This window comes from Dermacentor silvarum, chromosome 3, assembly GCF_013339745.2.
Source record: "Dermacentor silvarum isolate Dsil-2018 chromosome 3, BIME_Dsil_1.4, whole genome shotgun sequence".
Taxonomy (NCBI): domain Eukaryota; kingdom Metazoa; phylum Arthropoda; class Arachnida; order Ixodida; family Ixodidae; genus Dermacentor; species Dermacentor silvarum.
In genome coordinates, this window is record NC_051156.1 from 59,500,122 (window position 1) to 59,572,210 (window position 72,089).

Consider the following 72,089-nt stretch of genomic DNA (forward strand, 5'->3'; position numbering starts at 1 on the left):
ACTTGCGCGGAGAAGAAACTAAATCGAATGGCGCTGTAAAAGAGATCAACGACGGCCTAGATAGATACGGCCACGTGCCTTGCTGCTAGAGCTAGTCACTATATCTTTATACCAGATGTTTATTCTGTTTGCCACATCATAGTGCCGTCTTCAATAGTGCCATTTGATGCGAAAACATGAAATGGCCCAGTGAGCGACAAAGCTATCGTGTCTGTAGCAACGAAACGGCACCTAAATTCCCATTGGCTCCGACGCCACGTCACATGCGCTCCTCGACGGAGCAGAGTAGGGCGAAAGGGACCACCTGCTGCCGCGCCGGCGCGCCTTGTGCTGCGTGAGCGGAGAGGGAATCACCGCGACGCCACGTCAACCTCGCTCTCGGAAACCTGTTATCGGCGTATACCTTGCGCGCGCAGCTCTCGCCTCCGTTGCAACTTCGCCTGGGTAATCGCTATAAAGAAATGAATACATACAAATAAGTTAATACATTCGAAAGGAAAGCGTTGGCGTTAGTGAGTTTCGATCCTATGAACTCACGCAAAGAAGACGAATGCCTTACCCACTGGGGTAAAGCAGCGCCTCCTACATAGCAGGCTTGTGCACGTTGCTTTGTGATATGATGCTACTTTGACCGAAATTTGCATTACCAAGCGCGCGTGACGAAAGCGGTAACTTGAAAATCACCGCGGCTTACTCGGTAGCGTCCCCATTACATTCTTTGGCAGGCGGGGGAATTAGCATGACGTCACGGATCGAAGTGCACCGGCCTTGTGCTGACTAGCAGGCGTTCACCAAGCGTATCAACGCGCTCGCTTGCCTGTGAGGAGTTCATAACTCGTAGAACCGATCAGCGGCGTTCAACTGAAATTTAATGCTTTTGCATTCACAGCTCAAATGAAGTGCTTTACGTGTCCTCGCATATTACTTTTTTAGTCCGTATTCTTCAAGCTTATTTGGCTTTTTCATGTGTACCAATGTTATATGTTAAAATGATCAAGACATGCACTCCACATATTATGTAACACATCTGATAAAAGGATATTTAAGGAAGTAAACTGACCTTAGCAGACCTGACACCGCGTTACTAACAGTGAACTTACCCAGTTCATCCGCCACTGTTGCCTCAGCGCGACGACCGAAAAGGCTCGGTTTGGGCCTCCCCCCAACTATGTGTCCATGCCACGCCCCGTTCCCCAACACCCCTGCACCTGTTTCCAGTTCTCCTAGCAGCGACTGGGAAAACAGAAGTGAATAAAAAATTTGGAGGACGCTTAAGCTTCGCCTTTAACAGTGGAACACGATATCATTCAAAGATTCCTGAATGCTTGTCATGCTTTCCGGCAACTGCAGCTTTCTTTCTTCTCAAACTTCGCCCGACTTCGCCTCCGCATGTGGCTGCCAAGGAGGCGAGCGCCATCTGGATGGTATTTTTGCAAAGGAGAGAACCACGGCGCGCCGCTGTATGAATGCTATAAATGCTGGAAAAGGGGGCTTGTGTCTGACTTTCCGCGTAACAGCAATATCTTAAGAGCAATAGTCCGATACTATAAGTCCTGTAGGTTGTGGTTAAGTCGTACTCTACGATTTTTCTGACGTATTTTACTTCCTGCGTGTCCGCGTTGGTCCGGGTTGATTTTCTCTGCCAATGACGCCGGCGCTTACACCTACACCGACGCCGATTAGGCATTTTTTGTGACACGGGTCCCTTAACGCTTTCGCATTAAAAACTACAGACTGCTTGTGCACAATCCTGACGTCTCAACTTGACCTCCGCGCCTGTCCTTCCATGCGAAGGCATATAGGCTCGCAGCTGCGGGGCGATCGCAGCCTTAGAAATCTAATAAAAATACTTCCACTAGCAATATTAAATTTGGTTACAGTGCTAAAAAAGAAGGAAACACGAGATACATGGGACTGGTGCTCCGCTGGAGGTGTGGTCTCCGAGATCGCAAAGGTGCACCTTTGGGATCGCTGAGGCCACGCCCTGAGCGGAACTCCAGTCATGTGCATATCGTAAGTGTTGAGAAATTGATTCATAATTTTAGTAATCAGCTAGGCAAACATAAACCTTACTGATTTCACTTGTTTGATTTTTTTTCATATTAATCTATACAACTAAAATATTCTAAAAAGAATTGCTGGCTTTCTTGGTGTAAACGAAAAACTGCGAGAATTACCATGTTTTATGGAGCTTCGAATATCTGATTATGGCATAGATGCATAAACCGCAGTAAATAAGAAAATAGGCTGCTGAAAATGTTTTCGCTGACACCTCTCCCTTTTCATTTCAGAAGATTCGTTCGCCGACAGCACGAGCGTCTTCTTGGGAGATGATGTTCCGGTTTTCGAAGAAGGAACAGGTATGTAAACGTTGTTTTTTCAAATACGTTGTGTACTAATCTGAGCTTTATAAAACAGCGCGGTAAATTCATTTTCTCGATGATTGTCTCTACCTTGTTTAAGTTCACTGCAAAGCAAACACATCCTTGCTTTCCCAAGCCGTCCCGCTCTACGTCATTCTGGTCTCTTGCATCCTGTGTCAGAAAATGTCCTCCTTTCGTCCCTGCAGCTAATCTCCGGACACCACAGACGTTTCCCTTAACCTTTCTCATGTTGCACGAGCAGTGAGCCAATAAAACATGCTTCGCTATAATACAGCATCGTTTAACTCTCCCGCGCAATAGCTAACTTGTCCGTTTTAACTAATGACCAAGTGCAGTAACAGACATATGATGAAAGGATGTGTGAGCGATTTAATTTATCAAAAGAAGCCCGAACATGCGGCCCGGACTTGGAAAACAAGCACGAAACACGAGGAAATTTAACAATTACCATCTAGTTTCAATTTTACCAAGGAGAAATGAAACATCCATGTCGAAATATGAACTCCGAATTGTGTCAGGTTATTCCGGCTTCTTAAAATTGTTCAAATCTGATTATATTTGACGGGGAGGTGGATTCGATGGTTTAAGTACCAGGCAGATTCAAACCATAGCATAAAGTGTCTGGGCTGATAGGGCCCTGGGGTGCCCCCTCTCTATCATGGTCTTTGTCCTAGTCTAGGCATGTTCACATTGCAGAATGTAAATGTGCATCGTGACAGTGGATGCCTCGAAACAAGGCAGTTTGACCTCTTAACTGCGCAGTAGTAGTTCATGCATGGGACTGACTTCGTAGAGGCCAATTCAGTGAAGGCACGCTAAATTAGGCACAGTTATTAGCATATAAGGTAAAATCATGGTTGTTTCTATGGCTGTTATGATGAAATGAACGTCAAAGCTATAAAAAATGCGTTCTCACATAAATGGCAACACATTGCATATCGGCAACAGCAACCTGCCAATAACCTTCAAAGAAAAATTACGCACCATTAATTGCTTTTCTGCGTTAATCTATTGGGCCACAATTCTGAGGTTAAAAATGAACTTGTAGTAATCTGAGAACTGCGCCACGAGCGAAGGGTATAAAAATTATAGGCTAAATTGTTAAGAAATTTCAACATTACCAAAACAATTGTGTCTGTTACAAATTATAGCGGGCACCTCGCATTTCAGTTGAGCTAAACTGGAAGAAGTACAGTTGGAAAGTTAATGTTATGTTGGAGTAACCTAATCAGGGGCACGAAAAGCGAATAAAGTAGAGGGCGGCATAAAACATAGGCCAAGCTCAGACGTTACCAAGTCTGCAATCACAGGTCAACATTGATTTAAGCAAGCTAAGGTTGACAGAAGAAACTGGAAGAGGCCTTCGTCCTGCAGTGCACTCTCGCTGGTATACCTTATTTTAGTGTTGATAATCGGAGAGGGGACAAGGGGACATTTAGCTGCGGAAGATTGTACCCTAATAATGGTTGAATGAGACAAATTTGTAGCTGATAAAACTATAACTACGGTTTAGGTTAGCTTATCTTCGCAATAAAGGGTGTCATACAGTGCTATAGAACGAACACCGTACTCTACATGCTTCTTGTTAGCTGATGTTCCTTTGTTTCATTACTGCCATTGTGATGGTGCGCATAATCTGGTAATCTTTCAATTGTTTTTCACTAGCGTCTGTATTCATCGGACGTGGAGTTCATATCGGCATTACGTCTATGAAATGACCAGGAGAGTAATTAGCACACAATAATTACCCTTGCGGCAGAGTGAGAGTGTTCGCATAACACGGTAGTTATCAGGATCGTATAATATAGCAGTTATGTACAGTATTTTGGCTAACGTTAGCGGGGCACTATGTATATGATAGCTGTGTTTCACTGAACGGCCAACATCGTTATTTCGAAACTGTGTCCGGTCTTCATATATGAATGGTTTCCACAACGCCAGTTTGCTGGGTATCTGTGGAGCAGGGGAGGGAAACATTCGAAATTTTGAATACGAATTGCACGGCTATTGCTATTCGATATTCGATTGGTATTTGATTCGGCATGTTGAGGTTTCGTTTCTGTTCGATTTGAAGAGACAACAACACTTTTACTTGGGTCGACAGTCAGAACTGCAAATGCAAGCGGCAATTTCTCCCTGTGATTCTGCTGCAGGGGAGCCCCGGGTGCGGCGCAGATCGAGGCGCCATAGTTATTCAGCAATCGCATGGAGTAGCTGACTTGCGCTCAATAATTTCTAGGCATGGAATTTCGCCATGCAGGCATCTGGAGTTTGCTTTTTGATTGAGCAAAAGCAATTTATTCTTTGCACACTCTCACCATGTAGGCATTTGTTTAAGAGGGTTCCCGGTGCTGTAGAATTGCACTTTGCTCCTCCAACCGACCCGGCAACCTACAAGCAGCTTGAGAGATGCCGCTACCAAGTCGTATTATGGGAATCCACAGTGTGCTCCGGATACCATTACCATGCGGTCATTTGTTACAAGCTCCATAATTGACCGGACGTCCAGTTCTGAACGGCATTACAATACCGGGTGTTCAAAATTACACTTTACGGCATTTTTAAAAATCGCCTGTGGCAAGTAGCATAATTCTTATCTTTTAGCTGGGTTATTCGTAGACGCGGACATTAGTATCACGAGAAATAGAGACACATGTTCAACTAATGAACAAAAAAATATATTGTTTTACGTGCCAAAACCACGATCTGAATATGTGACACGCCGTAGTGGGAGAACCCGGAAATTTGGACCTCCTGGGGTTCTTTAACGTGCACCTAAATATAAGTACACGGATGTTCTCGCATTTCGCCCCCATCAAAATGTGGCCGCCGTGGACAACTAATTAACAAAAACTTATTAGTTAATTACTTTACTACACATATTGCAATTTACGAATTGTAGGCGGCGAGTTTTCAAGACGAATCCACTTGAAATGAATTTCCAAGATGACACCAATTTATTTCAAGATATTTCCCAAAATGTGGGACAAAATACATGGGCGTTCCAGTTACTCTTGTGCGTCAATGTATAAAACAGCATTTTGGTAAAAAACTAAGTGGAACAACAGTGCATTTTTACGGCGAGTTTGATGGCGCATATCTCCAAACTAGTGTCTTTCTGGAAATTCATTCCAAGTGGATACGCCTGACAATGTTACCGGCTACAATTCGTAAATTGCAATCTGTGTCGTAAAGTAATTACCTAAGAAGTTAACTAGTGAATTTTTGTAAACTATCGAATATGTGTTTCGATTTCTCGTGCTACTAATGTCCGCCTCATCGAATAACCCTGCTCGAAGATAAAAATTTTGCTACCTGTCACAGGCGATTTCTAAAATTCCGTAATACTTTAAAATGAACACCCTGTATGTCATGAAGTATATAATGCATCTGACAATTTCTTTATAAACGGTCTACTAAGTACCTCAACATTTCACTTCGTTTAAAAACAAAAAGAAAATTGCGGCATTTGATTCAACATTCGAATACTCTTATTCGGTTACATACAAAACTTTTGCTGTTGCAACTACCCTTGTGTGGAGTAAATGTGCAGTGTAATATTTAAATGGTTGAATGATTTTTAAGGACGGAGGTCTACCTTTAGATGCGAAATGTGCACAACATTTTGCATGTGCACCATGCTTGCGATAAGTTATTCATCCTCTGTCGCTTTTTAGCCGTCGAGTTAAGCTTGTTGTCATGTAAGAAGGTCCACGCCAAAAGAATTTGCGAGGCTTGCAAAGCCTGCTGGAAGAGCAACTTAGCACAAAGTGAAGTGAACGCATGCCATTCTTTAAAACTTCCATTTCATAGCTTGAGGTCCCGGGTTCAATCCCGGCCGTGGCGGCCGCATTTCGATGATGGCGAAATTAAACACAACGCTTGAGTAGTTAAGTTTAGTAGCACGTTAAAGAAGACCAGGTGGTCAGAAATAATCCACAGTCCCCAACTACGGCATACCTCATAATGAGATCATGGTTCTGGCGCGTAATACGTGAGAGTTTTGAATACCACTTTTACGCGGCTATTGATACCGCACTTCTTTGCACTGTTCACCGAGCATGCCAGCAGCCATAACTCTCGTCTGTTTTGACTGTCGGCAAAATGCATCGCCTGCTGATCTTGGGAGAGAGCTGCAACAAGTAATTTAGGAGAGGGGGCCATGGTGGAAGTGCGACTACGTTAAAACTGTGTAATTGAGGGTCCATAAAAGAAATTATATTGTTACGGAAGGATAGGAGGAAGGAAAAGAAGAAGATCGAGAGACACTGGCTGCTGCGTGTTGTTGCTGGTCAGCTATCTTGACCGCACTAACTCTACTTGTGTATATATTGTAATACATCCAGTCTATACTCCCAACATCCCCGTAACATATTGGTGGAGGTGCGGGACCCGACAGGACGGCTTGGTCGCTGGGCTTTGCGGCTCCAGGAATTTTCTTTTATTGTCATCTACAAGTGTGGACGTCTGTACAAGGACGCTGACTGCCTCTCTCGTCATCCCGTGGATCATCCTGATCCTGTTGCACATGATCCGGAGACCTGCGTGTTAGCTTTCACTGACATGTGCGACATGCGCGCTGAACAACATCGCGACGAGTCCTTGCAGGCCATCATCGCCGGAGTGCAATCTGGCAGCATCGACGGCCCGTGCCGCATGTTTGTGCTGTACGACGGCATCCTCTACCGACGCAATATCAACCCTGAGGGCCCTGAGTTTCTCCTTGTCCTTCCTCGTCATCTACGATCCGTCGATCTCGAACAACTTCACGATGCACCAACGGCGGGACACCTTGGAGTTTTGCGCCCATACGACCGCGTACGACGACGGTTCTTCTGGCCGGGACTCTATCGCTGTGTGCGTCGTTATGTCGCAACTTGCGAATTGTGTCAGTGCCAGAAAAAACCTCCCCTGCCTCCTGTCGGACGACTCCATCCAATTGAAGTTCCCTCTGAACCTTTCTATCGCGTAGGCCTTGACCTGCTTGGCCCTTTTCCGACGACGACTCGAGGGAATAAGTGGATCACCGTCGCTACCGATTACGCGACACGCTACGCGATATCCAAGGCGTTGCCGACTAGTTGCGCAACTGACGTCGCAGATTTTCTCCTCCATGACGTCATCCTCCACCACGGTGCACCTCGACAGTTACTTACCGACCGCGGCCGCTCGTTCTTGTCCCGAGTTGTTGACGACCTCCTCCGCTCTTGTGCCACAGAGCATAAGCTGTCCACCGCCTACCACCCACAAACGAACGGTCTTACGGAACGTCTCAACCGCACACTCACAGACATGATGTCGATGTACGTCTCCAATGATCACCGCGACTGGGACGCCACGCTGGCCTACGTGACATGCGTATAACTCGTCCAGACATGACACCGCAGGATATTCACCCTTTTATGTTTTGTATGGTCGCGACCCCACATTGCCATTTGACACCATCCTACCTTCTGTTCCACGTGTTACAACTGAGTACGCTCGTGAAGTCATCGATCGCGCTCACATGGCGCGTGAAGTCGCCCGATCTCGTCAATTGGCATCGCAGGATATACAAAAAGAGCGGTACGATCGCCGCCATCGCGACGTTAAGTTCGCCCCAGGTGCTTGGGTGCTCCTCTGGTCACCATGTCGTCGTGTCGGTCTCTCCCAGAAGCTTCTCTCTCGCTACACAGGGCCTTATGAAGTCCTACGTCAGGTTAACGACGTCAATTACGAGATCTCGCCGTTACAGTTTGATCCGTCCTCAAGTCCGACGCCAGTTGACATCGTGCACGTTTCGCGGTTGAAGCCATACTTCGCTCGCAGTTCTTCGCCTGACATGCGCCGAGACGGCGCTTCAGCACCCGGGGGTCCTGTTACGGAAGGATAGGAGGAAGGAAAAGAAGAAGATCGAGAGACACCGGCTGCTGCGTGTTGTTGCTGGTCAGCTATCTTGACCGCACCAACTCTACTTGTGTATATATTGTAAATACATCCAGTCTATACTCCCAACATCCCCGTAACATACTAATCACAGTAGTCGATTATGGCACTGAAAATATATCTGTATTCTCTCCGCCGATAGATGACAATGCCAAAAATTGCCGATATACGACACCGCGCTATCTTAAGAACTAAGAGTGGTAGGATAAAGGGAGATGACACTTCATCCACGCGTTAGTTAAGCACAGGATTTGTGCACCGCGCCATCCAATTCGGTGGTAATGCGCTGCCGCGCAATACCGGCCTCCTGGTGCGAGAAACATTTAGAGAGGGTGCAGCCTTTCCGCAAATATTGGGAAAAAGCGTCAAGTCATCGAAAACAGGAAATCCACGGCACTAAATAATATCTATTACGGTAACATAGTAAACAGTGCAGCGAAACTGGTGCTAAACGTGTAATGAGAGTTGCAGAAGCATCATACTCTACGAACAAATCGGACGTGCAGCTGTATCTAAGTGCAAGGAATGAACCCAAACATAAAACGTTTTGATGCAGACTAAATGTCAGCGCACTTGTTGTAAGTCAGATCAGATGCAGCTGCACATGCGTGGCGCGTAAAACGAAAAACGAGCAGTGGCCATTGAGCATGTTTTCTTAGCATGTCGCAGACGTAAATGAGGACGTAGTTTCTCTGCCCGTGGGCTCGGCTTCGAATTTAATAGTTAAAAGATGTAAGAGTCCGTGGTTGAAAAAGAGCATAGTTAGACGTAAAGTCAAGGAACGATTCCTTTTCAGGGCAATTCATGGTTAAAACTAACCAAAGCTTTCGCTAGGAGGTAGTTGGCGCACTAAGCGCTCGGCGTTGGCGTGTTGATGGGGTCGTTTCTACTCGTATATGACGTCGCTGTCCTCACGGCTGTCGTGATAATAAAGCGATAATTAAAAACGACTGTAACTGGAAATGTTCTAGTTTTTTTTTCATATACTCCCACTAACGTGCGAATATAAATCACAGATTCCATATTTACCGAATAATAGCACCGCACATCGACGTCACCTGCTTTGCATTAGAGCACCAAATGGCCACATCGTGGCGATGCTTACAGTGCAATCAGACAGGCTTTAAAAATTACCTACTGACGTATTACGTGCCAAACCATGGTCTGATTAGGAGGAAGGCCGTAGCGGGTGACTCCGAATTAATTGTCACCACCTGGGTGACATTTAACTAGGCGCCGGTATCGTGCGCACGTTTCAGCCTCTACCCCGGATATGGCTGCGCATGGCGGTCTCAGTATCTAAGCGCGCACAGCCAGCGCGTTGTATCGTGGATGTAATCTGCGGCGGGTGCCAAAGTTCGGCGAGCCGACAAGGTAGTGGCTTCATGTGCGCTGTCTTTCCGCGCGCCTAGTGTAGGTAGTGTAATCGCAAGTTTCGGAGGAGCAGCATGCAGCGTTGGTTCCCGCTTGCGTGCAGTTCTTAATCACGACAGCGTTGTGACTGCGAGAGTTCGCAGTTATCAACTGAGGTATTTTCATATTTTCTGTGTGCGTGTGGCACCGTGCGTGTTAATTTGATTACATACTGCGGCGGGTCCAACAACCTTTGACAGGTGAGCCCCATCGAGGCGTCAAGTAGGAAACGCGCGCAATAGGAACCAAAACGAACGAATGCGTGAAGTATATGCATGCATGCAGGTATTTCACTGCTGGTTGGAGTGAATGAGGCATCCAAATCCGAACTGGGACCTTACTTCTATCATTGAAAAGAAATAAATGTACATTCATTGCATTCTACCGCTGCTAAAGTATTAGGCAGGAACTTGGAGGTTAACAAACAAGCTCGAGAAGAAGTTAAGGACTGCGCAAAGAGTGATGGAACGAAAAATGTTAGGCGTAACGTTAAGAGACAGGAAGCGTGCGGTGTTGATCAGAAAGCGAACTAGGGAAGCCGATATTCTACTAGGGAAGCCAATATTCTGATTGAAAATAGCACAAAAATGGGGCTGGCCACGCCATGTAATACGTAAGGCCGATAACTGCATGGTGGACCATTAGAGTTACAGAGTGGGTGCCAAGGGAAAGGAAGCGCCGTCGATCATGGCAGAAAATTAGGTGAGGTGATGAAATTAGGGCATTTTCAGGCGCAAGTTGGAAGGAGCTAGCGCAAGACAGGCGTAATTGGAGATCGCTGAGAGATAGACCTTCCTCTTGCAGTTGACAAGTAAATAGGCTGATGATGATGATTTTATTGTCTTTGCGCTATATATGTTTGCTTGCGCATAACTGTTGGTAAATGTGTGAACCTGCTCTTCTCTTTACAGCTGCCGAAGGCTCGTAAGTTAAGCATCGCAGCAGTGGCCCGCTTTTTGAGGCCACGATGCTGCAGACACGCCCTTGTGAATGGAGTCGTGCCAGGCGGTTACGACAGCGTTTTGTTATACGTTGCCCCTACTTCTCTCGATTGTTAGAACTGGAGTCCATTGTTGTAACATGGCTGTGAAGGCCTCGCTACCCGCCGCGGTGGCTTAGTGGCTGTGACACGTGTTGCGCTGCTAAGCACGAGGTCGCGGGATCAAATCCCGGCCGAGCGGCCACATTTCGATGGGGGCGAAATGCAGGAACGCCCGTGTCACGTGCATTGAGGGCACGTCAAGGATCCCCTGGTGGTAAAAATTAATCCAGTCCCCCACTACGGCGGTCCTCATAATGCAATTGAGGTTTGGACACGTAAAAGCCAAGAATTCAATTCAGTTCAAGGCCTCGCTAGCGCAAAGCTTCTGCGCCCCGTCCTGTGCCACGGAAGCGAGGTACGACGCGCGTCCTGCCGTGTAAAGAAAAACCACACACCAATTACAGCACTGAAAAACTGAGGTATCCGATTCCGCAATTTTTAAACCAAGACCCTTTTGTAGCTACCTTAGTCGAGAAATGTACATTCATATTTGTTATCCCTACAAACATAGTTCTTTTGTCATGTTTTTCTTTAAATATTTGCTGTCTGCCTTTTTGTACACTTTGTCATTTTGAAGTCGCGAAATTCAATCTTATTTACCTGCGGTAACGTTGCCTTCTTTTTTGGGTTTCACTTGCATCGCTTTTTAACTTAAATGTAGTAATTGTTATTTACATATATTTATGTACAAACGCCATACTGTACAGACCTACTTCTTGTGTATTACGGCTAATATTCTTTTTTCTGCACTGTTATAACATTTACTAAATTGTAACACTGACCATTGTTTCACTCTGGCGCTGAATTTGGGTTTTCGCAGGACAGGCGCCGTGTCAGGCTTCTGTGCCTTTTCGCCGGTGCCCTAGGCACCTGTAAATTGTTCGCGTAGTTGCCTGAAATAAACTTCAAACTCCAGCTCCAAAACCCTTCTGGTAAACCTTACGTACAGGCCTCTAGAATTGAAGAACACCAAGACCAAAATGGTATAATGAAGCCATTGTATAATTTCCATCTCTGTTCGGCGTTACGCGTCGTATTCATTTTGTACCCAGGAACACCCTTCTGCACGAGTCTCAAAATGTAAACGCTCCATATATCGAGACGATTCATGGTTGTAGAGATCGCCGAGTTCTAAACTTGCGAGGGAGTTTCTTGAGGCCTAAGCTGATAGCCCTATGTACTCTCAGTCTCTCACGATACGCTGGGCAACTTCATGCTGAAGCACCTCATGCCTCGAGGTTCACATATCCGGAAATACTAACCTGATTTCTGCCGAATTCCCTGGTAGTATGCGGCTTTAAGCATGCGTGCAGAAACGTTGCAAACAGTAGTGCGGCTAGTCACACAAGCATGACATCCAATATACTTTCAACAAGCATTCATGAGATTTAATACTGGCGGCTGCATACTCAAGCATTCCCAGTGACCATTCTTACCACCCGTCGTGAGAAGTGTCCGATCGTCTGGCGTCTATGTGCTTACTACTTTGTGGCGAGACCCCATGTCGGTGAACATCGTTGGATTGGACGTATGACTCAAACGAGCGGATCCAAATTATTTACAATAAGCTTCTGCAAGATTCCAACAGGCCAGGCATTCGGTTTTCCGATTTATCCTATGATGAATCGGTGGTTTGGCGCAAATGTTTTATGCCTTAAGAGGCAATTTCAGCTCTGCAACCTCCTAAACACATTAGAAAAGAGAAAACATAGGGACGGAGAAACCTTTCTTATCGGTCAGCACTGCACAACTTCTCATGTGGTTTCTTGAATTTATTGAAGGTTAAAATCTACTAACTCTATGAAGTACATTTTAGTTTATGATGTCAACTTTTTAAGAAAACATCCTAAAACTGAAAAGAAAAACGTCAGGCCAGGCGTCATGTTTGCAACTCTGTTACAGGGCAATAAAAATTGGTATCCAAATTCTGCACACTTCACCTAATAATACATTTCATTCGATTTCATTTATTTATCAAAGGGCCCAAGAACAGCTCTACGCCTCATTATTGGTGCACTTGTAGTGCACAAAGAACAGAAAACAGAAAGAACACGAAACGTGAAAGAGCAGTCGTACAAGATGCAGCAAGAAACTGGATTAAATCAAATACAGAAGTCCTGGAAAATAAAAACACAAGAGCTGAAAATATAAAGATCATAAAGCAATGTATTTTGTTCTGGTACAAGACGTGTTACAAGCGTTAGAGGTGCAAGAGGAGTTCATGTAGAAAATGCTGGGATTACGGAAGTTTGGGCGAGGCACGCAGTACGTTACAGCTGACAGTAACAGCGGACAGAAGTGGTTGTGAATTAGTTTATACAAGAATAAGTAATCGCGATATTTTCGCTTTACTTCACGGTGTCAAATATTAAACATGCGAAGTACATCGCCCACAGGCATAAAATACACGGTGTCCCAGAAATAGATCTTGCAGAATAAGAATGAATGGGCGTTACGCGTCGTATTCATTTTGTACCCCAGGAACACCCTTCTGCACGAGTCTCAAAATGTAAACGCTCAGTATATCGAGACGATTCATGGTTGTAGAGATCGCCGAGTTCTAAACTCATATGCAATACAACATTAAGTATATGCGTAAGGAGAGGAACAAAAAAAAGAACACATTCATTTTTTGCTACATTTGTCAAAGTAATACAGCTTCATACAACAAAACTAAACTCTAAGTTCGAGCCAACAAAGAATACAAGAAACCAACACAGTTGACATTCGTAAACTTTTTTGTGTTTCTTGGTATGAGAGTTAACGCTCTTTGGGATGCATTCACTATGCTCAAAATATGTTTTTTGAAAGCTAGTCGGGAGTCAAGGAATATTCCTAAATCACGCGTACAACTCGCTCTTTCAAAGGAATGTTGTCAAGTACGTATGCGTATAAAAAGTGGACATTTTGCAACTAAAGGAAACAAGTGTCTTAGTTCACACCTTCTTGTAATAATTGACATCCCTGTGTTGATTCTATTTCACGGTGAAGTTTAATATCGTCAGCGTATAAAATTAGACGCAAATGACGCAAACATTCTTCAAGAATATTAGCAAAGATATTGAAAAATAATGGGCCTAAGATACACCCTTGTGGAAGTAGATTCATATGGAAAAGAGTGCTTAGCGAACGAAATTTTGCCTAGTGGACAGTCAGCGTGCACAGGTTAGAAATAACGCCGTAGCTTAAGAGTTTACGGATAAGATGATTATGAGAAACAGCATGATTTGCTTTTGACAGGTCGAAGTATACTGTCTCTAACTGTCTCCGGTTAGCAACAGCGGGATCCGCAACATCAAAAAAGAAACAACGTTTGTTTCCACAGACCTGCCATGTACAAAACCATGTTGGTGTATACTAATCTTATGTGTAAAAGAACGGCACATGTCTAAAGAAAGCTATTTCGAACACCTTTACAAACGGAGGTACGAGGGACACGGGGCGATAATTTTTGATGTCGCTCATGCTGCCACCTTTAGGAACTGGCACAAATATTGCATTCTTCGAACAAGAAGGAAAGGCACTCATGCAAAGCAACATTAAGTATATGCGTAAGGAGAGGAACAAAAAAAGCACAGGCTTTGATAACCAAACTTGATATTCGGTCGTAAGAAAGAGAATGCTGTGGTTTCTACTTACTTACGGCCACCACGACATCGTGTACTGAAATACATGAAATGTTGGAATGGTCACTGAAATTTTACTGTGAGTCACCAGAGCTAGTAGCACGCGCTTCAAGAAAACCGATAAAAAATGTTAAGCGAATGCATTGGCGATTTTGTCACATTTTCTAAGAATGTCACGAGAAGGATGATTTATGACATTAATCTAATGAATGACGGTTGGTTTTTGGAAGATGTTCTCGTTCACTGTGCCCGAAAGGAAGCGTAACTTTCATCCATCGCTTTGGGCTTTGGGGAGTCGACGTCGCTGCTATCAAGAACTTCTCCAGCGTAGCACAGATTTCCTGGCAAGTTGTTAAGTGGCTGAGGGGGCCAAGCGTGACACGAAAAGCGAGCGCTTTCCCGGCACAGAAACCATCGGGCTGGAAGTACTTGCCCCCAACTAGGGCTTGTCTTTCGTCTTGGGCCAGAACGGAACTTTTGTAGGCCTGGACGCCCATTTTCTTCATGAGATGGCCCCCTCACAGGTGTCGGTGCCGAATTGACGCTGAGTTGTTCTGCACCTACAGAAACGAAGCCAGTGGATAGGACAGGTTGACTTGCGACGTGTAACCAAAGGGAAGTCGGTGAAGGCACCAAATGTGGCCACTCATTTCCGTCACCTTGCTGCCATTGCGCAAATCCTGCACGCATTTGCGCAATGGCTCTGTGTCCGGGGCCGTTGCAAGCAAAGGATGTCGTTGTCCTCCTTCAGATCAGGAAGCAGACTTGTAAGTGAGGGATTTTGCCGCACACGGCCTGCACGACGACTCGAAGTTGGCAGCAGGTTCCATAACAGGTGGTGACGTCTCGGTCCAGTGACGCACTAACAGCCGGCATTTGGAGCCCTATACTGTCGCACCCGTTGCGTCAAGTACACCGGGAGTTCTTGTAAGTGCTCGATCCCGTGCACATATATTGCTCGTACGCTTCGTCAACGATGTTCAAGCACTTGCAGCGGAACCGACGACCACAACGCCCGCAGCTACAGAGAAAATGTTATCGTCCGATGAACGGCTGCGAGCACGAATCGTACTTGACCTTTGCACCCGACAGGGCATGTCAGCAGAAGAAATGGCCGTACATGAGTGAAGTTGGCGGAATCACAGAATCGGGGTGCGCGATAAGAACGTATCCGCGCTTATTCAGTGCGCAGCAATGAAGGAGCGCGGACACATGTAAAGCGGACAAAATGTGTGCGATAAGCACCGCTCTAAAATATACCAATGATTTGTCAGTACGACGTTTGCAAAACACTTAAAAACATTCTAACTATTCACGCACGCTGTGTATCAGATATCAAACTTGTCCGCTCAGGATGCTCTAACAGGTGGAGTTTACAGAACGCGATATCAGGCTCGGGTGCAGAGCTTAAAATTGGTAAAGATAGAGGGGTTTTTTTAGCTTGCCAAATTTTGCATATTATTAATTGCAGTCGTTAATATAGGCTCTGTATCCAACACTTGAGAGAACTTGGCTTTTTCTCCAAAATGTCATAATAAAGTTCACTAAATCTGTTTCGTGGTTGCCTAATAAAAGCATGTGGGCGTCTTGCACGTGCTTGTATAGGCCCAAAAAACCACCCATCTCTTCAGGATCTCGCCAAATGGCTGGAATGGCTATATGCCAAAGCAACATTTGTGAAACATTCATGAAATGTCGTCCTTTGAAAAAAATCAAATACTAAAAAGTTACTATGCAATAAGAACCGAAAAGAGCCCAAGAATGCCGCTGCGAGACTAAATGTTTGCTGTAAACGCAATAGAAAAACCATATATATATATATATATATATATATATATATATATATATATATATATATAATCATATCACAAGAAGTCAACAAACAATGACAACAAAGACAACATAGAGTAAAGTATTTCTACTTACTACTTGAATTAAAGCAATGATAAATTCATGGAAATGAAAACGGATGAAAAAACAACTATCCACAGATGGGGAACGAACCCACGTCTTCACATTACGCGTGCGATGCTCTCACCATTGAGCTACCACAGAGCCGTTTTCCCATCCACTTTCTGGGATATTTATGTTTTACAACTAGAACTAACTCTGGGAGTGTTAGCCAGCGCCACCACCCAAAAACCTAGGGGCGGATGTGGAACATCCTTTCTGCCGCAGGCGTCACGAGGACGTGATCTTTTTGGGTGATGGCAACTGGTCAATAAACCCACATATGCTACCTGAAGGCATCAATGTTGCCGGATTCGAGCCCTCATTATGTAATGAACGAGAAGAAAGGGAACCCAGGCGCCCGATTTGTATTAATCATATCCTAAGAAGCCAACAAACAATGACACCAAGAACAACATAGGGGAAATTACTTCTACTTACTAATTGAATTAAATAAATGAGAATTTAATGGAAATGAAAACGGATGAAAAAACAACTGTTCTCAGGTGGGGAACGAACCCGCGTCTTCGCATTACGCGTGCGATGCTCTCACCATTGAGCTACCGCGGAGCCGTTTTCCCATCCACTTTCTGGGGTATTTATGTTTTACAACTAGAATATATATATATATATATATAGTAGTAACTGGATTTTTCAATGGGCCAAGCGTATTTAGGAAAACGAGAAGCACAACTTCGCGGTTATCTTAGGTTTATTATTTTCCCAACAGTTTCGGTCGGTTTCCCTTGCAAGTTTCCCTTGAAAAAGGTCGGTCTACCGACCGAAACTGTGGGGAAAATAATAAACCTAAGATAACCGCGAAGTTGTGCTTCTGATTTTCTTATATATATATATATATATATATATATATATATATATATATACATAGGGTGTGTGTGATTGTCAAGAGAAAGTAGCGAAGAGGCGCAATGAATGCGAGGAGCGAACTTTCCTTCTTCGTATTATTGCATTTTTGCCAGCGTTTTGAACGCTGGCCTATGACATTGAAGCCTTTGCAGAGTTCATGTGAAAACTTCAGTCGAAAAAGCGTTTATTTTGAATAATGCTAGCTACCATGCTCCTGTTGCATCGCGAGACTGGCAGTGCAAGCTGTGCGTTGCCACGGCTTGGGTGCTGATGTTGCGCATTCGGTATTAGTGCGTTTTGTGCGGTGCTTCTTTGTTTCGAGCTCCTTCAAGCGTTTTTTGGTTACTGTTCATCATCCCACGAGGTATGTATGTCCAATTGCAAAAGACAAACTTGGAAACGGCTTCTACAGCGAAGCTGTTAGTCTCTAGTTTTTTTCGGTATTTTTCGTGGACTCCTTCTGTGGTCATCCAAAAACAGTGCCGCCACCTAGCAGCCACGGCCACTCATACCGACCTCAAACCGCAGAAGGAAAAGGGCTGAGTTGCCATGTACAACAACTTTTTTCTAGTATATTAGAACTAACATCTAAGCTACCATGTCTTCAGCTTGTGTGTAAGTCGTACTTTATGAATTATCTGACGCAATTTGCTTTGGGAGATTAAATTAGTTCAATAAAGTACTTGCGCTTGGCGGAAGGCCTAAGATAAGGAGGATGTATGCGGCACTTCCGCACGTGCGTGCTTGCCTGCATGACGTACGTCACTTGTGGTGGTGGTGCTCGACTAACGTAGGCAACAGCTTCGCTGTACATCCAGTTTCACAAGGTGGAATGGAGGCGCAGTGGTGTGCTCGTGAACGCGTAGTCCGAAGTCACATATTAGTACTGCCGTTATCGTGCGGCTTGAAATGAAACACGGCTGTTACAAACAGGTAATATAGGCATCCTTGAGACGATAAAATCGTACCAGGGCTCACTTATTCACGAGTTTGGAAGACGTGGTCCGCCTCGTTTTTCTCCCTTGTGTTTTATTCCTGAACCATAGCGTCCTTCAAACGTCGATCATGATGATTCTTACCCGATAGACATTGAGTTTTGATTTGTAAACACTTTGCTTTTACTTTAATGGCCAGCTCCAAGGAGCAAGTTTCCGGCGGTTTTTCGCCATCGGCCAACGTCGGCCGGCTTTCATACTTTGCTAGCCACTTCGGGAGTCGGCTGTGATCGGGCATGGCCAGACTGGCCACGCCAGATTGTATACTGAAATAGCACGTAGGAATGCGCCATGAACTAAACCACTCATCTAAACCTATGACGCTGACGACTCTACCTTTAGCTCGGGCCCAACTCCGATGCAGCCTACCCATGCAAATACATGTAAAATGCACAAATGCTTTTCTCAGATAACCCTTGGCCGATTTTAATAAATTTATTGCATTTTAGAGAGAAATTGAAATGCTAGTGACTGTTGAAGCGAAATTTTTATTTATGGCCTAAATTTTTTTACAACTTTCGAAAAATTGTAGGTTAAGAAAAATGGAAGTCCGAAGTTTACAAGTTTGTCCCTCGGCATCAAAAACAGATATCGCTGTTTTATAACCTCTATCCTTTAGTGCATGTCAAGCAGACCAATTTGTACATAAGTTTGCAGCATTCCTTAATATGCTTGCAAATGCAAACGCAAGTAGACATTCAGGTCAGGGCGTGATTTATTTCATTAATCAGGCGAAACGAAGACTGTCCGGACAACGGCAAAGCAGAGTGAGCGCGAGCACCAACAACACGCTTCGTCCTCGTTGTTTACTTGCGTCCGTGTTGGTCGCTACACAATTTGTACAACGGCTTTTCAAAAGTCATAATCCTAAATAAACAGGATACTGCAGAACGGTGAATACATTAATTGTCTGCGCTTTAGATGTAGTATTCGACGCTGTTTACAGAATGCTGATATAGTTTTTATTGCTGAGTTAGAGAGTTGTAAACATCGCAGTTTTGTTTTCTAACAGTTTGCAATAATTGCCAATATTTATTTTAAAAAACGGACGGCCTAAAAATATAAAATTGGTCTTCAACAGTCACTAGATCTCAGCTTTTATTGGGATAGCAATTATATGGATATTCCAGGCGCATTTATGCCGTCGGCATCATTGTCGCCGAGAGGTCCTGTATAAGGCCCAACGGCGATAACACTGTTGCCGCGCGCCCTACGCTGTATGTGCGAGGGAAAGCATGCGAGGGGAGCTGATGATCGTGGCTCAATCTCGTCGCGAGAAATGCGGCCAGTGCACAGCGGTAGATGGCTGATAAGCTTGTTGCAAAGATTTCCGTCCAGAAGTACTGCTTCATCATAATTAAAAGATTCACTACGACTTTAAATTATGGTTACTTATGCTATAACATATTTTCTGTGCATGTAGTTGAGTTTAAGCAGTAGTCATTAGCGCATAAATTCTGTAGGTAAATTGGACGAAGCAATGCGGAAGCTTACCGAATGTGTAGGCGCATTAATTTTAATTTATTAACAAATACATGGGCACTCCAAGCGGATTTCTGCCGTCGGCGTCGTCACCGCCGAGAGGTTCCGTATAAGGTCCAAGGGCGATAAAATCGTCGCCACGCGCCATGTGCTGTATGTGCGAGTGAAAGCACACGAGGGACGCGCACTTTCGCGGCGAGCAAACGCACGGCGCTGTAAACGCGACGTATTCCGTCGCGCGAAACGCCGTGGAGGCATGGGAGAGAGGAATGGGGGCGGCGTTGTGCTCCGCCACGCACTGGGTGTTTCGCAACCGGGTGCAAGGAGAACTCCTGACTCGATCTCGCGCGCGAAAGGAGGAAACGGAAGGCTGCTCGGGAGGCGTGGGGTGGGGCTTCTATACCATAGCATAAGGAACCAACTGTGCCAGCAGCTGCGTACTTTGAGCGGCCGCGGGTGGTCGCCTGCGCGGTATCATGAAAGCTATCTGTAGGAGGCTCATACCTTTATACCGCCGCTCAGTTTCCATTGAAGCGGTAGACCGCACGAAGGCCACTTCGCTCGCTGCTGCCAGCGCGCTTGCACCCGCCAGCGTTTTGACAGCGAGTGTCCGCGGTCATCGAGTGCGATGTGTTCATGTTGGCTTGTGCGCGCTGAAACCATGCTTGTTAATTCAGTTAGTAAGCGAATGTCTCCAAGTTTATACGGCCGATAAAACTACTATCTTTACTCCGTATAGATCTGTACTAATTTGCTATCGCAATTGATGGTTCGCGTTTCGGGGGAAACTGCGAATCTTAAATTTTAAAAGATTCTTATGGGAATGCTCTTGCTTGAATCATAGAGCCTTGGTGAACTTAAGCATGGGTGGCGTGCGGAATGGCCTCTGTTTAGTGCCAGCATTCTCTTCGACACGCCACTTTTCTAAACGCTCGTCGCAATAGTTTCAGATGGTGATTCTAGTATGAAAGAATAAAATTTGACAGCGGTGTGCGTGGCGTTACCATAGTGACGTTAGCACTGCGCATGTTACCGCAACGGCCTCTTGTCTGAGGTTTTGATAATTTCCGTTCTATTTCCGGAAGCGTTATTCCGACGTGTTCGAGACCACCAAAAGACGCGCATGCGTGCATGTGAGACTCTTGGCAGCAGGCGCATCGGTAGCAGGTCTTGAAAACAGCCAATTCACCGCGCTCTCTCGCGTAGTCCGTTAAACCTACTCGCCTTTACGTTATACATGCGCGCGTAAAATATTGCGGGGCAGATTGTAACGTTGCAAGCTGCGGCCTACGTGATGTTTTCCAAAGTTCCACGCCACTACGTGCAGGAGTTTTCACACACCTTGAACTTTTCTTGTATCCTATAACGTTTTTAACCGATTGTCTCTTTCTGGTAAAAAATCTACGCATTAATATCTTATGCACAATGTGCATTTCAGTGACACGAATAACCAGGGAATCATGGTGGTGGCCGTGATTATTCTGTTGCTCTTGGGCATGGTCGGATTTGTCTTCTTCCTCCTGTCAGCGGGCAAGTATGGTGAGTGCATCGACAACTATCCACGTGAGAGTGATTCTCCGTTTGCATGTTCACACAGGCTCTTTCCTTGCACATCTTATTATGTACTTCAAAAGCTATCCTGAAGATGAGAGTTGCATTCTCGAAACTGTATTGGCAGAATAAGTTAATATTAGATCAATTGTTAGAATTAACCAAGAGGTGATCTCATGTAAGTTTTCTAATCTCCCGATAAATTATCTGAAGCCATGTGACCAAGAAAGTTTGTATTTTTTCGATGAGAAACAAACTGGGCGCTTCAGCATACCACGTGCAAAATAAACGCCAGGTGTCGATGTCTTGTAACGTCTACCGATCTGCGCCATGCAAGCCTAACCATGTTTATTATTTCGACGTGGTGATACACCTAGCGAACTAACCGGCGCCTATTGGTAAGTTGCATTATCTCCCGTAAATAATGAAAAGTTAATTAGGGATTCCTGATAGTTAGTCAATTAACCAGTTAGATTTCTCATGCAGGTAATGTACAGCTTTTTTGAGCAATCCAGCTGAAAGACTGGAATTGTGCAATTTGTCGCGGGCGATAACAACGCACCTGGCACAGTTGCGGAACCCTATATTCATTGCGTCCATGAAGACTTGATGACAGCGCATACAGCTGATCCTCATTCTCGCTTTGTACCATGCAGAAGGCGACGAGAAAACCAAAGTCGCCGGTGATGGGGGCGACGTCACAGGAAGTGATAGCACAGATAGAGTCCTCGCGGTGCCGGTCGTATACGGAAGCGGCAGGAGCAAAGTTATGCCCGTCCCACGGGCACCGCGGGCCACACCCATCCCACCGGTAGCGAGTGCCACGCCCGTCCCACGGGCGCCGAGGGTCCCACCCGTCCCACGGGCGCCGAGGGTCACACCAGTCCCACGGGCGCCCAGGGTCACACCTGTCCCACGGGCGCCGCGCGTCACACCGGCACCACCTGTATCAGTACCACGACCCAGAACAGCTCCTGCAGTGCTCACACCTGCTCCGCCGACACCGTCGCCGCCCCACACGCAGACCCAGAAACCGACAGGTATGTGTCAAGGCTAGATATTTCCAGGTGACGGCAAGTTAGGCGACGTGTCGTACCGCAAATGGTAAATAACCTTGCGAATCGAATATCCTACATCAGTGGCTGACTGGCTAGAGTGTTCTGAAGCTGAGTCCTTGATGCCCCAACGTACCGGCTACAATCCTATTTAAGGCTGAACGCAGAAGTGCTGACTGAAGTACAGTAGAGCTTTTGTATGGAAATTGGAAGTGCCTAAACAGGGTAAGAAATTGTAAGGGTCGGGGCGGGCCTTACACCAGCCGTCACTTGTGCTTGGGGTCAACAGTACGAAGACTTTGTCCAGTGTCCGAAGTGCTCTGCTCCTGTGTCTGCAGCGGATGCCCAACATCTACTTTGGATATGTGATTGGACAAAGACAATTCGAGAAAGTGTTCTCAAAGGTGTGAAATTAAAGAGTGATAAATTAGAATACAGTGATAGATGGATTATAGACAACGCATTTCATAAGTCGCGGTTGCACTATCTCTATCACACGGCCTGCAGGCTTATATTTAACTCCATTATGATGTAATGACACGTGGCAAACCAAGCGAAAAAGAATCCCAGGTGGCCTCTCGCAGCTCATGTGTGTGATGCACGTTTCTGCATTAAATACAGTCGATAGATTGGTGGGTCACTCACGTCTTAAATAAGTCAGCTCTTGAAACGGCGCGCAGCCAGAATCGAACATTCGCCTTCGCATTTATGACGCAACTTCCGCTCAGTCGTGTACGTCATAGGACTATGCACGTGTTTGGAGGAGCGTACCAAATGATGGACCGCAGGTTTCTGAACATGTCACCTAAATACTGGACAACGGAGTGTGATTACTCTGCAGATAATGCGTGTTGTGACACTTGAGCCTAGGAACAGTAGAGTCACCCGCCGTGGTTGCTCAATGGCTATGGTGTTGGGCTGCTGAGCACGAGGTCGCGGGATCGAATCCCGGCCACGGCGGCCGCATTTCGATGGGGGCGAAATGCGAAAACATCCGTGTACTTAGATTTAGGTGCACGCTAAAGAACCCCAGGTGGTCCAAATTTCCGGAGTCCCCCATTACGGCGTGCCTCATAATCAGATCGTGGTTTTGGCACGTAAAACCCCATAGTTTAATAATAAGGAACGATTGAGTCGTGTTGTCACAGTGCGCGCTTCAATCAGCTAATAAAGAAATCCTACATTCGTAAGTTGAGTCGCCCTCAGTAGATCATATCTATCAGCGCTAGTGAAAAAGCTTGGGAACATTCGCATTTTTAGCATGCTTTGGGAACGATGGACCGCTGGTAACTTCTCTTTCGAAGGTATTTTTAAGTAAATTTTTATGTTCGTCCCGCCAGATTAAGCACATTCACTCTATTAAACCTCTGACCAGTTAGAGTAAACCGATGTCATTAGAAAAAACGGAAACTATCAACGGTGGAGTTTACTAACGGAACTCCAGTGAAACGAATTGCCACCACCGGCCCGAAACGTTACAGCGTAACCAGTGGCCACGTCACCGTTGGGTATGCTCCTGAAACGTGCCCTTCTCTTCAAAATTCAGCGGTAATAATGAAGCCCCCACTGCAGATGCAACACAGTCTGTAGAAAATTTTAGAAAAGGAGCATAGGTTTTAAGCAAACACGACTACAAATTCTGGAAGAGAAAGCTATGTTTAAATAATTGTTCTTAGATTTTCGCAAACAACTGCAGCTCTTTCATGGCAGACAGCGAACCTCATTATGGGGAAGGTTGTACAGAAAGTTTAAACGGCAGAAAAAGTTCCCATTTTAGTATCGCTGAATTGCAGCATTCAAAATAGGCTTAAGTTTTCGACAGATGAACGGCAAATTTCAGCTGGGCGCCAGTGGGAGCCCTCTATCCGTCTATTGCGTCCCTCTGACTTTATTACATTTTGACTACGAATACGCCATAAAACCCCAACCCAACGTCCCCTCTCGACTTGATTCGCCGTCATGCCGTGAAACGCTATTGTGACATCCTCCACGATGCCGCCACTGCAGCCGCACGACATCCGTTGTAGAACTTACATTTACAGCTTTGCTGCAAAGCTAAGTGCGTATACTATGTGCCTGATGTATTATGGGTGCCTCGATGGGCAGGGAAGGTCGGCGCACTGGGCTCTTTAATGATTGCCGATGGTTACCACGGTGACACGGGTGCTGATGCGCTAAGAATTAATGCATTATAAATACTAAAGACCACGAGAGGGTCACTTGGAATCAAGCTAGATTTTTACATGGTCTTTCAAGAAAGTAAACAAAATCTGCGTCGTGTCAAGACAGCAGTTACTGTACGTCATTGCGGACAAAACGTCCGTTGATGTGGCCGCGAAACATTGCCCGACGATCTCACTCTTGCTTCACGTATGCGCACCTATACTGAACGAGCGAACTGCTCAGAGAATAAGTCGCAATTCGCTTTGTTTCAGGTTGCGACTCGGTGTCCTTATTACGATTTACTGTTAACGGAATGTTAGGTTCGCTCATGATATACTTCTCAGAGTAATCAACTTCGGATGTCATTACAGCTCGAACATTACTTGAAGGACAGAAAATTACGGCTAGATAAGTACCACACTCCTTTCGACTTCGCATAATTTCATTCCAGTAGTTATCGATTGAACGTCAAAAACCTGACATGCAGTATTCTGCACTCTTAGAAAGGAACATAACTATGTGCTGCTATTAGAACAGGATCATGAGTCGCGTCAAGCGGGCACAGTGTCATATGTCGGATGAGCAACACGATACTCACGGCTGGCTTCGCGCGTCGCCTTAGGTGTGCCACCGACGGTATCGACAAAGTCATCATCGGCGACTCCCACGCCGACTACCCTAACAACACCCAGAAGAACGCCTCCTACGACTACCCGAACTACGCCTTCTACTCCATCGACATCCCCCTGGCCGAAATGTAAGCCATGCAAGATTTTCATTGCGCAAGAATGCACCTACGAGCGTCAGCTGATTGTTGTTTGTTGAAAAGTCTAATTAGGTTTACTTTTTCTTCGCATGAACCCAACAGCGGTCCTAAAGGTGCTTTTCGTTACTTCCTTGAAGCCACCAGTTTTGATCAAGACATTTTATTAGCGCGTCAAAGAACAGGGCAACAGTAAAAATGAGAATTAACACACACGAATCTAGGTTCTCATTTATTTATTTATTTATGATGCAAAAAAATTAAACAATAAGATATCTAGCAACAAAGAACGTAGGTTTAGGCGAAATGTAAGATCAGATTGGCAGCAAGGCAGATTAGGCAAACACATGGTTTTCTGCGGCCGCTTAAAAAAAAAAATAAGAACGTGTCAGAAATATTTGCAAAAATTTCAAGGGTACAGCTAGGCAAGCTGATATACATGGTGTTCCAGCTATCACGCAGCACGATTTTTAAAAAAAAGAGGTACGGTGTTACGCGAAGCAAACCTAGTGTGTATTGTATCCAGTACAGTGGAGTGGCCGCCAGTAATTGTTTCGTTACTGAGATTTAATTAGGCAATTGTAATTAATTATCTGACTCGAGAAGTACTGTCCTAATTATCAAAGTGTCAGTGAGAAAGTTGTACAGCAACATGAAAAACTACCGATACAGCTCTGTTGCTCAATACGTGCTACATAAGTGTTTTTCCGAGCGTGAAAGAAGCCCGCAAATGCACACAAAGTGCCTCGAGCGGCCAGTCGCGCGGCAATTCTGCGTGTATTCGTGGGCTGCTTTCACACTCGGAAAAACGCAATTATGTAGCACGTATTGAACAACTGAGAGCTGTATTGGGAGTTTTTCATGTTGCTGTACAACTTTCTCATTGGCACTTTGATAATTAGGACAGTACTTCTCGAGTCAGATAATTAATTACAATTGCCTAATTAAATCTCAGTAACGAAACAATTACTGGCGGCCACTCCACTGTACTGGATACAATACACACTAGGTTTGGATCACGTAACGCCGTTCCTATTTTTTTTTAAATCGTGCTGCGTGATAGCTCGAACACGCTGTATATATAGCTACCATAGACGGGAATTCTCGACACACTTTTCTCTCTTTACGACGTAGAAATGCCCACACAATAACCGCAGCTCAGGAGGTATTCGTGAGCTAATTGGCCGGTCATTATTGGTCAAAAACCGTGCACTATATAGCTGAGACATGGACGAACTCTCAATCAGACAAACATATGTGCTCGTATCTGTGTGATTTAGTGTTCATCCGCACCTCAACTTCTACGCTGCCTTTAGAAAAATAATGATAACAAGTCATAATTGTTATGCTCCGGGAGTCAGCGCGCCATGATTACCTATAATCACACTGTATACATGGCGTCACAACGGTCCCCACGATAGGAAAGCGGATGCTCGGACCTCGTAGGCCATGACGTCACTTCAGCAGCTTCCGCGAAGCAGAAGTTATCGCCCCATGTGCTAGGAATATGAAGGCGTCATTCCCATGCATGCGTGGGAGCCTCTTGCGCGTGGCTGTGTGATAATCAGCCGATAATAAACGTAGCTTTAAAAGGTAATTCCACAATTGCTTTTTTTTCGCATACAAGTGTTTTACGACGGGTTCCGCCGAACATTCGGGCCAAGTAGGTACGTCACGCTATCGTTATCACGCTAATTTCCCCTAAGGCCTGGGACATGGCGGTACTTAGCCGTTTTGAGTTAAACCCCCAAAACTTAGTAAAGTGGCGACACTCCCCTTCTCCTCGCAGTATGGCTTCGCTTTCGCGGTCCCTCCTTGACCTTGATGCCGCCTGCTCTGTTGAAGCGTAGCAAACGATCTTTCGCCTACTAAATTCGCGCATGGCCATGCGGTGCGTTGTGAGTGCCTGTGGTAGCAGTCTACATACGGTTAACTTTATGTGCAACATAGAATTTCCGTCATGAGATGTATGCAGTTTTAGCAATTGCAGCTTTTCTGTTTTGCTAACTATTCCGCAAAGCAAGTACCTAAGTGAGCGCTTACGCTGGCTGCCGAGGTCTGCAGATGTGTCGGTGCCGCAAGATCTTGTTCCGAGTGGTTACACTAACAGCTTTAGAATCAAGTGCTACAATCTCCGCCTCTCCAAACCTAGATCACCCGCGCCGTCCTTGGTAAGTAAATTCGCGACGCGTATCGGCTATGACGCACAAAGGCTGGCAGAAGGCAAGGACTTGCGCCGCTCAGACACACGGGTAACGCAATACAACTACAGTAACGCCGGCGTTCCGGTCTTCCTGCGTGCTTGTAAACCTTCTTACGCCCGTGCAGAGGATCGGAAAGTGCGCGCTGGCCTCAAGGTTCACAGAAGTACGCGCGCCCATTACTGAGTTTCGGCTTTGCGTAAAGCTGAGATTGATCTCTTTTTCAGAATATTCCACAAGCGAGAACGGAGTAGCCGCATATCCTTCTGGCTAAGCAAAACGAGAATACTGAGCTTCCGCTGAGAAAATTATTTTTGTGGACTCTCATGTTGGTTACTGATTACGACGTGGTCATTCGTCACGCGTTAGCCTGGCTATCTAAGAACCAATGCACTTGTTTGCACGAACCGATTTGCACTCTCAAAAAATTCGTGGGGCCGCGACATTCATATGGGTACGGATTACCAGCGAAGCTGTTTAGGCTACATACATAGGCTGCATACATTATGAAATCATAAATTTTTTCATACGGCACCCCACTGCGCCCGCACGGAGCTTTGTTGCCCGTTGTGCCACGAGAAACGCGATATTACCGCGGCTCGCTTGCAAATGCGATTGGTAAAGACGCGGCCATGGAAGTAGTCGACAAAGCGGCGAAATGCGAAGGAAAAAAATTGGCATAGGCACATAGGACTGCTTATGTGTTAGAATGAGAAAGCATTATAATCCCTTTGGTGAAACCTTTAGTCAGCCAGATGGCTGCGACGTGACGTGTGTAATCACGCACGCACTAGGCACACCTTTAGTCAGCCAGTTTCGTGGCGCCGCCATGGCGTTGGGGAAGCGTGCTGGTCTCGCAAACCAGAAAGCCGGGTTCGATTCCCACTCAGGCTGAAATGCACTGAGCTTCCTTTTCAACGTCAGTAATTCCTGGCCACGCCCCGCAATACGTATGTAAGGCCGCCAGGGTAACCCCCCTGCGAACGCAGGCGGGGAATGCATGCGGGGGCTAGGGGTAAGCAGCTTCACTATAAAACTCAGAGCTGCATGCATTGAGATGGTTCCGCACCCTCCGAAATAACATTTGTGTGTTTTCATTTTGGTAGATTTCTTGACTGCGCAAACACACCATAATTAAATTAGTGTTGTATAATAGTGCCTAAACATGACACAACAATGAGCAAATTCCGCGTAGTTCGTGATTAAGCATTTCACAGAGGAGCCTTCGATGTATAGATGCCTTCATTCGAAAGCACAGCAGCTCAAGACGATAAGCGCCGCGAAGCGACGTCGTTCCAGTCATGCAATTTAGGTTCACGGCGCGCACGAACAACATACACTACGCTCACGCAGGCGCAAATGGCGCCATCACATGTCCTACGCCAGTTCGTCGGCGCTCCTGGAGCAGAAATGGCGGCGGAGCGCAACTGTAAACAAACGAGCTGGTGCGTGGTTACACGGGACGCCTACGCGTATTATAGCCCAATAGCGACGCAACGATGAGATTGGCGAGCATGGGCGAGCAGGGAAATTTGGAAGTCCTCGCCGAAACAAACTAGGTTTTAGGCAAGGCTAAGCAGCTAGATGCTACACCTTCGTAATGAATTCGAAAGTCTAGCCATGCCGAAAGCCACACGTCGCTCCCGTCAGCGACATTAAAATTCCGGTATCTGGCTCAAGATTGCTTATTAATCATACGTAAAATGGAAGCGCGAGAAGTGGAGACAGACTTTTTTGAAGCTACATTTATTGTGATATCTTCTGAAATACAAAAAAAGGTCGCAGTTTCACCCGAACGGCGAAGCATCGATTGTGGTAGCAAATTAGTAGACATGTATACGAAGAAAGATAGCAGTTTTATCTGCCGTAAAAATTACCAAACATTCGCTTACCAACGAAAATAACAAGTACAGTGTCGCGCGCGGACAGGTAAACATGAACACATCTCACTCGATGACCGCGGTAAAACGCTATCAGAACGCTGGAATGAGGAAGCATAGTAGCGGCAGCGAGCGTATTGACCGTCGCGCTCCCTATCGCTTCAACGCGATGTAAGCGTTGAACGCACAGCGCATACTAGGCTACCAGCACTCGGCGCACTTTGTTCAAATCGCAGATCGCTTTGAAGATGAGGCCCGCGCGACCTCGCGCTTTGTCCACATCGCAAGTCGCTTTCAAGATAAGGCGCCCACGCGGCCGCGCCGTACGCAGCAGCCGTGGGAGTAGAACGCACCCCCGCCCCCCGTCCCTCGCGCGCGACGGAAGACAGCGTGCTTTCTCCTGGCTTTCCTCCTTTGCGCACGCGAGATTCTGCCGCAATCGTCGTATGACACTCGCAAGCTTTCACTCACACATACAGCATACGGCACGCTGCGACGATATTATAGTGCTTGGACTTTGTAAGGAACAGCACGGCGACAACGACGGCAGAAATGCGCCTGGGGTGTCCATATATTTTCCATCGTAATAATAAAACCTGAAACGCGTACTGTGGGGATCCTGTGGGGAACTCGGTTTATCAGATCTAAGTAAACGAGGTAATAAATCGTGTAAATTTTTTGCTAGCTATGTTTACTGTACTTTGCTCTAGGAGCAAAGTTCGCACTTAGGTACCGTAGGGGGACCGTGTTGGGCTGGTTATGACTTCTTTTTTTTTTGTTTCAGTGCTTCAAGGAGCGCTTTCCAGCCTACATGAATACGCCGCTCGGCAGGTTATATTGGAGCGATGCGATTATTTGAATCGCGGGAAGAGTATGTGTACGGGAGAAGCGAAGCTTTACGATTCATGAAAAAGGTCAGCAGCGGGAAATCAACTCTAAGGAAGTCTCTTCTCAATTGCATCGAACCTTAGTCTTATGATCAGGGTCGTATGGTATCTGAGTCTGCCACATGACTGCTAGGAGAAGGCTACTAGTCCGAAATGTAATTCAAGTGTTTAAGTACCTGTAAAACACAGTAATTCTGTAAATTGGCTAACAGGTGCGCCGATCAAAAAACAATTGTGGGACCACAATATTGATATGGGCATTGATTACCAGTGAAGCTGTTTAGGCTGCAAACATGGGCTGCATAAATTATGAAATTACACATGTTTTTGTTTTCATACGGCACCTCACTAGGTCCACAAGCGCCGCCGCGGTCACCGCACCTCCTATTCATCTGCCACAACGGCTGCTGGCCCCGCGCCGGCACCTCCGACGCGCGTGACGTTATAACCAAAGAAGCGCAGGCCACGTTCACTATCGTGTCTGTGCCTGTCCAGTAGTATCGCATTCATGTCTGTCCACGATACTGACGCAAGTCGCCCAGGGTAGCGCTACCCCCCACCCCTGGGATCGCATGTGGGGGATGCATACGGGGGCTAGAGGTAAACAGCGTCGCATTTCAGAATTCTTCTTTACTTACCCGCGCACCATGTGACGGAAATTGTCGAATAATAACCAAGTTACCAAGTATTGAGTTTGGAAAGTAACCATGCTGATAAGGACAATTAGCGCGACGCAAAGATAACGCCCCCAGGAAGGGAAGACAAAGACAGTTTTTCAATTCAGCTTTTAGGAGAAACAAGCCCAACAATTATTGCTTGCAATTTAACCGTACTACAAAACAGACACCGCTGTTCACCACACTCTGTTTACGTAAAGCGTCGAAGACAAGCATATGCAATGCATCAGTGCATAGTTAACATTTGCGTCATTTAGCCACTCTCATTCATATAATACATATAAATAAAAATTTCCATTAAATCAAGTTTAAACCACCAATGTTTTTTTTTTGTTTTTTAGTGCAAACGTAGATTTCACAACTTGGAGCCCTACATTTTTTTTTTCAAATTCAAGTCCTTCAATAAATCAACCGCTGCCAGCACTGTCTGGTGTGTCTGTTGAAAATGCTGCAAATTTGATTCATGTACTTTCAACATTTTCCAAATGAGAGCATTATTGCGGTTCCGATCCACGCGAGTCAGTTGAAGCTCCTAAAGCATATATGCTAAAATGAATCAGCATTTATCCCGCAGAACAAGGCCGTGCTCTAGGGGCAGAATAAAGTCAAAACATTATTCTATGTTTAAATTAACCCTTAAACAGCGCTGCTGCGGTGGCTTTGGAGATTCAGCTGTGTTCTTTTGTACCTGGACAGCTTTTGCCTAAAAATACATCCCAAAATGTGCTTTCTTTCACAGATATATTTGTCTCCAGTGACACGTGTCTCATTAGCCTGAGCAGGCTACTCTTCAACACTTACGACGTCACTTGAAGTTCGCGGCAGAATTTCGAGTTAGTTCTGCCATCCGTCTTCACTTTCCACGGCTCTTCTGGCGTGCTACGCCTCACCGCCTGACGGCACTGCCATTTTGGCTGTACCATAAATTTTATCTGCCAATCTATAAGACAAATCATAAACCTTTCTCTGCTACGCGTCATTTGATTCGTCGGTCACTTCATCAAGCTAGAAAAGTAACCGTAGATAATTAAAAAACAAGTGTTCGGTTTAGAAGTAACTGCTATACAGTAATGATAACCATTGTTGTCTCATTACAGTAAGAGAACTTCTATGCACGGTGGGCCATGCAGCGATCTCAAACAACATGTACCCGCCCGAAGGTATCTGCACATACTTGTTCTACACGGACGTTGTCATTGTGGACAGCAAGATAGTACCTTCAAGAGAGCGGAATAGCTGGAAGATGTTCAAAATGAAGGCCAAGAGTTACAAAGCAGTCAAGTCTGGCATTGCCTTTGACCACCGGTAAGGAAATTGAAAGCACAGGGACCGCGTTCGATGGGTGCAACTTCGCTTAGATTTCACCCGCCGTTGGCACGTACTCTTCACATAAAGCCCTCATCATACTTTAATCATGGGGGAACTGTTCTCTCTCTTGTTTCTTTTTTTATTTTGTAGTGTTACAAATTGCAGACGGAAAAACATGGTATGCTCTTAAGCAACGAATGTAACGTGGTTACGGCACAGCATAAAATAAAGGTGCTGCAGCCAGTGTGCAGGGCTTAGCATATACATTACTGCAATAGCGCGCTCTGGAGTTCACTTCAACGTGCACTTCAACAAGATAGGTAGTGTTGCCAAATCTTTTCTGAAGTGTTAGCACATTATCCCATTTCATTTCCTTGAACGAGAGTTATTTCCTTCGCGTTTCAAGTACGTTCATTCTAATCCACCACAACGGGAGTGAACGAGTGAAGTGTACATGTAAAGTATACATGCGAAGTATACATGTGGAATATACGTGTGAATATTGTCGAAATAGGTGATAAACATGCGACAAGCACTTGCTTCCGCAAAAGAGTTTTAAATACTCTAATTTTTGTATGGCAAATAACCAGGGAAATCGTACAAAGAGAGAGCATGAAATGGTTATTGTCATCGGCTTGAAAACGCACTTAGGGCAGCTTATTGAAAATCGCGACGTTGAGCTCGAATGTGCAGAAGGAACAGGCGCCGCCAGATAATAAAAATTTCGCGACATGTGCACAGATTTCGAAAGAACGAAAGTCAGCGTTACAATCACGGAATTTGTTTCATCGTGAATAGAGAACGTCAGGCAAGAGGGTAGAAATTGTCATCAAAACAAACATTTCACACGTGAAGACGCAGATTTAGTTCATAAATTAATGAGAGTGCGGTCGTTTAGCGTACGTGCATAGAGTTAAAAATTTGCATATCTAGGCAGGATAACGAGCGTCAATTATCGCTTGGTATTTATTGGAAAGCTAGCACTGATTTCATCATAAAGAATTCATATCAATGGTGTTAGCGATCAGCAAGGTAATTTGCGCGCAGAAAAAGAGGGATTGTTTAAAAAAAATTTGTAGCCTTTCCCCTGTCGAGGAAATGGGATTAAGCGAAGCTTGTCGTGTATTTCTTCGGTGTTCCTCGGAACTAATTGCACTGACGAGTACCACGTTGTGCTCGAACCACAACCAGTCACACGCACTGCAGCTGGCTCCGAAGTTCCGGTTGAGAAACTCGCGTTGAAACGTGGCCGTCGCACCGGGAAAGTTGGCGCTATCTTGTCGATGCGTGTAATACCTTTGTCTGGTTCCTGGAGGGCTAGACGACGCTGACGTATTGCCTCAGCATCGCGTTCCCGCAACTCAGGGTTGGCGGCTATTAGCTGATGTTTGGCCTCAACATCGCGCTTCCCAGAACTCGGGGTCCAAGGCTCTTCGATGACGTTTCGCCTGGGCTTCGGAGGCCCACACGTTAGAATCTGCCCTTTCCCGAGCGCGTTCATTCTAGATGGAATTCCAGGAATATTTGTCAAAATTAAAACTGTCCGTTACATACGACATTGAAGGGCTCATACCCCCTTAAGCAATGGCTCATACCCCCGTAAAGCAGCCTTTCCATTACGACTTCTACGCCGCCAACAACCGCGCTCGTCGTTCGTGCGACCGCACCGTCTCTTATCTCCACACGGCTTTGACCTTTATGCGCCGTGCGCTCAGTTTCCGTTGAAGCGATAGACCGCACGTACCTTCGCCCGCTGCGCGGCGTATGCGCTCGCTGCCAGCGTTTTGACAGTCGTTGGCTGCAGTCATTCAGTGTGATCTATTCATGTTTGTTTGTGCTCGCTCACACCACGCTTGTTCATTCAGTTAGTAATAGTCGGGCCACATTTTCCAACGCACGCTACACATGCAATGCTGCCCAGATCGGCAGTGCAGCACTACAGGTGTGTCCCTTCGCACGCGCTGCCCACGGTAAGCCCTTCTCATCAACACCACCGTTTCACACGCGCCTTCTCGTGGTCATCGAGTCTCTCTTCATGTCGGTCTACTTACGCCGCAGCACACCTGCTTACTTAATCAGCTCATGTTTACTACAATTCATATTGCTACCAAGGCCGCTCACCTTACTTCGTATGACATTGCTGTGTTGCTATCGCATTCATTGCTTCGCCCTTAGGGCGAAACTGTGACATTTTTTTATCTCTCTCGCGTGTGCAATCATCCGCGGAAAGCAATAAACGCAGCCCGCGTGCCCACGGTCCAAGGCGAGCGTCGTAACCACTAAGCTATGCAGCCACTTTTTTTAACATCGTATTTATTACAGTGAATGAAATGATGTATGTACAGGAACTATTTACAATAATATGAGCACCAGGTGTACATAAGTAATCAAACGTCAACGAGAAGTCCATATGAAGATAACTTCAAACACAACAACACCGTCCTTCAGGGCAAAAACTTGTAAGGGGAAATTAAACACCTTGAAATGAGGTTTATTGATGCAGGCGTAGATGTAGGTCCTTCGGGTAGACTGGCACAGAACGGGCGGCTAAACAGTTACGTCGGGCAGCGCTCTTAGCGGTAACTTCGGCGTCGTCTTTTGCGGAGCGATCACGATGCTGCTACTGCTGGTGGTGTGCAGCATCTGCAGAACATATTGCACGTCTTCTTCATCACAATCACCCCCGGGATAAAAAGCAGCCATCCTGGCGACTCAAACAGTAGTGATCACGAGCGGCTCACGGTAGGGCTTAAGACGATCGACGTGAACAATGTCACGTCCACGACAACGGAGGTCAGAGGGGGGTGTCAGTGGTTCGATGAGGTAATTCACCGTAGACGTCCGCTGGACAATGCGATAAGGTCCGTCGAAGCGCGGAAGAAGTTTTGAAGAGAGCCCAGGAGCATGCGCAGGTACTGACAGCCAGACGAGGTCGCCGGGAGAGAAGACAGGTTGCTCACAGTGAGCGTCATGGAGCCTTTTCTGGCGCTGTTGCTCGGCGGTGGTGAAGTGGCGCGCTAACTTGCGACACTCCTCGGCATGACGTGCTGCAGTCGAAACGGGCACACACTCAGAAGCATCGGGCTGGTAGGGTAGCAGGGTGTCCATGGTGTGGGATGGGTGACGGCCACAAAGCAAAAAGTACGGAGAAAATCCAGTGGTAGTCTGGGTTGCAGTGTTGTAGGCGAACGTAACAAATGGTAGGATAAGGTCCCAATCTGTGTGGTCAGATGCGACGTACATGGCCAGCATGTCACCCAGGGTCCGGTTGAAACGTTCCGTGAGTCCATTCGTCTGGGGGTGGTAGGCAGTGGTTGTCCTATGAATAACGTGGCACTGAGCCAGAAGAGCTTCGACAACCTCAGAAAAAAAGACGCGCCCTCTGTCGCTGAGAAGTTCACGAGGTGGGCCGTGACGGAGGATGAAACAGCGGAGCAGGAAGGAGGCGACGTCGCGCGCAGTGGCGGAAGGTAGTGCCGCAGTTTCAGCATATCGCGTAAGATGGTCGACGGCGATGATGATCCAGCGGTTACCGGCGGGTGTCATAGGAAGCGGACCATAGAGATCAATGCCCACTCTATCAAATGGTCGGGCGGGACAGGGAAGGGGCTGCAAAGCTCCAGCTGAACGGCAAGGCGCAGATTTCCGACGTTGGCAGTCCGTACATGAACGAACGAATTTGCGGACGTATGTAAACATTCCGCGCCAGTAGTAGCGCTGACGAAGTCGTTCATATGTTTTCAAGACTCCAGCGTGGGCGCACTGCGGGTCAACGTGAAAGGATGCGCAGATAGTGGAGCGCAGGCTGCGCGGTATGACGAGTAGCCATTTACGGCCGTCAGATGCGTAGTTGCGTCGGTGCAGAAGGTCGTCGCGAATGGTGAAGTGAACAGCTTGGCGGCGGAGTGCGCGAGAGGCTGGCAGCGTGGGCGTCTCAGAAAGTAGGTCACGGAGGGCCGCTATCCAGGGGTCGTGGCGCTGCTCTGAAGCAATTCTGTCGATGGTGAGAGGCAGGACGATGGGTGTTAATGTTGACAGGCAACTAAGGTCGGTAGGCAGAGGAGACCGTGACAGAGCATCAGCATCCGAGTGCTTGCGGCCAGAGCGGTAGACGACGTTGATGTCGAACTCTTGAAGTCGAAGAGCCCATCGGGCAAGGCGGCCACATGGGTCTTTCAAATTTGATAGCCAACAAAGGGCGTGATGATCTGTGACGACGTCAAACGGGCGGCCAAACAAGTAAGGGCGGAACTTGCTAAGGGCCCATACGATGGCTAAGCATTCTTTTTCAGTCACAGTATAGTTGGTCTCAGCTTTGGTGAGGGTACGGCTGGCATAAGCAACAACGCATTCAGGGTGCCCGGGTTTTCGTTGTGCTAGCACGGCGCCGAGACCTATTCCGCTGGCGTCTGTGTGTACCTCCGTCGAAGCTTCAGGATCGAAGTGACGCAGAATAGGAGGTGAAGCGAGAAGACGTCGTAAAGTAGTGAACGCCTCGTCGCAGGCTGGAGACCATCATGACAGGTCGCCGGAGCTACCCAGAAGCTGTGTCAGAGGGCGTATTATGGACGCGAAGTTGCGAATGAAACGTCGAAAGTATGAACATAAGCCGACGAAACTGCGAAGTTCTTTGAGATTTGTCGGCCTAGGAAAGTCAGTAACGGCACGCAATTTCGCGGGATCAGGTTGGACGCCGTGCTTAGACACGACGTGGCCAAGAATGGTTAGCTTTCGAGCGGCAAAGTGGCATTTTTTGAGATTAAGTAGGAGCCCAGCGTTGGTAAGACACGTCACAACGCACTTGAGGCGGTGAAGATGAGTCGTAAAATCCGGAGCGAAGACGACAATATCGTCGAGGTAACACAGACGCGTTTGCCATTTCAATCCACGCAAAACAGTGTCCATCATTCGCTCGAACGTTGCGGGGGCATTACAGAGGCCGAAGGGCATCACGTTGAACTCATAAAGTCCATCAGGGGTAACAAATGCAGTTTTGGGCTTGTCAGCGGCGGCCATGGGAACCTGCCAATACCCTGAGCGCAAGTCGAGTGAGGAGAAGAATTCAGACCCTTGTAAACAGTCAAGGGCATCATCTATTCTCGGTAGAGGGTACACGTCCTTGCGGGTGATCTTATTTAGGCGGCGAAAGTCAACACCGAAGCGTATAGAGTCATCCTTCTTCTTAACGAGAACGACGGGCGAGGCCCACGGACTGTGAGAGACTGAACAATGTGGCGGCAAAGCTTGTCATCGACATGCTCACTAATGACACGGCGCTCCGTAGGAGACACACGGTATGGGCGTTGCCGCAGTGGTGAATGGGAGCCCGTGTCGATGTGGTGCGTGACAGTTGACGTGCGTCTAAGGGAAGGCTGAATAGCGTCGAAAGAAGAACGAAAATGGTACAGGACGGCGAGAATCTCCGAACGCTGCTCTGGTGTAAGGCCGTCAGCGATGGATGGGCTAAAGATGTCGGTGCAGGACTTGTCGGAAGCAGAAAGAGTGCAGATGTCAGTAAGGTCGTCGCGAGAAGTAGCATCGGGCACGTCGACGATGTACAGGGACTGAATGGCTTGGACATGGCCGAGACACTGGCCACGGAGCAATGTGAGCGGAGCGGACAAAAGGTTGCATACGAAAATATGGCTGAAACCAGCCGAAAAATCGAGGGTCGCGAAGGGAAGCAGTACAGTATTTTTTGCGATGAAGGTCTCAGAAGGGGCGAACAAGACAGTGGCGTCAGAGATGCTTCCACACGACACAGGTAACACAACAGCGGCGTGCGGAGGAATGTCGGTCTCCTCAGCGACGACTAATTTAGGGGGTTGTTCGGGAGAATCGTCGGAATGGAGGTCGCACAAAGGAGAAAGTTCGACTTCAGCCCGCTCGCAGTCGATGATGGCTTTGTGTCGCGAGAGAAAATCCCATCCAAGAATGACGTCATGAGAGCAGGATGGCAGCACAATGAACTCAATAATGTACATAATGTCCTCAATTACAACTCGGGCCGTACAAGCTGCTAACGGCTGAACATGCTGCGCTGTTGCGGTACGGAGGGCTACACCCGCAACTGCCCAGGCAGCACAACCAGGCTGGCCCCAGCACGGCAATATCACGGCAAACACCGGCACAAATATAGGCCCGAAACCGGCAGCGCTACCCGCGTCAAGAATGGCCCAGCGCGGCCATGCCACTAAAGGGCCTATTTCGGCCATTGTGTGGCAGCGCCAATACAGGCAGATAGCCGGCTCTGCCGTTCATTGCCATTCTAGTGTCCCACCTTGCCTACTGGCAGCGCCGGTATTGGTCAATAGCCGGCTCTGCCGCTTTTAGTCAATTTATTGTCCCGCATTACCCACTGGCATGGCCATATTGGCAGATTGTGATGTATGTGGGCGATGCCGTTATTTATTACGATTTTAAATTACGCAAATATTGCATGGTAGCTCGATGCAACATGCCATGATCTACTATAAAATCACCAAATAATATACACAATTTCTTTATTGGTCTTAAAATAGGTTGATACAGACTGTCGCTCGTATCCCCAATCCTGTGAGCCACCTACGAAAACTTTGTTTATGACGCTACGGGGGGTTGAGCCGCTTCGGCGCAGTGCCGCCTTCTGCTATTAGCATAGTCGACGGCGCCTGGCAGCCACATTCTTATGAAGTCTTGCGCTTGATTGATGTCGATTTCTGCGTCTCTCAGGCACCATCTGCATACAACACATATACCTTTATTATCCAAACACTGTCAGCAGTGCATAATATAAGCAAAAGGCACAAAACTGAGAAATTAAATGCATATCACCTGTTCCCACTCTGCATGGCCCATGATGGCGTTCATTATATTGAAGGCAACCTCCCACAGATATGATTTCTCCATCCAAACAAGTTGTAGAAGCTGAAAAAAAGAAGCAGAAATACGCAAAAATTAGGTACGAAATGCCGCTGCATCAAAATATGCGACATTTGTTCTAACTAGCCAATTATGATGAATTATGCCTTCATCACAAGACTTCTCGTAAGTGTTTGTGGGTAGCTGTACTTAGCCTTTGGCAATGCGTAAGCTTTTAGAACAGAGGTAGCAAAGAAAGGGTGCATTGTTTCATGATAAACACCTAAGCAAGCTGCAATACAACAGGTTATACTTTTGCTGGAAGTTCTCAACACCAGTCAGCTCGCAGAATGTACTTCCTGAGTAAGGAATTACGACAATCCAACTTTGGTCTTCTTGAGTGTACCAGCCGAAATGTGCCGTGCTGCGTGTTTTCAAACAGACAGTGCGTTTCAGCTGACGCTGAAGCGGTGCAGCACCGTCTACCTGCATAGTAAAAAGTGGCCGTACATTATCTCTGTAAAAAAAGAAAATACACGTATTAGGAAATGCACTTAGTTGAAACACTATACTTGAGAATAAAAGAATACAATTGTACTTACCTTGCGATAATTGAGTTTATTTCGCAGTAAATGCAGTTTACCAACGTTTGGCTAGTTGTTCATGTTTCACCCAATAGCAGTGTGGAACCAAGCTTGTAGTGGCGAAGACCAAGCCGCTGGTACTGAACACGTTGCTGGACAAGTTGATGCATGCTTCGCAAGCAAAACATGGTGCACGAAATGTGGGCTACGACAGCTCACAGGCAGAAGCAGAATGTGTACGGGTCCTTCGTCCTCCAAGAGACCGAGAGTCACCACGTTTTTTTGGAAGCGGGCGAGGTCCGCGCAGGGAGCAACAAATTTGGCAGGGCATTATTCACGCTTCTTTGTGCACCCATCCGGTTCTGATTAGCAACGCAGGCTCGGCTGTGCGCATTATAGACCGTGCGTACCTTCGACACTGCAAAGCGAGGGGACGCAGGGAACACGTGGTGAGAGTGAAACACATTCTTGGTATTTTGACGTCACTTCGCCTGATAGTAGTGAAGAACGACACGCGCACGTTTTTTTTATTCTTTTATTCATTTTTTCCCCAAAAGCTGCTGCGGCTGAAGGAGCAGTAGCACTTGTGCTGATTTTATTATATATTATAGCTGAAATGTAAAACATGACAAATGGACCTGTAGAACAACTCAAAGTGATCAATGAATGTTTTCATCGTTATTTCTTTTTTTGCACTCATTATCCCAGGAGAACGGTAGAGCAAGACAACATGTGCGCAAAGGGGTAGTCCGGCGCACAGCATCACTTGCTAACATGCCCCCATGGATTTCTTGCTTCTAGTTAAATAATACAACTTCCCCCCTTCGGAAAAAAAAATGAATAGACACATAGGAGCGGCAGCCGTATCTAAGAAACCTCGCGACAATACACTACGCGGCGCATAACATATAAGTGAAGCCCAAAAAGCGAGTACAAGGATCTCGTTCAAGTTCGACATATTAATTTACTTAATTATGTTAGTATAGTATCAAAGCCCGAAGGCTTTACATAAAAAAGCGGGTAGTTTTTTTTTCTTTTCATAAACAAGAAAGCTTCAAACGTGGCCGCTGCGAGAAGAAACGTAGGTGAGAGGTTCAAAAATATGTCCTTTAAGCAGCGGGAGTAATAAAATAAATCGTAATAAACAAACACAAGCGAGATCGCATATGGCGACAAGGTAAACCAAGCGATGATTTTGTAGAAGCCGCATTGGCTACACGTGAGTAATTATATGTAACAAAACAAGGACGGCAAGGTTTTGGGCACTTTCGAGAGTTGCGAGACAGAACTGGTGTACTCGAAGATCTGAGAACCCACCATAGATTTATAAAAGCTTCCCATGAAGAAAATTTTGGCGCAAGAAACCAAACATGTGGTTGGCATTGGTAAATTGAAAACTAAATATACATATTCCAAAATTGTTATGTGTGATGTGTATACCGAGATATTTATCTACAAGAGGAAGAAGTTACCAGAGGTGTGTCGTTGAGGGTGCAAGTGGGAGCCTGAATTTAATAAGGAATAAGGAAGCTTATGTATGCCTCCTTGCAAAGTCAAAACAACGATAGATTTATTTATTAGCTCATATAAGATGCAAACGTCAGCAAAAAAATTATTCAAATCTGTGTTGCTCTCACAAAAAGAGTTCACCTACTTGAAAAACGTATATACATTGAGTAGTTTTTTTTCTTTATACTTGTGCCACTTTTTAATCAGAAATTAATTTCATTCAGTAGCTTACATATTTATCCAGTAGCGTTCATTTTCTTTTTTTCCCATTCTAATTTCCTGTATTCTCCTTAATCTTAGCCTCGTTCTTCGTTCGCAGTCCTAGGTCGGTAACTTCAACTCTTTCAGCCATCCGTCAAGGTTCGGAATGGCACGGCGGGCCACGAACATTCCTGTTTTTTTTTTTTGTTTTTTTTTTCTGTTCCCTTCCAACGGAGAGCGCCTGACCAAGACCTTTCTCTTCACTCCCCCCATCCCACCCCCGTATATCTATTGTGGCGTTGTCTCTGTTCTCCGCCTTCCCCTTTCTCTTCAGTGTAGATATATTTGGCGTCGTGCACGATAAGCATTTCATTGTAAGTTAGCGTTGGGCTTGTCTCACATTCTTGTCTCTTCTATTGGCTGTTTTTTGTTTTAGAAATATGCACCAATAGCCCAGCAGAAACCTCTTCTTCAACATGGCGCCATTTCCTTTTTTCCCCGGTTCTTTCTGCGGGAAGGAATTTACGCCTACTGTGCCAGTTGGTCTGAAAAAAATCATCTGGCATTAAAAAAAAAAAAAAGCACGCACGACAGAGTTTTCCGGGAAAGGCTCGGAATGGCGCGACGGGCCACGAACATTCCTGTTCTTAATAACTATATTGAAGCTGGCCACAGGAGACATAACTGCACAGTTCGATATGCACTTTATGCAGAAAAATAATATAGGGATCAGTCATCCAAAATGCCTTTTATTGTACTGGTATAGATGATTGCACCATAAGGTTATGCAGTATTTTGAAATTCACTACCCGCAACACTACTTAAAAGACGCACATCTAAGCGCACATGCTTTTTAATTATATACCCCCTTGCATTTGTTATTACGCCTATCGAGGATGCACACGGCAAGCGCGCATTGACGCGTTATAATGGAGTGCCCTTGTGCCACTTGTTAACAATGTCCGATCGAATGATTCAACACAATAAATACAATTACGCGAAAGTTAACAGCCTTTGTAATAAAACGAAAAAAAAATGTGCAGAACTTAATAAGAAAAAAAATACCAGAGTGATCTCGTTGCAGTTGGCGTGTGCGGTGAAAAATTGAAATAAATATTGCGGGCTGTATAACATATATAATCGGGATTGGCCAGCGAATGCTGCGTGAAAAGTAATATTCAAATGCCGTTCTGTTTGACAGGCCGATATTTACGGGTCTATCAGAACTGCTAAACAATGTGGCTATGCCTATAGCTTTGAACGGACGTTCTTAACCAATGTTTAGAGATGTATAGCCAATGACGGCACTCCCACGGCAAAGCAGGCCCGGGATAGCCAGTTGCGACGCCCGGCCTAGCCATTAACGGGCATTCACCGGCAAAGCAGGGCCAGCGCTGGATGTCTGTTACAGTGGCTTTGCCAGCACTGGCATTACAGAGGCAACGGCGGGCCTTCGCGGCCCAGCCAGTGCCGGCTGAAAACCATCATCGGCCCTAGTTGGCCCCATGTGATGTGCTGCCTGGGTGGCGTCGTAACTTTCCGGATGGAGCGACAGTCTTTCATTTATTACAGAAACGGCGGGACCAGTGTCCACAAGGGCAAGAGTTGACACTCCCTCAACAGAAACAGCAAGTACATTCGACGGAGAATTGTGAGGACTTGGACGTTGTGACGGCGACGCAGTTCTTGCCTCATGAACTGCGGCGTTTAGTTTTCCTCTTCTGAAGGCATGGGACGACGACGCATTGGGGAGAGAGAGCGCCGACGTGGTGATGGAGATCGTCGGTCGAAGGACGCCTGACGATCAGGAGCTCTTGGAGGTGATCCTGGAGTGTAGCGGAGCGCTGGCTGGTCGGCATAGCGAGTCGTTGGTTCATAGCCATATGAGACGGCCAACGACATGCGGCGGCGACAGTAGCGAGCGATATGTCCGGGGCGGCCACAGGCAAAGCAAATTGGTTTGTCGTCAGGAGTACGCCAAGGGTTTGTGGCCATGGGGCCAGCGCCAGGGGCGCGGGGTGGGGTCGTAGATGGCGGGGCCGTGGATGGCAGGGCCGTGGACGGTGGGGGCGTGGTTGCATCTTCGGGCATAGCGGGACGAAGCGTACGGGTGCGGAATTCCAGGATGGAAGCTTGGCAGGTCGTACCCAGCACCTCCACCAATCAAAAGTGGATACCAAGCCGGCTGACATTCTTCTTGGTCGTAAATGTCCTTTAACTGCATGATCCTTCGAACGAAATGCGATCTTGAGGAAATTATTTTGTTCTGCATGTCGGCCTTGCATACAAGATTTCCATAGGCTTTGCAGGCCTATAAGTAAACACATATGGAATGGAACATCATCATACGGAGCAACAAGATGTCGGATACTGTGAGAATCCAGATCAAAATATTTTTGCAAATTTCTATGGATAACATCCCAAAATAAAATGGCATCTTTACAAACAATAAAACAGTGTTGAATGGTTTCAGGTACGTAACATAGGCGACAGTTAACTGACGAAACGAAAATATTCTTTTTGTGAAGCCATGTTTTAACGGGCAATGTTTCAGTGTATAACGTTTCCAGAACATGCATTTATGCGAACCATATGATTGTGTTCGAGCGTCGTCGTCTTCGGCCACGCAGACGTGCCAGTGCTCTTCGAGGTGAAGAAGAGCTTTTGCGCGCTACGCGCGGGAGAGAGATAAAGAAAATGAGAGCGAGAGACGCATTCACGGAGCGGGTCTGGTGGAACGCGTTGTCAGCATTGCAACGCGGTGGAACATGGTGTCGGAATTGGAACGCGGTGTCGGTGTTGCAAGCTGCACGGTGCTCCCTCAAGGGCTGCAGAAGATTGCGCCAACCTTTCCCTTTCCCTCAAGAACCACTTATCATCATGATAAGTGGTTCTTGAGGGAAAGGGAAAGGTTGGCGCTATCTTCTGCAGCCCTTGAGGGAGCACGGCTCAGCGCCAACTTATCATCATGCAACGCGCAGTAACGGCCGTAAGTCCCTGAAAGAGAGAGAGACACACACGCATTCACAGAGGGGGTCTGCAGGAACGCGTTGTCGGCATTGCAACGCTATAGTGCCTAGACAACATAGCAACGCTTTGGAACGTGGTGGAACGCGGTGTGAGCATTTCGCCAGCTTCGCAGCGTCTTGAGCTTTGCGCGGCCTGATGATGATGATAAGTGGTTCTTGAGGGAAAGGGAAAGGTTGGCGCTATCTTTTGCAGCCCTTGAGGGAGCACGGCTCAGCGCCAAAATTGCGCGGCCTGGTGCAAGCTTACGACTTTTCTTTCTCTCTCTCTTTATTTAAATGTCTCTCTCGCTCATATTTTCTCTTTCTCTCGCCCATAGCAACTTCTGCTACAATCGTTCGTACAACGCAATCATATGATTCCCATAAATGCATGTTCTACAAGCGTGCGTGCATAGCCTTTTTTAACACGAAAGTGTTTTATGCCGGGGTCCACCAAGACTTCACTGACGTATTTCCGTCACGGAAATACGTCATAGAACATAATACAAAGAAATAAACCAGAAGGAAAAAATGTGGTTGATCCCTCTTATATAGGAATCGGTATAGAACACGAAAGTGAAACGTGTCTTCACAGAAGTAGCGTAATGTTTATTGCACATTGATATATAATGTCTATTGGTGTTTTGTGGCTAAAGCGCCCTTAGGCGTTGATGCACCCACGCTGACGCCTGGTGGCACGTCTCCTCCATCACGACTACCAACGTCGATGACCATGAGCAACCGTCGTGCATATGGAAGCTGCACTACGCTGCACACGCTATAGCACAACGCGAAAGACGAAGCACGTAACTGACACACTAATACAACGCGCAAGACAAAGCACGTAACTGAATCGTCACCGAGTCAAATCAGCGCGTACAGCGCGTCGTTAGTGTCATAATGCAGTACTTCTCTTTTCTGTTCGTAGGCGGCGGCACCGCCCCGAGCAAGAGCGCGGGTACACGGAGGAGTGTTAGATATATAAGGCGCGTCTGTGTAGCTCTCTGCAAATGCGTTTCTGGCGCAATGGGTTAAACGCTCGGCGATGTATCGTCGCGGACCGAGAGGTCGTGGGTTCGATTTCAAAATTTTGCATGTTTGTGGAACTTTTTCTTCTGGTTTCTTTCTTTGTATTATGTTCTATGACGTATTTCCGTGACGGAAATACGTCAGTGAAGTCTTGGTGGACCCCGGCATAAAACACTTTCGTGTTAAAAAGTTCCACAAACATGCAAAATTTGGAAATCGAACCCACGACCTCTCGGTCCGCGACGATAGATCGCCGAGCGTTTAACCCATTGCGCCACAAACGCATTTGCAGAGAGCTACACAGACGCGCCTTATATATCTAACACTCCTCCGTGTACCCGCGCTCTTGCTCGGGGCGGTGCCGCCGCCTACGAGCAGAAAAGAGAAGTACTGCATTATGACACTAACGACGCGCTGTACGCGCTGATTTGACTCGGTGACGATTCAGTTACGTGCTTTGTCTTGCGCGTTGTATTAGTGTGTCAGTTACGTGCTTCGTCTTTCGCGTTGTGCTAGCGTGTGCAGCGTAGTGCAGCTTCCATATGCACGACGGTTGCTCATGGTCATCGACGTTGGTAGTCGTGATGGAGGAGACGTGCCACCAGGCGTCAGCGTGGGTGCATCAACGCCTAAGGGCGCTTTAGCCACAAAACACCAATAGACATTATATATCAATGTGCAATAAACATTACGCTACTTCTGTGAAGACACGTTTCACTTTCGTGTTCTATACCGATTCCTATATAAGAGGGATCAACCACATTTTTTTCTTTATTGCCGGGCTTCGACACAGTACAACAAATGAACACACAACAACAGATTGTGCGCGAGGTCGCTCAAGTGGCATAATGGTTATGACGCTCGCCTTCGGACCGTGGGTACCCGGGTTCTAATCCCGCCTCGCCAAGAAAGAAAGTTTGTTATTTACGCACCATGAGAGAGTTTTTTGCGGTGACACCTACAACGGCACTGAACATAGCAGAGTGCAGTATCGGCCACTGGCACAAGGTTTTGCTTATGGTTCGTCTCTTTGGAAAGTTGTAAATCGATTGCTTTGTCTATTCCGACGTGTTTACTTCACTAAAAAATTAACCATGGCGGCTGGATAAAAAAAACGTGCTTTTTATCGACCGGCCGTGAATGAACACACAAACTGGCGTTTTCCTGTCTTCAACATGAATGGCCGCTTTTAGCGTTTTAAATATGTCAGAATACAAAATACAGAGGTGTCACGTGCCAAACCAATGCCTCCTTTACTAGATGCCTGCCGCGTCGCTCGTTTTCCCATTGGAGCGGAGGTTCCCGTAGTTAGGGTGGTCGCGGAGAGGCGGCGCTCGATGCCGACCCTACTTCCTGTTGCGGAGGAAGTGACGATTACGAGGCGGGCACGCGCTCGACCAATGGCTTGACGAGACACCGCGGGTCCTGCCTCCGGGATTGCAACAGACGCCGCTGTAATCTCAGAGGCAGGGTCACGTGGTTCAGGTTTGGAGCGGCCGCCGCAGCTAGCGCTCGCAGCCGACCCCAGTGGAGGAGAGGAAATAGGAGAGGGGCAGGAACCAGCTTCTCGGCTCACGCGGCAGGCATCTTATAAAGGAGGCATTGGCCAAACCCACGATCTGATTATTAGGTGCGCCGTCATGAGGAACACCGGATCAATTTCGATCATGTGGGGTACCTTAAAGTGCACGCAATTAACAGTAAACGGTCGTTTTTGCCTCTCACCTACCTTCGAAATGTGCCCGCCTCGGCAGGGATTTAGATCTCGCAACTTCGTACTTAGCAGCGTAAGGCGAAAGCCACTAAGCAACCACGGTGGCTAACATGTCAGAATACATAACCCAACTAGCCCAGTTTCTGTTTTAACTAAGTGTTGTCCCTATTCCACTGCAGGTACATCAGACCGAATCTAATATCTCAGGCGATGGGCGAGCTCACTATGCTGGCCGGGAACAACATCGCTAGTTACGGCTTGCTGAATATTATCGGGAAGCCCGATGAACTTCACCAAACCGTCCTAGCCACGAAACCAGTTATGGAAGTAAGTGCACGTGTCACTACGTTCAGTTATAGCCGGAGTGTAACCTTCAAATCTTAACTTTGTCTAAAGTGATAGTACTCACAGCGGTAACCTGCCGAAATGCGGACGCTTCAGTTTTGCTATTCCTTTTTATTTTCATTGTATGATTCAAGAAAACTTAGTGGGCTCGTCCACATTGTACATCGTAGGTTGCACAAACATTAGGAACACCTACAGGGCAAGTACAGAGATTCTTCCAACCTGATTCATTATTCGTTTAGACGGGCCTGGCCGCTTTCTATGACGCTTGGCCTATCCGTGCGTCGTATATCTCCTGTATTCACTAATGGCACAAGCAGCACACAAGGGATATACCTATACTTTGGCGACGAAGCGATGACTAAATTGTGGGTTCTCTATACATGCTACAGTAGAATAACTGCTTGGTAGTTTGATTTTGAACACATAAAAGAAAAGTGAGGTTGTCTGTGAAAGATTCCGCTAGACTGCTTCAAAGTGACTACTAATGTAGCAGGCTGACACGCGCAATCAATCTCTTTCTCCAAGAACTAAAATTACAGCAATAATAAATGGTCCGAATAATCGTCTTGTTGAAGATATTGCGTTTGCATAAATAAGGTAACGCAATTACTGACACGGTAGATTCATTTTATCCGTCAGAAAAATCTCAAATATTTGTCGGCGTTCTAGTCAGTTTGAAAAGTTATCAGAATCGTATTGTACTTTCTAGCTGCATATTTCAGCGGATACATATCTGGAAACTTCCACTGGTCTCTGGATTTCTCATACGCCCCGTAGGAGCGCTTGTGATATTCAGAAGTTTTTGGGAGGTGCGATACATAGGAGTCGGACCTTTTTGTGTTTAGCAGTGGGTTGCTACGTAGTGTCCGGGTAAAATGGATCTTAGAGGTTGAGCTAGGAGGCTGGCTAGGGTTAAAGAGGTACGGCCATTAACACCCGTGAATTGGGGCGACACACCTTCTTGGTCTCTGCTTCTCGAAGGCGGCACCCCCGAAGTTGCCCGACTGAGAGAAATTGGCAATCGCAATTTTCTTTCCACCTCGTCACTCTTTTCTTTTCTATTGCGTTTGCGAGATTTCCTGCCTTCTGTTTTCTTCTTTTCAGATCCAAAGTTTCAAGCGAATTAGGTTTGCCTTCGGTTAGTAGGCAACTGTAGTAAACCATATTTTACTGTAGTAGCAGCATAGGACTGAAGTGCACGTTACTTGCGAATAATTCCTACCGCGTCCTGATGTTGAGCTCCGTGGTGTGGCGTGGTGGACTCCATGATTGACGCTGCTGGCAAAGAAATAAATGTGCAAGTGCGTCACCTTCCTTCCTCTCATTCTATTATCACCTCAGCAAAAGGCAGCACAGAGATGAAATATTCCGGCTTTGCGGCCACGACAAGGAAATTCTCAGGCTATGGCTAATCCACAGTAAAGCCAGACAATAGACTCAGGGGGACTTATCCATTCCTGACGGCATAATTCACTGAGGCCATTTGGCCAGACAAAAATCAACGAAGTTTGGTTTTGATGATCTCCTACTTGAACGAAGGTATTAAGCGCTAACAAGAAGAGGAGTTAAGGAAAACGAATCAAAACGCAATCAGTGTAAGGAGGAGCAGGGATTCCTCCAACATCATTCTTGCTTTTCGAAGCTCGCTAAAATAATCAATAAGCCAGGTTATCAAGTCATGTCGCTTTGATGATGTGCCCTTTTCAATAACCGGCCACCGTTCAATGAACTCCGTCCGCTGAGTCGTGTACGAAGTTGTTTTCATGGATCTGACTCAGCTAGAACTCCTGTGTGTAAGACGAGAATGTTACTTAGGCCGTCAAATGAATACTGGGAATTGGCGTCCTGAAACGCCGCCAGCCTCTAGGCCCCTGCTGAAGAAGCAAGATTCATCTTCTAAAGCTGCACGACGAAGTGACCTTGCTTTAGAGCACACGGAGCATAATCGTGCAGATGCCAACACGCTTGTCTAGAACACCGCAGTGTCGCGCTTGGGACTACACAAGCCACCGTTCCAAACTAGGTTAAGTTGTCGAGCTTCTGTGAGTGTGTGTACCTGAACCTGCCACCGATTCTCGCATCTCGTAGCTCTTCTCTCTATCTTTGCTTTTCTGAGCTCGGTCAGCACGGCGCGGACTGGGCGGCGAAGAACTGTCCGTGGCTGTTCGCGTGGTTTGGCGGTGTAGTTTGGCGGTGAGCTGCAGTCTTGGCGATTTTGTGACATTATTTTGCGTGTTCGATGCCATATGCATTTCAAATGTTACGGACCGTATTATTACATTTTGTTTGGTGATGCGAATGCATTTTTATGGGCGATTCCTGCAGCGAGAGCGTGCCTTGAATGTGCAAGGAAAGTCGGCTCGCAAGCAAGCAAAGCACTTGTGTGAATGTTGTGCTCTGACGAAGGAAAATAATTCTAGCTACAATTACTTTCATCCTGAAATAATGTGCTGAGAGTGCGTAGACATCAAGAGAAGGTGCCTTGGATTTATTTCTACTATTTTAAAAGTGCACCAATTGACCTGCTGACTCCTACAACTGCTGATTAGTTACTATTAGTAATAATTAATTAATTAACTGTTTCATGAAATGGTTATTTGATTATGTATATTAAAAATCACGAGCCATTCCACTTTGTGAAGAAGAATGACCAGCAAAGCTGTTTAGCACGTAGCTCCTCCGCAGACCGGAATATACGCGGCCTCCCCATTACGACAGCAGAAGTGAAATTCAAAATGAAAAACAGCGACTTCTCTTTCTGTTCTTGTTTTTTAAATACATTCGAGTTGAGGAAGGCACCGCTGCCCCGAAGAGCCGGAGGAGACCAGACACGCGTGACGTTTCGACGGCACCGCCGCCACGGGAAAGCGAAAGGAAACTAGATATGCAAGCGCTTGTAACGCCGACAAAGAAAGGGCAGTGCGAACATAGACATGGCCGTCGCGGGTCGGCCTTTTAGGCTAAGATCCGATCGTGGTGTGACTGACAAGAGTTGTTCGAGGGCGCGTTACAGGTCTCAGAGCCCACCACTTGGAGTCGACAAGGGTATGTGCCATTGCACTTGGCACTATCTGCACTATCACCAGGATCGACCTGTATTTTTGCACACGCAGAACAAAAATGCACGGAATCTTAGTCATAAACAGCTACGCTGTGGAGTTCTACGGGCACTCGGACATCCCTACATCGATGTGTAAGCATTGTGTCCACAAAACCTGGGGGGTTCGACTTCCACCAAAGAACCTGGGTTCGACTGCCTTAATTAACTCTATCTTAATTATCTTCGCCTTAACACCAAAGCTCGTGGGTACGACTCCTACCAATGGTCGTGGGTTCAAGTGCCGTAATTAACTCTGTCATATATAAACATGTGCCTTAATTCACTCTAGTTTAGTTATACTGGACCTTAATTGACCTCGCCCTAATTAACACCTCAGGTAGTGGGTACGAGTGCATTAATGAAATCTATGGTAATAATGTGGACCTAAATACTTGAGGCTTAACACCTACGGTAGTAGGTTCGAGTGCGTTAATTAACTGTTTCGTAATTAACGGTGCCCCAATTACCTTAATCATAATTCGCTGTTGCGTAATCTACTCTGCCTTAATTAACTTTGCCTTAATTAGCTCTGTCATAACTGACGTCATCAACTGCCTCGATGGGAGCACTGGTGCTCCCTTGACTTTTTGGACCATCGTATGGTCACGCCAACGCCGCTTACGCCGGATTTTCCGCCTCATCAGCCATATAATCATCATCATCCGACTATATGTCCACCGCAGCATGAAGGCCTCTCCATGCGATCTCCAATCACCCCTCTCTTACGCTAGCTGATTCCAATTCGCGCCTGAAAATTTCCTAACTTGATCACGCCGCCTAGTTTTCTGCCGTCCTTGACAACGCTTCAATTCTCTTGGTATTCATTCTGTAACTCTAATGGTCCGTCGGTTATCCACTCTACGCATTACATGGCCTACCCAGCTTCATTTATTTCTCTTAATGTCAATTATTACAACGGCTGTCCCGGCTTGCTCTCTGATCCACACCGCTTCTCCCTGTCTCTTAACGTTGAGTCTAAATATTTTCGTTCCATTGCTCTTTGCGTGGTACTTTATTTGTTCTCGAGCTTCTTTGTTAACTTCCAAGCTTCTGACCCATATGTTAGCGCCGGTAGAATGCAATGATTGCGCACTTTTCTTTTCAACGACAGTGGTAAACTCCAAGTCAGGATTTGGCAATGCCTGCCCTATGCACTCCAGCCCAATTTTATTCTTCTGTAAAATTTCTTCTCTTGATCAGGATCCCTTGTGAGTATTTGACCTAGACAAACGGTACTCCTTTAGAGTCGCCAGAGGCTGAGTGGCGATCCTGAATTCTTGTTCAATTGCCATGCTACTGAACATTATCTTTGTCTTCTGCATATTATTCTTCAACCCCACTCTTACACTTTCTCGCTTAAGGTCTTCAGTCACTTGTTGTAATTTGTCCCCATTGTTGCTGAACAGGACAATGTCATCTGCAAATCGAAGGCCGCAGAGATATTCCCCTGTTTATCCTAACTCCTAAGCATTCCCTAACTAAGACATTGAATACTTCTACTAAACATGCAGTGAATAGCATTGGAGTGATTCTGTCTCCTTGCCTGACCCCTGTATTAGTAGGTAACTTTCTATTTTCCTTGGGGAGAACCAACGTAGCTGTGGAACCTTTGTAGATGTTTCCTAAGATATTCACGCATGCCTCCTGTACTCCTTGATTACGCAGTGCCTCTATGACTGCTATTATCTCTACCGAATCAAATGCCTTTTCATAATCTATGAAAGCCATTAGAGAGGTCGCTTGTACTCCGCAGATTTCTCGATTACATGATTGATAACATGGATATGATCTATCGTAGAATACCCCTTCCTGAAGCCAGCCTTTTCTTTTGGTTGACTGAAGTCAAGAGCTAATGGGTCTGTAATTCTTCAATTCTTTAACGTCTCCCTTCTTGTGGATTAGTATAATGTTGGCGTGCTTCCAACTCTCTAGTACACTTGAAGTCGTGAGGCATTGCTTATAAAGGGCGCAAGCTTTTCAAGCATGATTTCTCCTCCATCATTGACTAAATCGACTGTTATTCCATCTTCTTCAGCAGCTTTTTCCCTGGTCATGTCTTGCAAGGCCCTTGTAACTTCATCGCTAGTTATAGAAGGAGCCTCTGTACCCTGTTCATCACTACTTCTAATGAAAGTAACTTGGCTGCTCTGGGAACTGCACAGGTCACTATAGAATTCTTCTGCTGCTTTTACTATATCATCGAAATTGCTGATGATATTAGCCTGCTTAACTTTCATTGCATATATCCTGCCTTGTACTATGCCAAGTTTTCTTCTCACTGATTTCAAGCTGCGTCCATATTTTACGGCTTCCTTAATCTTTCCTACGCTATAATTTCGAATATCCGTTACTTTGTTCTTGCTGATCAGTTTTGGCAATTCAGCGAATTCTATCTGATCTCCTGAGTTTGACACTTTCATGGTTTGTCGTTTCTTTATTAGGTCCTTTGTCACTTGGGGGTGCTTACGTACTGTTGCCTTGGTGCCCTACCTCCCACTTCAATTGCTGCTTCGAAGATCAGCCTAGATACGGTTTCATCCATTACCTCTGTATTATCTTGATCTTTCGGTTCTAAAGCTGCATATTTGTTTGCGAGCACCAGCATGAATTGGTCTGCTTTTACCCTCACTGCGTCTATGTTGGCCTGTTTCTTTACAAATTTTACTCTTTCCCTCTTAAAATTAAGAGAAAACATAGATCTCATTTACCTATGGTCGATGCACTGTACCCTACCTAACACATCTACATCACGCACTATGCTGGATCGGCAGAGAGTATGAAATCGATTTCATTTCTTGTCTCTCCATTAGGAATTTTCCAAGTCCACTTCCTGTTTCTACGCTTCCTGAAGAAGGTATTCATTATTCGGAGCCTATTCCTTTCCGCGAATTCTGCCAACATCTCTCCTCTAGCATTCTTAGAATCGATGCTGTATTTACCAATTGCTTCCTCACCACCCTGCTTTTTCTCCACTTTTGCATTGAAGTCGCCCATGACTACAGTATACTGAGTTTGCACCATTCTCATCACTAATTCAACATCTTCATCAAACTGTTCTATTTCTTCATCATCGTGACTGTAGGTCGGGGCATAGGCTTGTACTACCTTTATTCTACACCTTCTATTCAGCTTTATTATGACGAATGCTACCCTCTCAATAATGGTGTAGAAATAATCAATGTTGCCCACAATGTCCTTATGAACTAGATATGCTACCCTGGATTCTCTCTTATCTGGACCACCTCTGTAGCAGAAGACATGGCCATTAGTCTGCACTGCACAAGCCTCACCAGTTCTTCTAACCTAAGGCCAATAATATCCCAACCAATGCCTGATGATTCCTTAAATATCCCTGGTAAGTTAGCCTGACTCGATAGGGCGCGCGTGTTGAACGTTGCCAGGTTCAATTTCCAGCCTGAGCCATATAACTGAGCCATATAATGCTGTCACATTAATAATTCATTCGTAATAATCAGCAACAATTGAGTGGGCGACCATGGAAGCTGGGGCCCTGAATTAAGGAGTCCAACAGTGCACTCAGCATTTTCACAGATAGTAAAGTTTTTCAAACAATCTGCTAAACGCCACGCGATTGAAGCACTGCAACTGGCTCCGACGTTCCGGTTGAGAAACTCGTGTTGAAGCCTGCTCGTCGCACCAGGGAAGTTGGCGCCCTTTCTCGCTCACCGGTCGCAGCTGACAACGCTTGCCTATCCGCCCTTGAGCCCGCACTTACGTCACATGCACTGCACAACACGCCGTCGGAGCAGCGCAAGGATGGAGTGCTCTCATCAGCATCCTTTCTGATCCATCCACCTCTTCACCATTTCACGCTCTTCGCCGCCAGGCTACCCACTTCTGCATTCGCGATGGCCTTCTTTGTCGTCGTAATTAAATTTTGACGGACGCGAGTGGCTTCTTGTGATACCCCGACATCTTCGTGACCTTTTATCTGCGACGCTTTCCACGCCGACCCCCAATGCGCGCATGCCGGCCTCTTCAAGACCTACGCTCGACTACGCCTCTGCTTTTATTGGCGCGGCATGTATAACTACGTGCGAAAGTTCATTCGCTCCTGTACTCTGTGCCAACGCCGAAAATTACCTCCCGGACAAGTCTACCCGTCACAACCTCTACCCAGCCCTAATCGTCCCTTTCATCGTGTTGGTATTAACATATACGGACCGCTACCATCCACTCCAGCAGGGAACCGCTGGATTATTGTTGCCGTGGATCACTTGACCCGTTATGCTGAAACCGCCACTCTGTCGACTGCCACCGCCCGCGACGTTGCACCGTTTCTGTAACACCATTTCGTTCTGCGCCACGGTGCCCCTCGCAAACTTCTGAGCGATAGAGGCCGAGCATTTCTTGCCGATGCTTTGAAGGCACTACTCGACGAATGCCGAATAATTCACCGCACAAGTACAGCGTACCATCCGCAAACCAACGGCATGACAGAACGCTTCAACCGTGCTCTTGGTGATATGCTATCAATGTACGTCGCCTCTGATCATTCAAATTGGGACCAAGTTCTCCCTTTCGTGACGTATGCGTACAATACTGCGGCCGAAGCAACTACTGGATTTTCCCTGTACTGTCTGCTATATGGACGAGAACCATCTAATACGTTCGATACAATTCTTTTTATATAATCCTGATGCGTCCGAAAGTACTCCGCTGTCTGAAGCTGCTCGAGACGCTAAGGAATGCCGCCAGCTTGCCCGCTCTTTTTCCACCGAGGACCAGTGGCAGCAGCAATCCCGTCAACCTGCCGACCATTCTGCATCAACATTTTCGCCTGGCTTTCTGGTCTGGCTTCTGGTACCCGCTACCACACCCGGCCACTCCGCAAAACTTGTCGCGAAATACCTCGGACCCTACCGCGTTCTGGAGCAAACGTCCTTTGTCAATTACCTCGTGGAGCCCGTGGAGCCACCGACAGACCTGCGCAATCGAGGCCGCGAACTTGTCCACGTCTGTCACATTAAGCCGTACTACGACCCAATAATAGTGTCTTCGCCTTAAGCCGCCAGGATGGCGCCTCTTTCGGCGGAGGGCGATTGTAATGAAGAAGAGTAACCTGTGCCTCAGCAGCATCGCCACTGCCATGAGCTCGTGGTTGCTGTCCTTGGCGGAATGCTTGTGACTGCTACCCATTCGCCTGCATCCGTTGCTAATAAACCGCTTAGCATTGTAAACATTCGCTTACTAACTAAATAGACAAGCACGGTGTCACGCGCGCACAGGTAAACATGAACACACCTCGCACGATGACCGCGGAAACTCGCTTTGGAAACGTCCGAGAAAGCGCGCCGGCAGCAGCGGGAAAATTGACCGCGCTGTCTCTCGTCTCGCTTCTACGCGAACTAAACGTCGAAACCACAGGGCATACGAAACTACCGGCACTCGGCGCATGCATTTTGTCCCCGATCGTAGATCGCTTTGAAGATAAGGCCTGCGCGGGCGCGCACTTCGCCCGCATCGCCGATCGCTTTCAAGATACGGCGCAACCACGCTGTGAGCAGCAGCCGACGGAGCAGAACGCACTGCCCCTCCCTCCCGCCTCCCTCCCCTCCATCTGTGTCGCCTAGGCCCCGCGCCTGGCGGCGTGCGTCTAAATGTCGTACAAAAATCCCTCACGTGACTTGATCCTAGGCACCTAGGGACACGATCATTTAGGGACTTTTGAGAAGGCGTGATGGTGGCGCCAAGGGACGACAGCATGCGAGGGGTGTTCGTTCTCGGCGTGATCGTTCTCTGGCCCGCGCCGACCACGCGTTGTTCAACATTGCGTGTGTGATTGTGCTTGCGTTGCTTGTGAATTGGTTGTAGGTTCTGTGTTACTTGGCGGAAAGCCGTGAGTAGTGCTTGTGTGGCAGTGCGGCGTTGGCCTCGGTGAGCTCTGGCAATACAGAACCTGCGTTGTGTGATCCGTGTTCCTTGACAATGCGGAGGTGGTGATGATTGAAATGTCGAAGTGGCGTAGCGCCTCGGCAGCGCAGTTCAGCGAACCGCGTCCGCCTTTGCATAACGGACGTCGAAGGATGTGCTCCTCTCTACAAGTCATCAAAATGTGACTGCGTCGACCGCCCACGGTTCAGCGCTGAATGTGTGGTTCAAATACTGTGCTTGAAAAGAATGGCGCAGCTGTGGTGGCAGAACGCCATGAGGCCTCAGTTTGTGCTCTGTGCTTGAAACGAGTGGTGCAGCTGTGGTGGCAGAACGCCGTGAAATCCGTGCTGTGCAGACACTCGAAATATCCAATTCACGTCGGCGTCTTGGCAACGGCCAGTTCGCGAACCGGCGCCCTGGAGCGGCGCCTCTGTGGCCGCTCTATTCGGTAGCGTCGACGCAATAATATTTACGTAACCAGTCCTTGCTTGACAGACGCCGATGGCGAAGGTGCTGCGATATGCTGCCGGCCAGCTTTGCAGTTTTTCTCACATTAAAAACATGTAGCATATATACATGCCTAGCATGTCTTATAAGACAATGTCTACCATGAGAAGATTGTCAGGAGTGCCCCAGTAGTGCTCCCAATCTGGCATTCCACGCTTTGCATGCCCTCAGTAAGCATGATGACAATATGGGCCCATTTTCTTCAAAGTGAGCTGCTATTCTGTTTGCAAAATGGGGAGGCTAGCTAAGCTGGTTTGTTCTTTGTGTTTTGTCAATTTGATGAGAAATTCTTGGTAATGTTCTTTTAAGGTGCTTTTAAAAAGATGTTAAGCCTACCAAAAAACTGCACCATTGGCAGTGTTCTTTGGTGGTGACAGAAAAGTGAAACTGCAGACAAGTTGGTCATGCCCGCATTTTTGGAAAATTTAAGAGCAATATGGGCACCCACAACCATACAACTGTGATTGAGCCATGGATGGCCACATGCTTTCTGCACAAATTATAGGACCTTACGCAACATCAGTGAAGAGCCAACAGGCCAACGTACTGTGTTCCCTTCAACCTAGGCAGTCTACAGTTCATTGTTGTCGCAACAGCTGATCGCCCCACAAGTTCACAGCCTGTGCCTTCTGCTGCTACTGCGGTCAACTCGTCACCCGTGCACAACACTTCTAGTTGCCCTAGTGGTAGTGCCGTTGCTTCTAAATATTGAGTAACCACACATTGTAGGTTACAAGGGCATTGTTGCACTGCATCTCATCTCCATGTGTGTTGTGTTGCTGTTTGCATACATGTCCTTGTTCGATAAGTGCTCTGAATTTTTTTCACTACTGCAATGTCTTGACTGCACTATTGCAGTGTTGTATATACTATGAATTAACCTCCATATACACGAGTGCTTTGATCATCAATCTTCAAAAATGCAACCTTCATGCTGCTCCTTCCTTCACAAGAAAGCTTGCATATCAAACATTATTCTTGCCCCAACTAGAATTGGCAAGTTCAATTTGGTCACCTCACCAGGCATATCTAATCCGCATTCTTGAGTATAGCCAAAACTGTGCTGCACGTTTAATCGCCAGGGATTGCAACCAATATTTGAGCGTATCTAACATTTTGTTGTCATTGTCACTACCATCCTTGGAATCATGCCAGAATGTAGTGTCGCTTTGTCTGCTGCATAAAATCATTCATAGTGAGCAGTCGTCCACCTTGCCTCTTGTTTGTCCATCCCACACATCTAGGTGCTTGCACAATCGCCTTAGCGTCCAGCACATTTTGGTCGAACTAATGCCTTTGACTTGTCTGCTTTGCCACGTGCCATTAGGCATTGGAATGGTCTTCTCGATAACATTGCTGACATTAACAATACTGTAACCTTCAGACAAAAAATCAGTATGTTTGGGTAGTGTTCAAGTGTTTCTATTTCTGGTGTATGTAACTTTTTTACGTAATTATGCAATCGTACTATTCACTGTATAACCCAGCTTTCTAATGGTAGAATTTTACTTCACGATTTTATAATTTCTGTTCTTTTCAATTTATTGCGTTGATCTTGTGTCGCTGTTTATATTTCTAACGTTGTATAACTTTTTCGCTCCTTTGTTATGCGATGGCCTCCCCCTTCCACGCAATACTCCTTCTGGAGCCTGTGATGTAGATGAATACATAAACCAGATGGCACTACTGTTTCTTGTGAAATCAAAATTGTGTATATTGTTGTGGTTTTACCAATAGAAGCTCTAAATTGTAAATTGTTCTCCTGCAATGCCAGCAACGTATCCATAACAGGCCAGTTGTGTATATTGCCTAGAATTATCGTTCTTAGACCCTGAAAAGTGTGGAATATCCTATCTTCCTGTCTGTCCGGGTCTTTATCCATTTTTCCGTAAATTTGGGTCATTGGGTAGAGCACTGGGGCTGCTGTGCTGAGGACACCCAGTTTGAAACAAAAATAGGTCACGAGGCATGGGCCGGGCCGCTCACCAATGACAAAGAACATTTTCTTAGGTGCTGGGCAGATTCGAATCGAATGTCAAGCACCGACTTAGCGGCAACCCTGCTAACAGGCGTAGCATGTCCAGAGGGACTCGTGAGAGAGGAGCCTGGCTCATACATGACTGATCGCTGTGGTGGCAATACAATGTCTCTACATTATTTCAATGCTATCGTATTAGCATCGGCATCATCATGAAATGGGTTGTGCCAGAATTTTTCTTTCTAAATTTATTCGCCTGTACCTATGTGCCACAGCTGAGCTCCTATCTCAACATTAGTCGATCTCATCTGAAGTAATGTATATATAGCCTTAGCTATAATTTCTAATGAGCATGACTGATTCTCACCAAGAGTAACATCCGCTTCAATTTCTTCACAATCTGCACCTGCATTATCAAATATGTTATAGCGAAGTGAGTCTGCTACAACTGAGGATCGAACATGTTTTCAGTTTCAACCGAACCATGCCAGTCAATTTCATGAAAGTGGCATTACAGAATTCACAGGCATTCAATTGCACAATGCATGCTTATAGGCAATTTTATATTCAGTTCATGGCAGTTGCCATCTTGGGCTGTCGTTATCTAAATGCTGTGCATAGTGACGTCAAGTTTACTTAATCCTGGAACGTTGAAAACACCTGTGCACTGACTAGGTTGTTACAGCCAGAAAAATTGGCATGTGAGCAGCCATGATGAGGGCGCCCCAAAGCTCCAGTAAATAGGGTGCCTGCATGCGCTCACCCCCCCCCCCCCTTCACCATTCAGTGCAGAGTAGGGACAACTGCGTCATTTGCAACTGAACAGAAGTTAAAAAGAGTTCCATAGAAAAATTTACTTTGCATTAATTGTACATAATGACGGGAGTCTGCAGTCAGGCATTCCACTCACTAAGGCACATGGAAACAAAACAGGAAAACAAAAATGAGTAGCTCATGAAAAATTAAGCCCTCGAACATGCAATATACATCCATCACCTGTGCACCATCAGCCCGATTACAACTTTTCTATTACTGTGCAAATATAGCTGTAGCCATTTGCCTTTGCACACTCAACTTCTTTCAGTGGTTTATGTGTTCAATTCATTAGATATCTTTAGTGGCACACCAAATTTTTTTTGAGAGGCTCAATCACCACATACCTGTGATGCTTTGTTTCCCAAGCACCAAATAATGCCAGCAACCTCATCATGTTATCATGGCAATCTCTTAAAAGTCAAAATTTTATTTGGTCGTTTTGACAAGATTGCCAAGCTGATTAAACATGAATTGCACTGAATCCTTCTATATAATCTCAACTCTTTCCTTGATCGGCACCAGTATATCAAGCTTTAAGTTGACAACTTGACGCATCACTTTCATATTCTTCAGGATAGGTAGGTTATCTTTGTCTGCTTGGATTGTTACACATTTTTGATGGCAAGCGCCATGAACACTTCCAAATTTTGCGAGAACTTTCATTTTTCAACTTCTATTTCATCAGTGACTCCACCACACCTACCGGTGTGATAGTTTTCTTTACATACAAGGAGTATGTTATACTTTCACAAGCATCATTGAAATGTGGTTCACGTTTAAGGCATTCACCAGACATTGTAAAGCAACATTTGGCGGCAGTTGCAGCAAATAGAGCAATGTAACAGTCAGAAAAGCAACCAACCTGCGATTGTACAGCAAAATCCCATTTTTGCAGCTACATTGACGCCATTGCTGTAATATAATATGTAGAAAACAGACAGCCTAAGCTAATGATCAAAGCACCACTAGTGATAACAGAAATTCAGACATGTGATCAAATAACCGCTCAGTGATCCACAGATCAAGACGTGATGCTGCAGCAACTGTGGAATTCCTTTCACGTGTTTTCACAGTACACCCATGTGCACAAGAAATCTAACGCTATAGGGTATACCATTTGGGCAGCTGCTTTGGTGCTGCTACCACTGCCAAAGTCTTGCGCCCCTCAGTCAGTGAATGGGCACTGAAAGTACTCGATTTGCATGTAAGTAACACGACCACAAATATGATGCAACGAGCGGCTTTTGGTCTCTCCTAAAGAAAAATTTATTGTGATTATATGTGTCACGAACGCGTCCTGAGGCTGGAAATTTCAAAGAAAAAAAGGCAATATCCGTGAAAGTGAGCCATCAGGTATATTGTGTGTCCTTCTACATTGAGCTTATTCCAATGACAAAATTCAGTGAGGCACCTGACACAGCCACCAACTCCACACCACCCTGCCACACATTCGTGCTGAGCCCCAACCCACACGATGGACCCCCATGTCTCATGTGAGCAGTGAGTGATAATCCTAACAACACACAGCTTGTTTGAAAGCAGAAACAAACATAAGGGTTCTGCAAACGCCACATTCGAGTTGAGGCTATATTCACAGCATAGCTGCACTGCACGCTTGCTTGCTGTAGAGACTACCATCATAATAAACATGCACGGCATTGTTGACATTGTAGCATCGTCTCAGCGGGTTAAGATACGATTTGTTGCCCTTTTTGCACAAAAGCACGCGTCTCAATTGTGCGAAATTGGGGCACCACAGCTGCACCACTCGTTTCAAGCATAGTACTAAAACCACACATTCAGCGCTGAACCGTGGGCGGTCGACGCAGTCACATTTTTGTGACTTGTAGAGAGCAGCACATCCCTCGACGTCCGTTATGCAAAGGCGGCCACGGCGACGCCACTTCATTTCAATCGTCACCACCTCCGCATTGTCAAAGAACACGGATCACACAACGCAGCTTCTGTATTGCCAGAGCTCACCGAGGCCCAAGCCGCACTGCCACACAAGCACTACTCACGGCTTTCCGCCAAGTAACACAGAACCTACAACCAATACACAAGCAACGCAAGCACAATCAAACACGCAATGTTGAACAACGCGCGGTCGGCGCAGGCCAGAGAACGATCACGCCGAGAACGAACACCTCGTCGCATGCTGTCGTCCCTTGGCGCCACCGTCGCGCCTTCTCAAAAGTCCCTAAATGATCGTGTCCCTAGGTGCCTAGGATCAAGTCACGTGAGGGATTTTTGTACGACATTTAGACGCACGCCGCCTGGCGGGCGCGAAAAACCACCGCGCGCTTCCGGCCTGCCTTCCTCCCTCGCGTTCGCTACATAGAGCCGCGATTGCCAGCTCCTCTCGAACACTTTCACTTGCACACAGCGTACGGCGAGTGGCGACGATTTTATCGCCGTTGGACATTACGTGGAACCTCATGGCGACGACAACGACGGCATAAATGCGCTTGCAGTGCCCATATAATTGCTATCGAAATAAAAAAGTCGCAGTTTCGCTCGAAAGGCGAAGCATCAATTGCGGTAGCAATTAGAAGAGCTATGCGGAGTAAGGCTAGTAGTTTTACCGGCTGTATAAACTCCGACACATTCGCTTAAAGGGCCCCTAAACCACCCAGAGGTCGAAATTTAGTTGTGGTGTTGCAGTTGTGTACGAGTCTACAACGAACACGTAGCCGCGATGATTTTTCAAAATGGTGCCGTATTAGCGGAGTCACACGCGTTTGATGATCGAAAAATGGCCCTCGCTCGTTTCGCTCGTTCCTTCGCTACTCTCCTCATCGGCTGGTCTCCCCTCCTGGCCGAGTGCTTCTCGAAAGGTCACGTGACATACGTCATCGCCAACGCGCTTCTCAAAACACTGCCTACTTCCGGTTAAGGCACGTCCACGCTAGCAGCACATATGCCGAAGGCGAACTGGCTGCCAGTGCCGTGGAACGTTTGCCGCGCGAGAGGTGTCCAAAGTAGACGGCAGTTCAGCCGCCCGCTGCACGATCAATGAACCAATCGACAGTGTTGCCAGGTTTGGCTATATATAGCCAAATTGGGCTACGGGAATTTTTTTTTTTTTGGCGTCGACTTGGACGAGTTGGCTATGTGGCTATATTTGGGCTACTGAAAATCTGCGACTTGGCTGTTTTTGGGCTATAAGTGGCGCCCTAATGCACCCTTCAGAGGGGGCTCTGATCAGGTGGAAGCAAATCTCGAAGGCTGCGCTTTAGCTGGCTGAGCCGGCCGCGTTGCTGTGCGTATGTGCGCGCGCGAAATGACCCCTCCCCCGCCTTTCCTTCCCTCTCTGCGCTGTTGTCTGAGCCGGTGGCTTTGATCTTTGATGCACTTAAACTTACACCCTGCTTGACCATTTGGCACCCGATCCCCGGGTATCGAGATGAACCTGGGAGTAGTGGGTTTTTCACAGTACACTGTACTAACATGGCTATGCTCAGGATGGGAGAGCAATAACGTAGGGTCGCGGCCGTCGGGCGGTCGTGGCGCCGACATTGACTTGGCTGGGTGAAGGTGCGTAAAGTTGGTTACTCAAAAGTAAGCGCAACAAGCTGCATGCTGCTAATATAATAAGTTCTAAATTGTAATTAAAGGCGAAAACACGAAAGTCTAAATTACTTTTCTTATCATAAAATGGTGTATTTTATATTAACATTTGTAACAGTTTTTCTTTTACGTCGTAGTGACGCTGCAAACGCAACACGCTATCCGCGAACGCAAAACACCTACTCCAAAACTCCTCATTCATGTAGGCCCCAATGCTAACACCCGCAAAGCTCTTTGGGGCCCCAAACTTTGGGGGCCCCTATTATAAAACTTTATTAGCCATCAACATCGTTTGCTTTCTGACAGTAACCGGTTTTCACGGCATTACCACTGTTATCAATTTGTTGTTTACCATTGCTCTTTGTGCGCCGTCGCGGGTTTTACCATTTCGAGTGAGTTAGTTCGGGACGTGCTCGTCGCCGGGTCCCTATCAAAACGCCGAAAATCAAGAGGCCGAATGATGAAAAGGCCGAACGTCAGAACGCTGAAAAATTGAAATGCCTAAGAAAGGAAATGCCGAAAAATCAAAATTCCGGACAGACATAACGCCGAAAACCATGTGAAAAAGAAATGACGCGCTTTGTGACTACCACTTGTTCGCTTTCTGTCATATCACTTAATCTCCACTGACACGAGCCTGTTTAACTCATTCTGCAAAGGTACCACTATCAGTAGATTAAACTGATGTAAAATTTCGTATTTTTCTATCTGTCGTAAAGCTAGGCATATCTGTCGGAGAGGCAGCATTTATGGGTCAGCAGAAAAAAACACTGTTGCCCAGGGTTCACCACCATGAAAAGGGGGCAAGCTAGACTCGAAGACGACATCGAGGGAGCGATCAGAGGCCGACACCACCGCTCATAATGCAAGAAGCAAAAGTTACGCGAAAATCGTTTGGCAGCTGCTCTGGGCAACCAGGACAATGTCGACGTTCAAAGTTTTCTACGAGAGATAAGCAGAAATATATTTTTCCTTCTTTGAAAGCTTGACCCATGCGAACGGAACCTTTCATGGCTATTAGAAAAGAGGGTGAAATAGCGTGCACATCCTACAAGGCCGACGAAACCTTTATCTTGTCAACATACTTTATCTTCCACTATAGATAGGTGATGCAGGCATTTTGATGTTTCGGCATTTTGATGTTTCAATGTTTTGAGTTTTTAGCATTTTAAGTTTTCGGTCTTTCATATTTTAGGCTTTTTCAATTTTCGGTGTTTTAAATTTCGGCATTCCGATAATTCTTCATTTTGATTTTCGGCATTTTGAATGCCACCCCTCGTCGCCGAAAACGACTGCGCGCTTCTTACACCAGTGTGCCGGTTTGCGCAGTAATCTTTTAAAGCTCCGCTTAAACAGATTCCGACAGGGAGGGGCATCTGTTGCCGGTCCCTTTTCTTAGCGCATGTTCTTGGCGTGCTAGAGACCTAAGATGGCGGCCAGGTTGATGTAAATGGACAGTATATAGGTAGTGTGTGTCCCAGCTAATCCGAGCCAAGCTAATTGAAAAAAAGACGAGAAAACAAGATTGGAAGATGAGACAACGCGAGATATTAAAGCGCGAAAGACTTCTTTTAGCTCATCAAAAAAGAAGCCGTGAGCATGTTGCCGTCGCAGATCGCCGGACAGCTGAACTTCTATGCCGTAGGCAAAGATAACATGAGAGATCGATGACGCTGAACATTATTTTGTGTTCACGACAGCTAAAAAGCAGAGTTGGTAGTTATTATTGCTGTAATTAACTAAAAATAATAACTTAGTACTATCTGTCATAAAATAAAAGCTCTGATTCGCCCTCTGCAGCGATTCGCTGGAACTTAAGACCTTCCGAGGTCAACCAAAAAGTGTTCTGTGCAAGCATGATGTCGCTGTTGTTGATGTAAAGGGCCGACCGTCACGGCGGCACGGACATTTTGTTACGACGGGTTGTGCAAAAATGGACTGCGTAGTCGAATGTGAAAATGTATGCACAAATAAAATTGCAAATAAAAATGGCTATATTTGGCTACGAAATATTTTGCACTTTTTTTCTGTTTGGCTACATTTGGGCTACAACTTCTCTAGCTTTTGGCTACGACGCCTCGTCGGACCTGGCAACACTGCCAATCGACGACCGTGAAGCTGCGCGCCTCCGCCACCGGCAACGAAAACATCGGCTGCAGCTCAGCTGCAGTGCACGGCTACCGCCGGGAGACGACGGGCTCGGCTGTGCTCGCATCGCAGCCACCGGTGCCGCTAATACCCGCGTATTTTTCTTCATTGTGTACAATTATTGCGAAGAACGATAAAAACGATAATAAAATATTGCGGATTGTGAGCGTCGGTCATTCATTTCGAAGCGCCGTCCGTTTTAGCTTTGAAGGGAACCAAAAAAGGCCTAGCGACGATATCGGCGCCGTCGAGCGATCAGCGGCGGTGAGGCTGCCGCACAAATGAGTCCCGGTCTCATCCTCTCTACGTACGGCAAGGAAATATCGCCGTTCGCGAGCAATAACCGCTGTTGAACGGCGGCCCGCGAATGGCAAACGGCGCGCGACGAGTTACCGTGCCGATAACGTGGACTCAGCGCTTCTCGGCTAACCGCTGTTGCTGCGGTGCCAGCCCGTGTTATGCGAAGCGCACGTCTGGAAAGGCCAACAGTGTCGCGCTCTGTTCGCGCAGCTAATCAGACCGCTAAGCACGAGTGTGTTGGAACGCGAGCGATTTGGCACTTGCGTTGCGGGCTGTAATTACCGATTCGCAAGGGCGCACAAACGAGCAACACGACTCCTGGCTTTTTTGCTTTTCGCCCTCGTCTAAATGTGGCCGCCGCAGCCGGGACCGTAGCATCTTAGCCAATGCGGCGGTTTGGATGAAAGAAAAACCATGACGGTGATGGGGCGTACTATGTCTCAGAGAGCCATACCTGCAGCCATTGGCAACTGTCAATAGAGTGTTGCAAACTTTTTACATTAAGGCGGACTTCATGATACTGCTCGTGGTCGGCCAGAAACAGCTACAATCAATGAGGAGGACCGACTGATAGTCGCAGCAGATATTGAAGACCCCTTTCTCATAGCTCGGGAAATTCGGGATATTCTTCGATTAGACGCTTCCATGCAGACCATGCGCCGCAGGGATCATTCAACCGACATAAAGAAGCGGAATTGCTGCTCAAAAGATCCACCTTGAGAAAACACACCGGGATAAGCGCATCGATTTTGCTTCAATTGTCCAAAACTGGACCCTGTACAACTGGCGGGCCGTTGTCTTCAGTGACAAAGCTACCTTCTGTATACGCTGGGGCAAGAGAAAACAGGTGTGGCGTCCAGATAAACGCTGATTAGATTAATTTTCGAATGCGGGTTATACTGCAAATATTCTATTAGCGCGCAAAATTGTCCACCTAATGGCTGTAACAAATTGTCCACATAATGCGAGTTGTAATAAACTTTAAATAGCCTTCGGCATCAGCTACACGTAACAATATCTAGTCAGCATTTTTTTGTATGTCGAAAGCCGACAACAATTATTTGTGTTAAAAGCATCGTTAAAACTGTTCGTATCTTACATATGTCTCAGTTCGTGAGCCATTGGACGATGAACGTAGCTCTCTGGAGTTAACTCGCAGCAGTCGGCAATAAAACGCAAGGCGGTATGGAAAAACCACGCCGCAGTGCGCGCTATTTATCTGCCAAGGAGTGCCGGAGTGATGACAGCGCGCACCGATGATAATCTTGCAGCATAGATTGCATCGCGCTCCGAGCCTGGCGATTCTCCGCAGATTTTTTAGATGGGAAGCATCTTATGGTCGGGGCTATGTCACTCCCTCCATCCATCCATCCATCCAACCGCCGTGCTGGCGTCCACACTCCTACTGCGCATGCGCATCCTCCTCCGTCTCCTCTCCTCGCCTGCCTAGAGATGTCGGGCAGGGGGCTCCCGGAAATATAGGGGCCCAACCACATTTAAATAGATGAAATAAAGGTTTATCCATCCATCCATCCTCTGCTCTCCTTGTCTCCTCTCCTCTCGGCATTCCTCCTCTCCTCTCGGACGCTCCTCTCCTCTCCGGATCGCTCAACGACTGGCAACACCAACGGCTCCGTGCGCGATAATGCGAAGCAGCGCGCCGCATTAGGTTAGATGCGCGATGGTAGGCGCCCCAGAGGCACCGGCAACAGTCACCAACGCCGCGCGCGTTCCGTGCGAACGGGGCAAAACGCTGACGGCGTCGACAACAGTTCTGCGCGTTGCTGGTGCTGCTGCATGTCCAAGTTTATACAGCTGATAAAACTACCTTGAGTCGACCCCATGGCTGCTTCGCATACTACTCAGGGTTCCCCAACGGGAAGATGGTGTAATTTTTTTTCTTCTTGTTTTCTTTTTCTCTTTTTTTCGTTCTTGCTGCGGTACTACACCGCAGACAGCACCTGTGACGGCCCAAACAGTTGTTGCAGCCACGGCGATAAACAAGGCGACAGAAAATACAAGGCAGACGCGTCATTGGGAGCTGCGCATCCTCAGATGCGCAGTTCACAATAGCCACGTGTTATTTGTAAATGTCGACCGTGCAGTCTTGATCGCGACGCTCCGGCGTATTAGACAAGCGTGCTGGCCTTTGTACTTAGGCATCCTTTAATGTAAAAGCACTACATACCCCATTACCCGATATCCGTCGTAGTCGGCGTGACCCAAACATGGTACCAAAAATGGCTGACAGCGCAAACAGTAAAACATGCTCGGATTGAAGTGAAATTTCTCAGGGCGGTTTTTGTAAACAAAGTAAATTATTGGGTTTAAAAATCAAATTTTGTAATTTCGGTCTCAGGGGGAATCAAAGCCGGGCTTCCGGGGTGCGAGACGAGCACGCTTCCCCGGCGGCACGGCTGCTCTACGGTTCTGGCTGACTAAAGGTGTGACTAGTGCGTGCGTCGTTGGGGACGTGACGGCGAAGACACACTGGAGGCGGTGGCGCCACGGCATGAGTGTATAAAATGAGTGTATAAAATAGAAAGCATCAATGTCGTCTTGCACGCCGCTGAGCACTCGTTCGATTTAAGGTGCGTACGCACATACGACAAAAACACGCGCTACACGCCGAGTGCGCGGGCAAGTTCACAATCGCGTTTTGTGGGACGCGGCAGCGACACATGGCGTCCCGAGTTGTCTCTGTACTTCTCGTGAAAACGCGCACTCCGTTCAGCCGATTTCGTCTTTCATCGGAGGTGTCTGTGTTTCTTTGTGCCACTGCCGGTCACAATCAGGCATGTCAGATACAGACGAGAAGCTACTGGTGACCGTGAACATTTTAATACTCATTTGTTCTTCACTTGTGCCACGCCAGCGTCCCTGAAAGCGGAAGAGGACGGTTTTAGGTGCGCCCGATGTGGTGGTACAAGGAGGCCCAGGCTCTGCTTCGCCGCCTGCGCGCAACTCCATGTACTTAAAATCGACGTTTGATTTGTTATACAAACATGCATACGCGCGGACTGTCGCCAAAAAGCTTCCCTTGCGAAGTCATGTGTTTCTCGGCGTCTGGACAGCTGTATGGGAAGGCTCAACAAAAACAGCCTTATTGGCTAGACATGGCCTCAGAGATTTTACAGCGTGCGTCTCACTGCTCGATCTCAGAGGCCCTACATTATTATTCCTTGCTTGTGAGACAGGCGGAGCCACAACTGCGCGGCTCACGTCTGATTGGTGCTTGTTTTGCGGCAAAAAATGGGTCTCGCAGTCATTCGACGAGTTGCAGCACGCTGCTGCCTGCGAAAGGCGAACGCCTTAAACCTATACTAGCGGACAACTTTCTCTGGCAATGGAGGGACAGCTACGGGCGCGTGGATGCTGCACATGTGTTACCGCGCCAAGTAGTCCGGCAGCGTTTGGCAGTGCTTTTGGTTACTCGCAACAGACGCTGCATCGACGCAGCTTCCACGTGTGACGGTTTCGCGACGGTTACACTCAGTGGTGTGTTCTGTCCTAGTTAACTGTTGCTAATAAGCTGTTTGTGTTTTCTCTTCCCCAGCCTACTCCAACCTCGATTAAAACGCGGGACTCGTTTGAGAAGCGCTCTCACTTGTGCGCGCTTTGCCTCCGTAGCTTTCCCTTCATTGCCACAGAAAGTTGTCCGCGAAAATATGTGTTTCAAGGTCGCTGTGGGGTACAAAAAAGTGAGCGAACTTGACCAGCGCCTCGCGCTTGCTTCGCGCTCGTGCCACTGCTAGCGCCTTCGTCTTCTTCCACAGCTGGTCTCGACGCCGCTCATCGTAAAATAAAGGGGAAGAAGAATGCCGCAATAATTGCGACATCGACGACTTTGGGGCTACAGTAAATGAGGAGGTGAATGGAATCTGGAAGGAGTAATGGTGCCAGCGCTAATATTCGCAAATGCAAGTCTGTGCTGGCGATCCCACACTGCCCCTTGGGTTCAACACCGGGAAAGGGCAACAGCGGCGCTGCGGAGGAGTAGGGAAATGTAAGCGCTGGCGCGGGAGAGCGTTGAGGGAAAGGACAACGGTGGTGCTGGGGAGGAGGAAGAAAATTTCAGCGGCGGCGCCCGTAAGACGTTCTGGAAACGGCGGCAGCATGCTCGCGTGCCTTGTATACGTCTCCGCGTAGGCTTGGAGATTCATTCCACATCGCTATGGCTCCAACTAGGCTTTCGCCTTTACATTCTGAGAAAGTTCTAAGCATCCCCCGTAATTTTTTCGTGAATTTTGTCGTTCACGACAGCATTGGTCGCCGCCCACGGCGTGTTGCGCGCGTTTTTTGTCACTAGTGCGGACGTACCTCTATGAACTTCTCGAGGGCAAGCGAGCGCGTCGAGACGCTTGGCGCGTTTTGATATGGCCTTACCGAGGCGCATTAGAACGCAGGCGAGAGCTTGCGCGGACAAGGAACGCGTGAAAAAAAAAAACATTTCATTAAAGGAACTATAATGCTTTCGCATTGCCACACGTAAGCAGCCTTAAGTGTATCTGCCGAATTTTTCTTTAGCACGGGTGTATACCATGATGTATACCACTATCACCAGTACAAGTAAAAAAAAACGAAAATCAGCCTTGTCACTCTTTCGGCGCACCTGGCTCTTGCTCCACGATACCGTATATATAATCATACAGTTGTTCATCGCAGTTCTCGTATGGGCTATTTTCACGGCACTCCCGTGGGCGCAGCCAAGTTCGATCATGCGGTTACGCGTCCATTGGATTCCTCAGCTGCCTCTCTGTTCTCAGTGGATGTGCATGATGGTGGGGCGCCGTAGCAAACCTCCGTTTTGGTGGATGTCGCAAATGGTGTCTGGGCGGACGACACAAACCTTTGGCCACAGCTTCGGATGACGTGTGAGTGCTTTCGCATTTCATTGCACCTTGTCCAAACGGCGCGAGCAAACTTTGCGGTACTTACTACAAGCAGGCTCGAAATGTTTTCCAATCTGTTGAATGTTTCCGCTTATCAATTAAATCATGACCAATGTGTCTTGCTCTTCTTTTTTTTATTTAGCAAGCACTTTAAAGCAATGGTGTGTCATGTCTCTGATTCAGTAAAGTCCCTCGGTGCGGTTTCTATCTGATGCCTTCTATGCCAGGAAATGGTGCTACTGCCTTCGCCACTGTGTGACGAGCGCTACTCACTCTTTCGGACGTTCCAGGGTTGAATTACTTTCTTTAGAGGTTAGCGATACAACGTTGGCGCATGAATGAATTCTTTTTTTTTTTTCTCGACGAAAGCGTGCGTCGTGAACAGCCGGCAACGCAGGGAGTCCTTGTGTATCAGCGGTCCGTGAACTTGGTCACATGAATTCATTCCATTATCCATGCAACTCTCTGCTTTTGCAGCCTACTGCAAACGTCTTCTTCCGTCTACTGCTCCACATTTAGCAGCATGAACAGATAGCCCACACTACGTTAGCTAACACCCAGTTGCTTTTACAACAGCTGATCGCGCAGTAGCAGGGCAAAAGCGGTAATGGTTTTGTAATCGCGCGCTTTCGCTGAGGCAACGTGCGGCGCACCGTCGAAAGTACCATCTCGTTGAGATTAGAGCTTGGGTCTTGAAACTGCGGCTCACGGGATAGATCCGGCGCGCGGAGGCCTCCCAACCTGCCCATGGCCGGTCGCAGTCCTTCCGACTTTGGTCGGCACTCTTCGGCAGGCTACAGCAAACTTCGGCAGTCCATCGGCACTGCAGGCGGGCCGCTTCACATTCTAGGTGATAACAGCCTGGATGATCTTCTGGCGCCCATCAACAACGTCTGGAGCGCGGGAGTACTGCCCGATCCCTGGAGACATTTGGTGGTGGTGCCTGTTCCTAAGCCTGGAAAGACGCCTGACCGTTTGACGCACCTGCGCCCCATGTCAGTCACGTCCCGTCTTGTACAAGCTGTCGGAGCGCATGGCTTTGGCTCGCATCAGCAAGTACCTGGTCGACAGGGCTAAATGACGGCGCGGCAGGGCTAACTGGCCACCCATTTAACTTCTTCAAGGGTTCATCATCATGGAGGGTCGGGAGACACGACACTACAGTAATGCATTGGGCCTGCAGCAAGGAGCTATTCTTTCCCCGATGCTCTTCAACATGGCCAGGGCCTGCCTGGCCTGACAGCTCGAGGAATTGGATCAACTGCATTTTACAATCTACACAGACGACATTACGCTATGAACGTCTTGCGAGGAAGAAATCACCGGTCAAGTGGCGGAACTCCAAACAGTCCCGGATATGACCATAGCATTCCTGGAAAAGAAGGAGGTGATTCCCTCACCTGAAAATACCTCATACATCACTGATTGGTAGCCACGATGAACGACGGCACAAAGTGGCCTTACACTTCGCAGGCGCGCCC